At 32.3% G+C, this 52,461-nt stretch overlaps 3 protein-coding genes across 3 annotated transcripts; all 3 read right to left on the bottom strand.

Moving 5' to 3' along the window:
- Positions 1-3,936: 3,936 nt before the first annotated feature.
- On the bottom strand, positions 3,937-18,284 carry LOC143067012 (neo-calmodulin). The gene is made up of 5 exons (XM_076239941.1): positions 18,144-18,284; positions 14,889-14,915; positions 10,053-10,196; positions 8,346-8,588; positions 3,937-4,098 (listed from the first exon to the last, which is right to left on the bottom strand). Exons 1-5 carry the CDS (start codon positions 18,148-18,150, stop codon positions 4,064-4,066), a joined length of 456 nt encoding a protein of 151 aa, XP_076096056.1. The 5' UTR covers positions 18,151-18,284; the 3' UTR covers positions 3,937-4,063.
- Positions 18,285-25,902: 7,618 nt separating this feature from the next.
- LOC143067011 (calmodulin-like) lies at positions 25,903-38,332 on the bottom strand. The gene is made up of 5 exons (XM_076239940.1): positions 38,186-38,332; positions 30,045-30,078; positions 29,295-29,438; positions 27,018-27,260; positions 25,903-26,637 (listed from the first exon to the last, which is right to left on the bottom strand). The coding sequence occupies exons 1-5, from the start codon at positions 38,186-38,188 to the stop codon at positions 26,579-26,581; spliced, it is 483 nt and encodes a 160-aa protein (XP_076096055.1). The 5' UTR covers positions 38,189-38,332; the 3' UTR covers positions 25,903-26,578.
- A 5,472-nt stretch (positions 38,333-43,804) lies between these two features.
- Positions 43,805-49,574, bottom strand: LOC143067010 (uncharacterized). Its single transcript, XM_076239939.1, has 5 exons — positions 49,469-49,574; positions 48,907-48,937; positions 48,074-48,217; positions 45,810-46,067; positions 43,805-44,105 (listed from the first exon to the last, which is right to left on the bottom strand). The coding sequence occupies exons 1-5, from the start codon at positions 49,469-49,471 to the stop codon at positions 44,077-44,079; spliced, it is 465 nt and encodes a 154-aa protein (XP_076096054.1). The 5' UTR covers positions 49,472-49,574; the 3' UTR covers positions 43,805-44,076.
- Positions 49,575-52,461: the final 2,887 nt, after the last annotated feature.

Here is a 52,461-nt window from a genome sequence, read left to right as displayed (position 1 = left end):
AATTGGTATAAATACTGTAAAAAAATCTCTCAAATCATTATATAAACGGCAAAACAACGGCACGCAATGAAAATGAAAATAAAAACAAAGTGTGTACAAATTCATAAAAATAAATAAAATCTCCGGGCAGCTGTTCTATGATTCTATGAACTACTTCTTGTTGTAAAGTATCAAACATGTCAGATTAAAATTATCATGATTTCAATCCTTGTTTCGGTAGGCGAGGAAATATTTTTTATATAAAAATTATTATCCATATTCATTTTGCTTATTTTTTAATCATGTTTTAATTATAATTTTGTTGACCACTTATTGCTCAAAATTTTAGAGAATACGAATTAAAAAAAAACATAGTAAAAACGAGGAAAGAAATTCTCTAAAATGAATTTCTATTGTCTACAAGTGAACCTGAATCAATAATTATTCATTTTCATTTACTATGATAAAGTACACACTGTAATTGACATACACGAAATATCTTTAAATCTGTTAATTGATAAATTATTCTCTTCTCAACGTTCAGTGGCAAATATTTCATGTAATATATTATTAAGGACGTCTAAAATTTAATATACAATAAATCTATTGTTCAATGAGTCGTACAAAGTAAAAGATCTGAGGTGAATGCCAGAAAAAAAAGAGGTTGCCACTGGGAAAGGATATCTATGATATATATGATAGGAATAGAAATCATTGTGTCTACTACTAATTTAACATCCCCATTTCGAATGAAAATAAACATTTTTAAGGCAGTGCGTCCATGATGAAACAGGTTTAAAAAGTATTGAAATATCGTATGGCAATACAAGTACATCGGTTAACATGTGTGTACTTTTACAAAAAAAAATCCTAGCTGAGATTTCAATCGTGGTATTCGAGCCCTAAATAAATTATCCAGTTCTTTTAAATAAAGCGTGTATGGTGTATTGTGAATGAATATTAATATTTAACGTAATCAAGTATAACAGTTACCTTTTTTATGATTATTTATCAGGGATAAGATTTTTGATTTATATGAGATATTCTGATTGATAGATGCGGTACGAATAAAAAAACGTAAAACAAATTTCTCGAAAGAATGCAACATTTTACATGAAAATGACGAACGAGATAATTAGTAAACACGTTAAATAAGTTTGTATTATAGTACTAACAAGCTTATGATCCTGTATCATTTCTTGACATCCGTTTAAAGTATACTTTTAAAGCATTTTATTCAGTTTGCTTCATTCCCGCCAAAATCGCCCTTTTGACGCCGTATTTTGACGTTGTCAGTGCCCCTGAGTATTGTGACGTTACAATGGACCTTTGACGTTCTACACAATCAACAAGATTTGTGTGTAGAAGCCATAAATGTCCCTTTGGCAGCAAGAGGGTTAACTCTATACTATCCATAGCAATCGAAATAATACGACACTGTCGAACACAACCTCTTTAAATATTGACTTAATCACTGACAGACATTCATGGTTATTTCATTAAAGAGACTCAACTGTGAAAAATCTAACAAAACAATTGGTTACTATCTGCATGGTTTGAAAGGGTCGGGTTTCTTTCTTTATTCCGGTATACACAGACATGCCGCTGGTATGGACCACTTTTTTGGAATGTCAAATACATCAATGAGGTTAAATCATTTCGTACCTTAATTATTTCCTACCACCATTTCGTACCTGAACCTACAGATGATAGTTCATGCAACGATATTACAACAACTGTTCAGCCATAACATTTAATATACAAGTACGTATTTCCGCCTAACGCGACGTCACTGACAATACGACGTCGACGATAGACATGTACAATAGTTGGAACGTTACGTTCCCGCGATCATCTCAACAGGACCATTTCCTACCTCCATTTCGTACCTTAACTATTTCCTACCTCCATTTCGTACCTAAACCATTTCCTACATCCATTGCGTTCCTTAACCATTTTCAACCTCCATTTCGTACTTGAATCATTTTATACCTCCATTTCGTGCCTAAACCATTCCTTACCTCCATTTCGTACCTGAACCATTTCCTACCTCCATTTCGTACCTTAACCATTTCCTACCTGTATTTCGTACCTGAACCATTTCCAACCTCCATTTCGTACCTTAACCATTTCCAACCTCAATTTCGTACCTCAACCATGGCATTCCTCCATTTCGTTCATAAACCATTTCCTACCTCCATTTCGTACCTGAACCATTTCCTACCTCCATTTCGTACTTAACCACTTTCAAAGTTCATTTCGTGCCCTGACATTATTGTACATTATGGATGAGCTTTATGTATGCTTATTGTAACCATCATGGAAGTTACATCGATTTCTATGCAAACATTTTTAATAATGGCTTATTTTCTCTTTTCACTGTATTTCGTCCCGCTTCAGGTTAAGGTTTTTAGTCAAGTAGTTGTTGATGAAGTTGAAGTCCAATCTACTTGAAACTTAGTACACATGTGCCCTATGATATGATCTTTCTAATTTTAATGCCAAATTATAGTTTGACCCCCATTTTCATGGTTCACTGAACATAGGAAATGATAGTGCAAATTTCAGGTTAAAGTTTTTTTGTCAAGGTAGTCTTTAAAGTTGAAGTCCAATCAAGTTGAAACTTAGTAAACATGTTCCCTATGATATGATCTTTCTAGCCTCGGTCACACCTTACCGGATAGCTCGAACGGACGCCTAACGGATAACTTTTTTTCAATCCGTTCATGTCCGTTAGACGTCCGTTCTTATCCGTTAGACGTCCGTCCATATCCGTTACATGTCCGTTAAGCGTACGTTTTATCCGTCGACGTCCGTTCTGTCCGGTGGAAAATTTTGAGCATGTTCAAAACTTTGAACGGACGTTTAACGGATAAAATGTCCGTTAAACGTCCGTTAGGCGTCCGTTTTGTACGGTACTCGTCCGTTTCATTTCCGTTTTGTATCCGTTACGTGTCCGTTATACATCCGTTGGAGGTCTGGAAGATAAATTCACCAACGGACTTCTACCGGACGTTTAACGGATAGAACGGATGTTGAACGGATGAGAAACGGACTTCTACCGGACGTTTAACGGATAAAACGGATGATGAACGGATCTGAAACGGATAAATGCCAATTGAAAATTTCGCGTCAGAAATGCCAAATATTGGTATGTCAGATTTCTTAAGGTTCATGAATTCTTATTATAATAATAATCGATCTTAGAGTAAAGGCACGTCTTCACGATCAAGCAGTTCTTATTCAGGCCAGACACTGCCCTTTGGCGGAATTTTGAAGAACAAACCAAAACCAGTTACACAGAAACATTTTGAATATTTTTGCAATTTATATGTATCATTATTGTCGCCTTTGAGTTTTCCGTATATCTGGTTCATCCGTTTTATCCGGTACGCTTCCGTTAGGTGTCCGTTTTATGCGTTACTCGTCCGTTGGATGTACGTTCGACATCCGTTCTGTCCGGTATGTGTCCGTTTATCGTACTTTGCATATCCGGTGTGTGTCCGTTATGCATCCGTTACACGTCCGTTTTATTCGGTCAGTACATCAACGGACTCCCAACGGATAATAATTTTGTCAACGGACACTTCTATTTTCATCGGTTAGGCGTCCGTTCGTGCTATCCGGTAAGGTGTGACGGAGGCTTTAAATTTGAATGCGAAATTACCCCAATATCACGGTCCACTAAACATAGAAAATGAAAGTGCGAGTGGGGCATCCGTGTACTATGGACATATCCTTGTTCTTATCTCAGGCATGTATTACTTAACCCGGATTTGCACAACTTTTTTGAAATGTTGGGTCCTCAATGCTCTTCAACTTTATACCTGTCTGGATTTCTACTTTTTTTTTTATCTGAGCGTCACTGATGAGTTTTATGGCGACGACACGCGTGTCTGGTATATCAAATTATTAGCCTGGTACCTTTGATTAGTATTATGTGTATCATATATGAAAACAGTTTTCCTTATTATTTAATATCTCTCAAATATCCATACACAATATTTTCACAAAACAATTTTACTTTAGTCAATTGAATAAAATATAGTTCAATGCGCCTTTTCGTCTGTTCTTGATACACATATCATGTTTTATTGCCTGCCATCATTTTTACAAACTCTGAAAAAAGGAAATTATGATTGATTAATTATAATATGTGATAATTTTCTAACGATTGTGTTGAATTCTACAGTTTACAATTAAACACATTAAGTATACAGACATACATATGCAATATACGCATACTTTACTTGTATTATATATCATTCTTTACTTAGCAATAAAGCAAACTTCAATATTTGAATAGTTAGATACGTCACTGATCGTAGTAAAGACATCACTGTAATCGTTGCAAGGATTGTCTTGAACTGTGAATATGAGATTAAGAACAGCAAGCAAGCGCTTTTACTTTTGCATGTATTTTTATTGTGCTCATATAGAATTGATACACCATAGCCATGCTTTACAGTGTATATAACCGTTGCCCGTTGCCATATACACTTGACTGTATACCTCAAGTATATATTTTAACGTTTTTCTGACATTCCTGGTTGGTAATCTCTCTGTTAAATATATTAGTTTGAATCTTTCAACTGATAGGTATGTAATCCAGATTAAAATGTTCAGTTAACTTTATTTCGTTTTATCAAAATTAAGAATGAAGAACACTTTTTCTCCGGTCTGAGAAAAGATGTTTTGTCAATAGATTTCTTGTTGAGAACAAAACGCTTTCGGCGTCTAAGTTGATTAAAAAAAGATTGAAACAACAATGCGGTAGTGACAGAAAGCACCATACGCATTGTATTTGGTTATATATAAATATATTACTTTACTAAAAGATGTATAGTTTTACTGCATTACTTTGTTTATTGGTATAGAAGATGACAGGGTAATATTCATTGTTTTTCCTAATTACTAATGGTCGAAGAAAACGAAGAATATGTTGTATCAAACGTTAAGTTGTCTTTCAAGCCTAATTACAAACAGGGAATTGTACTCTTACATAACACTATTATATGGATATAATAAATGCTAACCGAGGTTCGAAACAAGGTTGAATCATTAAACCAAGGATTTAATAAAGGCTCACATTTAACCACAGGATGAAAACGTTACGTTCATTGGTTATTACTGACCCATACATTCTGACGTAAAAAGCCACTTTTATTTCGGATCAAACAAGAGAGGCATGCGATATTCAAATGAATTGCATATTTCCAATATGGTCAGGAAGTATTAATATAGTTTTAACTATTGAATGGATATTTTGTAGTTTGAATGACATAAGATATGAAAATAATATGTTATATAAATTTCATGCGTTCGAACTGCTTTTATGGGTTTACCTTTATCAGGAACGTTCGAAGCCAAATATTGGAAAGCCTAGTATTTATAAAAACTGAAACAATTAAAGAGTTATATAACCATAAAAGAACTTGAAAATAGCTAAATCCACCCACGGGCAACTTTGCCTGATGGAGTTGAAATATAAGTTTCTTTATAATTTCAAAGTTTATGAACGGAAAATTTTAGAAAGTATTGTTAACAAGAGGCTGTCACAACGACAGCAAACCGGATTTATTAACATTTATTTGTGTCCTGGCAATATCACAAGAACCATTACTGATGAATGGTGAAAGTGAAAATCATCAATATCTTTGACCTCCATTTTGTCATCAGTAACAACATATAAAAATTTTAAAAGCTTTGGTTGAATAGTTCATGAGAAAATGCACGGACACGACTGGAAACACCATTTTTCAATCTTTCAAGAACCATAACTCCTGAACGGTAAAAGTCAAAATCGTCATTATTGAACTTGACCTCTATTTTGTCATTAGTAACAACATATTAAAATTAGGGAAGCTTTGGTAGAACAGTTCATGCGTAAATGCACGGACACGACTGGAAACTCCATTTTTCAATCTTTCAAGAACCATAACTCCTGAACGATAAAAGTCAAAATCGCCATTATTGAACTTGACCTTTATTTAGTTGTCAGTAACAACATATTAAAATTTTAGAAGCTTTGGTTGAACGGTTCATGAGTTAATGCACGGACAACATTTGATTGCCGAAGGCCCGCCCGCCCGACCGCCCGCCCGCCCACCGTACATCCCCAATTCAATAACCGACATTTTTGTCATAAAAATCCGGTTAAAAATCATGTCAGTATCGAAGAACTGTTTACTGAGTTTTTGATACCCTCGGGGACTGATAGTCCTCCAGCAGAGGTACATGTATCGACCCAGTGATGTAAAATATGAGAACAACAAATCATATTAATTTCGTGCATCTGAAACGCTTTTCTGGATTGACCTTCATTAGCAATAAAGCGCTTTATGCTTATGCATTTTCATCATTTAATATTTTTTTGCAATCGTTGTCGAATGGTATCGTGCACGGACTAAATGATATAAGGAAACCCTTGCAAGTGAAAAATAACATGTGAAATCGATCATGAGCTAAACATTTTGATGGTAAAAGTAGGAACACTCGTAAGTTTATCCTTATATATGACATTCGTGATCTAGTGGTATCATGCATGAACTGAATAGTTAAAAAATAAAAATAAAGAGATGGGGTTTGATTTCCTAGTGTGACAACCATCCACCAATGTCCAAAGGATTTGGATGTAAGCAATGTTAAGCACAGTAAGGTTTTCAACAATGCGGAAATACGATATCGTATAGTCATCTATAAAAGGCCCTGACTTAAAAATTTTCGAAACAATTAAATTGAGAAATCTAACGGTCTGATGTTACGAAAAACAAATATGAAAAACATGAAACAACCAAAATGACTGAACATTATGCTCTTGACTTGATAAACATGTGTGTGAACGCTCGACCCTCCCATAACATGGGACCGTGCTATTACAACAAACTAAAAATCAGATGCGATGGGCGTAATTCAAATGATCGCAATTGAACTTATTTTGCGACCTGAAAATCGTAAAACAATACCAACATAATGAATTGGCCTCCATTGTATCCACATCAATATATTATAGAAAATATCTGGTTAACAATGAAAATATGACTGATGATTTATTTACTTCCTACCTCTAAAACGAATGTCACTTGAAGTATTCGAACTTACGCGCTGAAATTTAACGATGTCTTACGACTACAAAAAATTGATACAACAAAATAAAACTTATACTCTGGAAAGCGTTATATCAACAATTTGTGTCAGTAGTATCTGAATTCAAAGTGTGTTGCTGTCTTATGTAATTGATTAATTTATATCCAGTGTATATAATGCTAAACATTTTGCATTTTATTAGGGACTTTCAAATTTTAATTTTTTACGGCGTTCGGAATTTTTGTGATTTTACTTTTTTAAATCAAAATTAAACGGTGGAAATAAATTATTGTTATCATGTTGCAACGTATTTATATAAAAAGTATTATATCTTAATTGTTTTACTTTTAAAACAAAAGAAAAAAGAAAAAAAACTCTAAAAAAAAAAAAGGAACCCGGTGAAAAGTTTTTTGAATATCATTATAAAAAAAGATACGTGAATGTTAAATACTGATAAATGTATCGCTTTTTAACACGAAATATTTTTGATAAAGATTAAAGTTATTGTGAGAAGCACTGTGTACGTTAGCCTTGACTCACGATCAATTAAGGATGTCATGAAGCGAGGGTTTATTGATAATAACTGTTCCAAAAAGTTACAAAATAAAAATCTCTATACCCATAATACGTGTATCAAGTAATGATAAATCTTGTTGATCAGTTTACTTTGTTGGAATACATGTAATACATGTCGAACTAATAAAAATTATACGGAACTACTCAGGTTAATATGGCACACATTTTATTTGCAACATTTTTATTCCTTACCCTGTCGTAGATCTTTTTTGACTTTAGTCAAACAGCAAAGATAACGAAATAACGTATTAATGTTCACTGTAGAAAACACATTGATATGGATTAGTTAAATACCTTCGTAATTGATTTCCCCATCCCCATCTAAATCAGGAAAAAGTTAAAAAATACCTTCGTAATTGATTTCCTCATCCCCATCTAAATCAGGATAAAGTTAAATACCTTCGAATTTGATTTCCCTATCCCCATCTAAATCAGAATAAAGTTAAATACCTTCGTGATTCATTTCCCAATCCCATCTAAATCAAGATAAAGTTAAATACATTCGTAATTGATTTCCCCATACCCATCTAAATCAGGATAAAGTTAAAAACCTTCGTAATTGATTTTCCCATCCCCATCTAAATCAGGATAAAGTTAAATACCTTCGTAATTGATTTCCCCATCCCTATCTTAATCAAGATAAAGTTAAATACCTTCGTAATTGATTTCCCCATCCCTATCTTAATCAAGATAAAGTTAAATACCTTCGTAATTGATTTCCCCATCCCCATCTAAATCAGCCTCTCGTATCATCTCGTCCACTTCCTCGTCTGACAATTTCTCTCCCAAATTTGTCATAACATGACGGAGTTCAGCTGCACTTATCGATCCATTACCATCTTTGTCAAATACTTTAAAAGCCTCTCTTATTTCTTCCTCTGAATCAGTATCTTGCATTTTCTTTGCCATCATGGTTAAAAACTCTGGGAAATCTATTGTTCCGTTTCCTATAACATGGATTAAGGATTTATAAGTATGTTTTATTGATTTATAGTTGATTGCTTAATGTCAAGCTGTACTGCTTAATTGTATATTGCATATAAAGACATTATTAGATCTATCTTTTAAATACTTAAATAAAAACAGAAAACGCATACCCGGTGTCTAACTGTTTTATATAGATTTACGTTTAGCACTATGCCCTTTTATTGATATTTTGGCATTATAAATATTTTGATGTGAGCGTCACTGATGAATCTTATGTAGACGAAACGCGCGTTTAGCGTACTAAATTATAATCATGGTACCTTTGATAACTAAATACTTAATTTCCAATTTTATCCTTATATATCCAAAAGCTATTTCGAACTGTTACTGTAGATTGTTTATTTAGATATCAATAAAAAATATATCATCCAAATATTAAAACTGAGTTCCAGTGTGTCGGATATACTCTCAATTTCATCTCCGGCTTTTACAACACGCTTTGTAAAAATCATCACCTTATTAATTAACATGATGAGTATCACACAGCTACTTTCTGGTGATGACGACTAGTGTTCTGGTATCTTCGTACTTTAATATTGGTCATATTCGATATATTAACCAACACTAGTGTCAGCTTGGCATGCTTTGCTTTTATAATATATTATCAATAGTTTGTTAACGTAACAGTAAAAAAGACACGTTTATTTCAATACGATCAAATCTCAATATATTGTCATTTCTTTGAACAACCATTCTAATAGTATTGTGCAATGTAGGTACACGTGTGTGAAAGCTATGAGATATTTAAAAACACCATATTTCCACTTGTTCACGTTGAACAAACTTCTTTGTGCATGTATTACCTCTGCCTATTCGAAAAACAAAAGACCAAAAATAATGTTTATTTTTTCGGACTGATTAAAACAGTAAATGTTTTTGTTCTAGTGAACCAGGTTTAATCCACCATTTTTTACATTTGAAAATGCCTGTACCAAGTCAGGAATATGACAGTTCTTGTCCATTCGTTTTTGATGCGTTTTGTTATTTGATTTTGACATGTGATTATGGACTTTCCGAATTGATTTTCCTCTAAGTTCAGTATTTTTGTGATTTTACTTTTTATATTACTGCATAATGAAAAAGAGTCATGCAAAGAATTCTTTATTTCATCTTCCATAAATCTTTAAAGATTTGTCGTTCAACATTCTGCAACCAAAACTGTGAAAAAAAAAGGTCCAAGGACAATAAGAACCTTGATTGGAAATTGGATTATTAGTAAGCCGGGTCAAAACTATCTGATTCGATTCTTCTCAAGAGACTGTTATTTAAGGAGTTAAATATCAAATCATGTACAAATCTGTTATTGGTTATAAAAGATCGAAAGATTGTCTTCACAATACCCTTTTTAAACGGGCAAAATTTGAATCAATAAAGAAATTTTTGGATATGAAAAAAACATTGGTGAAATGATTACATATTAATACCATCAGCATCCACTTCATTTATCATATCTTGTAGTTCAGCATCTGTTGGATTCTGTCCTAAGGACCTCATAACTGTTCCAAGTTCTTTCGTTGTTATCGTACCATCACCGTCCTTGTCAAATAGACTGAAAGCTTCCTTGAATTCTAACGATAAAAAAGTATGTTAAATTTTTTTCAAAGGAAATTAAGTATTTATAACATGTTTCTTTACCCCAAAAAGATTCCAACTGATTAGGTGGAAATCTTATGGATATTTAATCTAGTACTAAAAATAAATTAAAGTCATATGAAACTTCAAATAAAAAACAAAATATGAATATGTTTTTTAAACGTGAATTGGTACTTTATACTAAGTGTACGTGAACTATCTTGTGAAAGACAATCCTTCATTCAATCAAAATCTCATACATGTACTGCTTTTGAATTTTTTTCTTCCCGTTCACTTATCAACACATATTTTTCCGTATGCAATGACCTTATCTACGACCTCTCATTATAACTTAGGCCACCGCACAGCTCAAGTGAGAGGAGAAAAACAGAGAAAGAATTTTAACAAATGTGCACTAAGTACACTATAAACTGTTATTTACTAATTTGAGACAAGATTAAGCGAAACGATGACACAAAAAAGGAAACGTCTTAGCATTCAAGTATCGTTATGAATATTTATAACATCACAGAATTCCAGGATGTTCTACTGTTGAATAACCCGGCACTCAAAATGGTACAGAAACTATGTTTGCGAACAAACGCGAAACAAGTTGATGCATATAAGAGGAAATAAACAAAATCCTGCACAACTATCGCTTAAAGTTGGACGACACATTTCCGAGAGATTATTCGTTTGTATATTATCAAAGATTTTTCCGCAAGGGTACTTGTTAAAATAAGATAGTAATTAAAACCCATTCGTAAAAAGGTCTGTTTAATCATGTTTTACATACTTTATATTAAGTGCTAAACTTATAACGCCTTCTATTGACAGGAACTTTAAATGTTAAACACATTTCGCTTATCTTTTCGTTAGTGATAGGTTTAATTCATATCTATTTTCGATTCAACTTTATTAAAATCTTTTTAATTTCTATTAACTTTTAGCTAAAACCTAACAAAAAATGCCATTTTTTATGTACCTTAATCATGGAGCAATAAATTATCCAAAAAAAAAATGCTGAATGTATACATATAAGCGGACATATGAATTCAGAGAATACACATATATACTAAAGACCAACAGACTTGGATGAAAGCAGCAATAGATCTTAAGACGACAAAACAAATTATACGAGAAAACTAACGGCCTTATCTATGTTCAAAACAACGAACGAAAACGTGTGTGAAATAAAGCAACAAAAGAAAATTACTGAATTACAGGCTCTATAATTTGGACGGTTACATATAGAGTGTGACGGGTTAAACATGTTTGCTGATGCAACCACTCAAAGCCAGGTCCAAATAAAAAATTAATTAATAAACATATTAACCAAGACTAAATTATTCATCAGAACGTATCAGTAGGTTCAGTTATACATATATATATATTATTATATAAATTAGAGCATAGTATTGAAGTTACACACGAAATTAAATGTCAAGGACATAATAAATCAATGTATGTTAATCATGCACAATACAAATGAATCGACGATATGGAGATATGCATTTCTACCAAGGTTTACCTTGTTTTATACTCATAAAAACATGTCATATCTAGATATTCGTCCTTGTATACACAAGTGAATATATTTTCTAAAACCATATTCAAGTACATGTATCAACAAATAAACGGTCTTATTTTGTTTGTTACTTCAGTATACAAAGGTATAGGTGATTACGTTAACACTACATATCTATAGAGCTGGTTCAGGAAAAATCCTTAAAGCAAATTATCATATCTAGAACAAGCTTAAAGTAAAAATAGGGTTGGAATGCATGCATTTTCACCATATGATTGGCAAAGATACCTGACACGTATTACTAGCATAAAAAATTGTCTCTATTGACGCATGTTTGCCTCGATGGCAGGTCATTGGATCGGCCCCAATTTGGTAACATTATTGTTCTCAATCTTCACTGAAGTTTCTAAGAGGAAAAGAATATACACTGGTCGGCTCCTGCACGTGCAATAGTATGTGTGCGAATATGGTCTAGCTTCCTACGGACTGTTAACTTGGAGTTTTGACATTTAAAACAAATCTGCACTTCGCGTATCGGTCTAGTGCAAAACAGGTATTCAAATCAATAAAGAATATGACACTACATCTAGGATATACATGAACCAACTTTAAATCACTTAACAACATAACAAACAGACATCTGTGTTGTACCATTCACAACGAATTAAAAAAGAATAAGTATGTATGTATCTTGTCTGTACCGGTCGTATTGCGATGTCAAACGAATGCAACATACATTGCCCATTGACAGCCCAACTGTGCATTAAAAGCTTATATTCCCCCCCCCCTGTATAATTGGCAGTGTTTTTGAATAAAAGTATGGGCCGGATGTTGATTATGACTTAAATTTTTAAATGGAAAATATTCATTTGCAAAGCAACTACAAACAATTCAGAATTTATGGGTCGTTGATTATTGGTTTTGAAAATATTTTTTCGCGGGAAATGTTGACAAAAATCGGCACCCAATTTTGAAATTAAATGTAAGCATTCAAATATGTCGGAATTTTGATCTGACTACGTTTATGCTTCAAGTTTCGGTTTTTAAAATTAGGTTAAAATTATATGATATTTGAAATAAATAAAATTTTGAATAAAAAATTTCGCAATTTGGACATACCAATCATTTTTGTTGCAGAACAATACTCTGTAATCTTTAGTTTAGGAAAATTGGTCAATGTTAATGTTTGATAGAGGGTAATCAGTTCCATTATATATGGAAATTATATTTCCCGATATCGTTTCCTTTGCTAACTTTTTATTTATAAAATCACAAAAACGGTTACTTTGTTTTTCTTATTTCTCTATATATCCTCGTATAAAGAGTTATTGGAATAAACAGCTAATAGGAGACGGCTAGCTTGTTTTGGAAAGATATGAATCGTTGTACAACATGTATCAAGTTAATAGACTAAGGATGGAGGACAACGCTGAGAACAAATCATTTTTAATTTACTTTTTTATTATGATGTTATAAAAAAGGAAACCGTATACAGTAGCATGGGTTCGAATCCCGGCGAGGGAAGAACAAAAAATTTGCGACAGCAAATTTACAGATCTAACATTGTTAGGTTGATGTTTAGACGAGTTGTATATACATAATGTACACAGCTATGTATCACCATCACTGCTGGTGATCCGATGGATAAATCTGTTGTAGAGTTGTCACTGGCTCAGACGTACTTATAAATGTAATTATTTTCTATGACTGTATCCTACATTAATTTTAAGGTTCCTTTACTATAGATAATTTAGCTGATCTGTAAGAATAATATCTTCATGCCTTATATATCATATACTGAAGTACGACGCTAGATTAAAACTGACGTGGAAAGGTAACACCCGGCCACCGAAAGCTTCATTTTGAAGCCCAGGCGGTCGCGTGGTCTAGCGGAACGGCTACAGTGCAGGCGATTTGGTGTCACGATATCTCAGTAGCATGGGTTCAAATCCCGGCGAGGGAAGAACAAACAATTTGTATATAACTCGTCTAAGCATCAACCCAACAATGTTAGATCTGTAAATTTGCTTTCGCAAATTTTTGGTTCTTCCCTCGCCGGGATTCGAACCCATGCTACTGTGATATCGTGACACCAAATCGCCTGCACTGCAGCCGTCCCGGTAGACCACACGACCACCTGGGCTCTCAAAAAAAAGAGCTTTCGCTGGCCGTGTGTTACCTTTCCTCGTCAGTATTAATCTAGCGGCGTACTACAGAACATGATATATAAGGCATGAAGATGTTATTGTTACAGATAGCTAAAATATCTATAGTAAAGGATCCTACAAATTAATGTAATATATAGTCACAGAAAATAATTATATTTATAAGTACGTCTGAGTCAGTGACAACTCTACAACAGATGTATCCATCGGATCGCCATCAAAGATGGTGATACATGGCTGTGTACATAATGTATATACAACTCGTCTAAACATCAACCCAACAATGTTAGATCTGTAAATTTGCTTTCGCAAATTTTTGGTTCTTCCCTCGCCGGGATTCGAACCCATGCTACTGTGATATCGTGACACCAAATCGCCTGCACTGCAGCCGTCCCGCTAGACCACACGACCACCTGGGTCATATAAGTACGTCTGAGTCAGTGACAACTCTACAACAGATTTATCCATCGGATCACCAGCAATGATAGTGATACATGGTTTTGTATATATATATATATATATAGATTGCATAACAATGTAATTTTAACACACTATTTAGTATGTCAATATAAAAATGTTTAAAATATTTACAAAATGATGAAAATATATTTCGCTAGACCAACTAGCTTTATCAAGCGTGCATCTATCCAGGTGAAATCGGATGAAGATGATAAGAAACTTTTGCAGCTCAATGTATATGTTGCACTTGAATTTAGCTGCCTTGAAAATAAGAAAATTTTGCAGCTCAATGTATATGTTGCACTTGTATTTAGCTGCCTTGAAAATACATAATTGGTAGTTAAAGTTAGCAACGTCTATTGGCTACTCCGTAGTCAAATGGCAAAATCAAAAGCTCAAACACATAAATCGAATGAATAACAACTGTAATATTCCTGACTTTGAACAGCCATTTTCTTATGTAGAACACGGTGCATTATACTTGGTTTTGTACCTAGCTAAACCTCTAACTTGTATTACAGTCTTAGTAAACATACCTCCTATTTGTTCTTCTGTTAAGTTTTCTGCCTGCAAATTTAACTAAATGATATAAATTCTATACAATAAAAATAGGTGTACTAACATTATGTTAGATGATAATTAGCAATTAGCACATTTCGTTTTTTTTTTTTGGTATTCAACAACAATATTGCACATGCTGTTACAGATTTCTTCGCAGCCATTTCAGTTTATATCCCTGTATATTAGTACATAAAAAGACCAGGGTATTTTCAAGTATATATTTATAAATCAGTTTGGCATATATTAATTGTCATTTAATACATTATTTATCATTAATACTTTATTTATCATTAAAACATTATTGTTTCTGTTAAAACTCTTAATATGAACTTTGAAATCACATGAAACGAGTGACTGGTGAAAAATAATGTTTTAATTATATAATTCTTGAATCAATGCATGTATATTCTTTTGTACACGATTTTATCATTTTTTTAAGCATCCATATCGTATAATCGTCCAAATATAAGTACTCTTGGTCTGTTATAATGTGAAAATATGACAGCTAATTATTTTTTTGTGTTTTGAAGCCATAGTTTGTCGATTGTCACCCCCTAAAGTATATATAGTAAATAATTAACAAAGAAGCATGGATATTGAGTAAGTATATAAAATGTACAATAAGATAAAAGTTTATTTCAATGACAGATCCATGCGTATTGCGATCACCGGATATTAACGAGAAAACTGCATACGGAAAACATAAAAGAATTTTATTAGAAAAAAAAGTATATGTTCATAAGTTTTATATAAAACTAACCATCTAGTTATAATTTTTTTAACTCTGAAGTTTCATATGACTTTTAATTCAAAACTGTATTCCTTGATATATCATTCATTATCAACTTTCTGATAAATGTTGAGAGTGAAATAGAAAATCGGGTATTTGAAGTTCTGATATCGAGAACAAATTTCGAAAATACAAAAAAAAACCAAAACTGTCACTTGTTGCATATTTACGACTGTCAAATTTTCCCAAGACCAAGATACAACAACGTTGTGGCCAATCACATGCTTGAATGAGATAAACCATGCATATCTTCTCGTAAATTGAGAAATTGTAACCATATATATTTTAAATGCCCGTGTTATTGAGTCTATATTCAGAAGAGAGTTAAATCAAATAGTGAAGTATAGTATAAACATTTAAAGACTTTTATTAAATGGTACATACACTTATGTTAAACTTCTCCATTAAAACTTTCAACATTTATATAACGTATTAGTTCGTATAGTACATACATCGGTGTTCAATTTTATGATTTATCTTAGAAAATGTCATTTCGTGTTCCCTTAACTATTATAATTTTGTTTAAACTTTAAACTGACAAACCTTTTGTACACGTATATACCTCGTAATGATCTTACTATCATTCAAAAATATTGATGATAACCAATGTGATTAGTTACTGTATACATCGTATATGTGGTATTTTCCTTGAAGTGAGACTATATCGGTTTTACTTGTTGGTCTCGTAAAGTTACATGTAAATCTATTTAATTCGGTGTGAAAATGTGTATTTAGGTTATGTCGGTGTATCTGTTATATTAGTATATATTGCTCTCTGATGGTGTGGTGTTTCGTTATTATCTATGAAACCGGTATTTGGTCTAGATTATTTCAAGCTTGTAAAAAACAAAATGCTTTGCCTTTGGCTGATATGCATATTAAAACTAATTAAGTTAAGATTTGTTCAGACGAGCCGATGTTTTACATGTCCGACGATGAATTAGTACTACGATTGGATATCTTAATTGAAGTGGTTATATGGATATCAGCTCTAATTTCAACTCCGAGGAATATTCAACACGGGAAGTTCCTAATTAAATTGGAAAATTAAAGAAAAACAAACACACAAAACGCTTGGCAAACTACTGTCATGTTCATGACTTGGTACAGTCATTTTCTTATGTAGAAAATGGTCGATTTAACCTGGTTTTATAGCTAGCTAAACCTCTTACTTGTATGACAGCCGCATACAATTCCATTATATTGACATCGATGTGTAAAAAAAACCAGACGGACATAAAAGGTAAACATGTTAAAAATTGGGGGTCAGCAGTCAACATTGTTTTATAATCTTAATCACTATAAAAACCAACAAATATATAACAAAGAAACACAAAAAGGCATATAGACAAAACACATTAGCACATTAGAAAAAATAATGTCACAAGGATACAAAATTTTACAGAAATAGACTAAACAGTAAAAGTGATATTAAAAAGGAAAAATAAAAGAATAATATAACACATGTTTAAGATGATAAACACCGTCAGTACACATAATCTATACTTCAAGACCATCGTGTATTATTTGTGAACAAGATCTTGGTATCTTCCGATGAACACTTTTTAGAAAAAGTACGAGACGTTCTTTGACGTACCCCTGGTTCATCAACTTTCTGCTCAGACACTTGTAACAACTTTCCACAATAGATCAAACGACACAAGCTTATCATCTATGATTACCGTACGTCCGTTAACAATGAGTAAAATACATACTACATAGTCAGCTATAAAAGTCTGAGTGACAAAGGGTAGACAATTCAAATGAGAAAACTAACGGCCTGATTTATGTAATAAAATAATGAACGAAGAACAAATAAGATATACAGAAATAAATGGAAACCATTGAATTACAAGTCCTGACTTTGGACTACATTTACAAAAAGTGGCAGTGTTAAACTAGTTTGAAGACGTCAACCATATCCTAGCTTTTAACCGTGGTGTAACAGTACAAAAAAGGTATTTATTAAGTGACAAAAAGTACCATCTTAAATATGCCATTTCCAGAGCACGGGCTTCTGTGCGGAGTGTATCGTATAGTTAAACAGCAGCAGAAATGACCCAACAATGGTCAAAACATGAATGATAGATTAATCTTGTTTTCAAAAATCTTATGCGACCCGATGTAAACATTATTTTACATTTCAAACAGCTAATTGGCAACAGTAAAACAACATTACAACAGATAACCAGTTTTAAATTCCAGAGGGACTTAGGTCCTGCAATACATATACTCTTAGTGATATTACTTCCTTTTGACCAAAATTCTTACATTTTTAGAAAAATATATTTGGATTTCAAAGTAGAATTTTATACTTCTTGCAAAAGAACCTATTCCAATTTTTTTTTCTTTTAAATTTCTGAAACAAAAACATATTCCTTCTAAATTAATGTGAAATGAATCAAGAATGGAAAACTGGATTAATACAAAATCATAATACTTGCCATTGTTAGACTACAACTGTCACAAGATCCCGCCTGAAAAAAGTGGGTTGACTATTTCCGTTTTCACGCATGTCACAAGGATAATTAATATAAGTTGTAGTATACATACTAGTACGCTTTCTGTTCAGTGCTGAAATTTAACACTTTAAAAATTTAATTTAAATGGACATAATACATCTAATGCATACTGAACTGAAATTTTGAATTAAAATTCAATCCATACTCAATAAAATTTATTTGGTTTGTATTTGATTTATAAAAAAATATTTTCTAAGTGAACAAATTAGGCGTAAAAATTTAAAGGTTTCACGTTTCACTTAGTAGTTGACATACTCTGAATGGGGTAGTTTTGTTTGATTTTTTCACTTTGCATGTCTATAAAATGACAACAATGGCGATTGACGTAATTACTTACTGTGTATTCAAACTATTAAATGGAAGAATGGGTCACACTTGGATGTTCAAATGATAAGCTTATATAGAAAAATAAATAATATATAAAATAACCAAAGCCAGACTTATGGAATCAAACAGAAAGCGTCTGAAAAATAAGTGGCTACATAGCTTGATGAAACCTGCCTTTTGATAAGATATTTATAAGTATTTAGTGAGTGGCCACATTGCTTGATTGTACATGCCTTTTAATAACATATCCTACTTATTTAATTATTTGCTATCAACTATTTAAATTCTTCAAATAAATTTTCAAATATTATTATTTTAAATGTACAACGAAAGCAAACTAAGGTTTGCGTTGTAACGCAAACCTTTGCGAAATAACGCAAACCTTTACGTTAAAACGCAAACCCGTATGCAAATGTAAGACAAAACATTTTACTAGACAATTTAAAAATAAATTGATTTTGGTCGACATGGTCTTATTTTTACATATAAACATAAACTTTTAATACAATAAAGTTTTGAAATGAAATATAAAAAAGGCAACAGTAGTATACCGCTGTTCGAATTTCATAAATTGCTGGAGAAACAAGAATGTGTCCCAAGTACACGGATGCCCCACTCGCACTATCATTTTCTATGTTCAGTGGACCGTGAAATTGGGGTCAAAACTTTAATTTGGAATTAAAATTAGAAAGATCATATCATAGGGAACATGTGTACTAAGTTTCAAGTTGATTAGACTTCAACTTCTTCAAAAACTATCTTGACCAAAAACTTTAACCTGAAGCGAACGGACGCACAGACGGACGGACGAACGGAGACACAGACCAGAAAACATAATGCCCCTCTACTATCGTAGGTGGGGCATAAAAAACATATCCGGGTTACAAACTAAAACTAAGGGAAACTCATTTAATATAAGAGGAGAACAACGACACAACAGAAACACAACACTAAAATGTAACACACATAGAAACGCACTATAGTATAACATTTATCAGTGTAAATAATTCTTACGGATTTACTGAAATATTGGTGGAGGATATTCAGTGTATATATCTAACATTTGTTATATACCGTACTCCGGGTTCCCGGGGTGTGCCTTAATTTGCAGAAGATACTTACAGATAGAATGGCCATTTTCCTGACTTGGTACAGGACATATTAAAAGTAAACTGTGGGTTGAACCTGGTTTTGTGGCAAGCCAAACCTCACGCTTTTATGTTGAATATAATATTAAAATAACAACATTACATGACAGGACTACAATGAAATTATATGAGAGAACATACAGGGCTGAGAAACACAAAAAATAGCTATGAAAAGGAACCAGGCTATAATTTAATACGCAAGACCCGTGTTTTGTCTACATAAGACTCTTCAGTGACGCTCAGATAAAAAAAAATTGAAAGCCAAAAGTAAAGAGTTGAAGAGCATAGAGGACCAAAAGTTCCAAATAAATGTGCCAAACACGACTAAGGTTGTCTGCCTGGGATAAGAAAATCCTTAGTATTTAGAATAATTCATACAGTATATTTATAAAAATGACTATACAATAGATATACATGTTTTCACCGAAGTGGTGACTGACTACAGAATAATAACGAATAATTAAAACAACCTATACTAAATCAGAACATAAAAAAGGCACAGCCGAACAACGTAGTATATGTTAGCCGAAGAGATCGACACACAAAAATGACATCACATTTAAATTTCCAAAAATTTCCAAAAAATAGGATGAGTTCAAGATTAGGTTTGTTATACTGATATAATATGTACTAATAACTATCCAATACTTATTATCATTTTATATATAAAAGTGTGGTAGTAAATAGATAATCTAGCTACGTCGGTATTTCTTCTATATCAAACTGTAAATCAAATACATCGTATAAATTTAGTTGACCCAAACTAAAATCTTATAAATTAACTGGGGGATTAATTATCTTTATCCTAACACACGAGTAGAACAGAAAAAAAATTAATATTAACAACTACAAACGATAAGACATTGAACAAAATCCGATGAGAAAACAGATATACCATCAAAGTTTGGATAGCAAAATACTGTCTTTTATGCCCGCGTCACACTGTCCCGATTTTTATATACGATGGACACCCGAATGCGAAAATTGTAAGTTCGTACGAAGTTGGTCCCGATCTCGTTAAAATACCAAAAAGTGACCGAAGTAAGTACGATGAATAACGAAGTCTATACGATGGTGCCGAAATTATATACGATAGCAAAATATGGACATACGAAGGTTAACCGAAGACGGGTATTTAAGCTTCATATCTCAGCCGAAGCCTTCACGATTGATCACGAAGGCTACACGATGGATTACGATGGCTACACGATGGATAACGATGATGGCGCGATGGCCATACGATGTCTAAAAGATACGAACAGAATTTCGACAACATATCGTTTCTGTACAAGTCTGCCATGCATGGCGGGAAATCGATCCTTTTGTCTAATTCTTATAAAACTTAGTTTATTATCCCCTCGCCTACTACATGTAAGTTGCGTGTAGATAAAATTGTTATGGACACTCTAGAACCAAAATGCTCAAAACTTGGTATGGTGTTACTCGTTAAGAATATCTTAAGCGCTATTGACTTTAAAGTTCAAAGGTCAAAGTCACAGTGGCAGTTGTAATACAAGGCAATATCACCCTTGTGGACACTCTAAAACTAATATGCTTCAAAAGATTTTAACCACATTTGGTATATTGTTCCTCCTTGTAATGATCTGACATTTTTTACGTTCAAGGCCAAAGGTCAAGGTCATGCAGATGGACTTGTTTTTTCTCCTTGAAATAGCATAATACACAGGAAATTGGTTGCTCATTTTTTTACCTGCTGGTTCTAAAGACAATATTAAATGTATTTCCAGTTACTGAATGTTTTGGTTGATTTAAAAAAAAAATAGTTTATGTATCATATATGCATATTCAATTTACCATTGTCATATACAACTATAGTGTCCATATTTGTCCCCAATATGTTTCATACGAGGGGATGCCACACTCGGCATTGCCTTATTTGAACTGTAAAATGTGTGCACTAGTCTGAATAATCACCCATAATTATGCCCATGTTTACTGATCTATCTTAAAAGGTGGGTTCGTTGATCCCTTTTATTCAAAAAGAGCTCTTTCCAGGAGAATAATTTTTTTATCATAATAATATAGACAAAAGGAAGGATGTGGGGAAAGCAACAAATGCGGCAAAATATGACATATAGAAAACAAAATGGTTATGGAGTAAACATTCGTGTGACAACAACTCAGACGATACATAAAAAATCAGAATAATGAAGAAAAAGTTGGTTTCCCTATATACGTGTACCTGCAGTGTTGGTGTACGAGGCGTGTTTATGATTTTCATTATGTTACTTGATATGAAAAAATTGACAAAAAATAATATTTTACTTGTAAAAGTAAATCCTGAGCCTGTAAAAGCTGCTCTTCTTGTTCCATTTGAATTAATAGAAACAACGCTGTCGCCTTTCTTGTTCTCATAGAATCATATGATATGAGCTCCATGTTTTGTGAACGTATTTCTTAACTGTCGTATTAGACTGACCAGTGCATATCGCGCATGACACTTTAAATGTATTTAGCGCGAAAATTAACTTACATTTAGCTGGATTTATTGCCGTCGTAGTTCCATCTTGTCGCCTTCGTACTTTTATTCGATGGCAACACGACAGGATTACGAGGTCTTCACGAAGTCGTTTTGCCATCGTAAGACCTTCGGGTATCTTCGTGATTCATTCGTGTAGACATCTTAATGTCAAAACTGCCCGATGGAAACGATGGAAACACGAATGCAATACGATGTGCAAAGATGCATTCCCGGTGACATTACGATGGTGAGGATGGTGATACGAACTCAATACGAACCCTCAACATCGGACGCACCTTCGGGGATTTTTTAACATGTTAAAAAATTTAGAACTCTTCCCGAAGTTGTCCCCGAAGTTTAGAAAAAGTGACCGATGGTTCTACGATGGTTAAAGATGGCACTACGAATAGCCCGATCTGGATACGATCAGTCCCGATTTTGAAAATTTCCATTATCGTGTTGCCATCGGCGTAAAAATCGGGACAGTGTGACGCGGGCAATAGCAATGCGAATTCACACTTAGTAAAACAGTCACAATTGGGAATAAGTCACGTTCGGTACTTTAAAGATCAGACGACGTAATGGCAAACCACAATCTAAGACGTGGTAAAAATGTCCTTAGTTTGGACAAGAACACATCATATGGATCAACGAATTTGTGATGGTGTCCATAAAATTTACGGAGTGTCATTTTTAATCTGTCATAAATGTTGGCATTTTTTTTTTTTTTTTTTTTTTAATGTTAAACGATTGTTATCCCCATTTTTCTTATGTATAAAAGTTTATTCTAGGGAGTCAAAGAGGCCAGTATCACGTACATGGTATTTTGGCATAAAATCGATACAATGACAGAAGAATATTTGTATTAGGTTCTGGCAAAATTTCCTAAATCATCATTCAAAAATAATCACTCGTGATGGTTTCGGTTATTAGATCATTTTTGGTATTTTTGTGTGTTTGTTACATAGTAAGGAAAAATTCAAACATGGGGAAAAAGTAAATGTTCAAAAATACTGAACTCCGAGGAAAATTCAAAAAGGAAAGTTTACACAAGAAACCATCTTTTAAAGGGCAACAACTCTTATAATGAGTAAACTTACAATAAAAGCAGCATTGACTTATTTAAAAAGCTTGTCCTGCTGATAATTTTTGCCAATATTAGTTTCTATCCACCTTCTACTGATGTGTAAACAAACATGAAATAGGTAAAATTCATGTTAACACCTATAAGACTGCGATTGACTATTTCGACCACGTACACGTAAAATTACAAAAATACTAAACTCCTACCAGTTTCTTGATCATTTTTGATTTTTAGTTTCCCTAAAGTACCTTTGTTTTCGTTACATTTTGTAAATACAAATACAGGTAAATAATCCTCAATCAATGAGATTAAGTGTCAGACAATATTTGCAGCATTGACTTATTTGTAGATCTTATTCAGCTAACAACTGTTGATACTTATAGTTTCTTTCTGTCTACCAAAGTTTCTGAACACACCCCTAATAAAATGCGCAATTCAATTTAAGTAACTATAATTAGAAGTCGACTGACGCTACTGGCCATGTTGACTAAGAATTTTCTTATCGCAGGCATAGATTGCCTTAGCCGTATTTACCACAACTTTTTGGAATTCTGGGTCATTAATGCTCTTCAACTGTGTACTTGTTTGGCTATATAACTATTTTGATCTGAGTGTCACTGGTGAGTCTTATGTAGACGAATCGTGCGTCTGGCGTATTATTCTATAATTCTGGTACCGTTGATAACTATTAACACACCTGGGTCGAGAAACATCCGGTGGACGTTTCGTCCCCCAGGGCATCACTAGCCCAGTGGTCAGCATATCAATCATATGGTCATTTTTATAAATTTCCTATTTACAAAACTTTGAATTTAAAAAAAAACTAAAGTTTTTTTTACCGCAGGCATAGATAGCTTTGGCCGTATTTGGTACAACTTTTGGGAATTTAGGGTCCTCAATGCTCTTCAACTTTGTACTTGTTTTGCTTAATAACTATTTTGATCTGGGCGTCACTGATGAGTCTTATGTAGACGAAATACGCGTCTGGCGTATTAAATTATAATCCTGGTACCGTTGATAACTATTAACTCTACTGGGTCGATGCACCTGTATGTAGGATTATATATAAGATTTCCATTTTACCCTTATATTGTAAACTAATAGAGTATAACATTATAACATTAACAAAGAGAAATGAAGAGGAGAAAACAAAACTACATTTCAATACTAAGCATTAAGGGGTTTTTTTACAATAAAAACGTTACCAAAAATATCTAGATAACATATTTAGTAGTCAGCACTTCTGTGTTGACATGAATTATCACTGATATGGTCATAATTATAAATAACTGTTAACAACTTTGAATTATTGATATACTAATGATTTTAGACTCCAGAAATAGATTGTCTTATCTGTATTTTGCAAAACTTTTGTGATTTGTTGTGTCCTCGAAGCTCTTCAACTTCGAACAATATTTTGACTATTAAACATGTTTTGGTTCGAGCATCACTGATGAGTCTTTTGTAGACGAAACGCGCGTCTGGCGCAAATATAAAATTTCAATCCTGGTATCTATGATGTGCTGATCCAAGACGTCACAAGATAAAGAAGAAGTCTGAATCACGTGGCATTGATAGGAGATAATTTAAAAAGTTTTGTCAGACCTCTTATAACTAGCTGCATATATTTCAGACATTGTCAAACCTTTTATAAGCAGCAGCATAAAATATCAGACACAAAGGAATAATTGAAAATAAAAAGTTCGCTCTTACATCCAAGCTTTAACTTGATTCTGTAACAGATAAGAATCAACAGAGCTATCAGCATTTATAACTTCATCACACGTATACAGCTGTATCTCTCTTTTTAAAAGAACCAACAATTCTTTAGATGATTATACCTTAAGAGCTAAACTCTAATCACTAGTAAAAATGACACGTTTTCGTCTTAGTCTTTCAAGACAAAAACTGTCAATCAATAAAGACAGGATTCCGTTTTCACAAAACTATTAACATCCTGATAAATGGATGTTTCTACGCATAAATAACCATAACCGTTGATAGTAGAAGGGGAACAACCTCTGTCATCAAATACATACAGAAAAAAATCTTTTAAATGCGGATTATAAGCGGTAACTCTTTTTTTCCGCTTTGCTTTTTAACCACTGGATGAAACAGAAGTTTCGATGTCATTTGTTCATTTGCTTTAATCGGTAGATCGACTTGGAGTCATTTTTTTAGTAAGCATAAAACTGAAACTATTTGGTGGTAACCTTCATCACATCATTGGTACATGTACAACAACCCTTCGCAGAATTTTTACCTAGTTCCTGGGGTTTCCTCCTGTGGAATCAAACCGTATATTCTTAGCCAGTGGTGATGACGACAAAGACACGTTGGGGGAGATAAAACTTCCAATAAATAATGTCCTTGAGAAATAGTGGACTTGGTCAAAGTTCTCATGAGTAGAATTGAACATGCAACTTAAACATGCTGAAGCTTCGTTCCAAGAGAAGTATCACGGATTTCATTATCATTTTACCTTATTTTTTTAGAAATAGAAAGGGGAACATTTTAGTTATAATACGTCCTTGAATGATTACCTAAAATAGATTCTCCTACTTGCGTTATTTTCATCTCACCCTTCGTATTCATCTTTCCTTGTAGGAATCCGAAAAACATAGCAAAACTAGAGATAAAAATCTTTTCTTTATTCAATGTAATTGTATGGAATATACAAAATGAAGATGATACTAATTGTAAAAAAATGTGTCCAATACATGTAACTAAGGAGTTCGTTTCATTTCTATAAATCTTAAAAATAATTTATTCAAATCCCAGGTTTATATTATCTGGTAGATAATTGAGCATCTCATCTATATTAATACTACTGTTATCCGAACTCACACATTTTTGAAAGATCTTATGAAAAACAGTTAGCCATTCGGTCTCAATAGTAGTACTGCACAAGCTATTCTATACATTGGAATGTATTTTTCATGACTAGAACAGCCATTTAATTGTCAATTTATTAATGAGCTATTAATTCAAATACAAAAATTAGAGTAAAGTCCTTTTCAAATCAATTACCCTGGACAGATTTGTAGCAATATACATCATGGTTTTCAGTTGAGAATAAATTTCCTTTGACATAAATAGCATGCATGTTTACTGAAACTAGATGACTAAGAATATATCTAACGGTAGAGTTTGACTTTTATTTTGCATGTGGCAGTATTATAATAATTAAATTGGAACCTCCTTTCAATTGTGTTGTAAATCTAACTAAAACTGTTTCCTATTTTGTGTGCGATTCGATTACAAAACTATGACTATCAGCAGTAGAAAAATGAACGACTTCCGTTTCCGCTTTCATTTATTACTCTGTTGTTGTTGTTGACTTTTTTCTCCCATCATCATTGAAACAAATTCTGTAATGAATTAAGAAAATAAATTTAATATCATTTGGAAAAAAAGTTGTGTTTTTTAATTTAAAACAGAATTTTAGAATATGAAACATAATAGTTATTTTTTTCTTCATTTGAATAAACTATATTTCTGAAGGAAATTGGTTAATTTCTTTAAAAAATATATCGAATTTTGGAGATGTTTCCTATCAAATAGATACAAGAAGAAGAGGTATGAGTGCCAATGAGACAACTCTCCACCCAAGTCACAATTTATAAAAGTAAACCATTATAGGTCAAAGTACAGTCTTCAACACGGAGCCTTAGCTCACACTAAATACTCATTTAGACACCTGTTCTATCTTAACTGGAAAAGTTGTAATAGGCAAAGCTTTGTTTCTTACCTTCGTAATTAACCTGGCCGTCTCCATCGATGTCAGCTTCTTTAATCATTTCATCAACCTCTTCATCAGTCAATCTTTCACCAAGATTTCGCATCACGTGACGTAATTCAGCTGCACTTATAAATCCATTGCCATCCTTATCAAACACTTTAAAAGCTTCCCTAAGTTCATCCTCTGAATCTGTCTCTTTCATTTTTCGAGCCATCATTGTTAAAAATTCAGAAAAATCTATTGTACCATTTCCTACAAAAGTCACGTAAAATTATTAGTTTAAAAGCAAAAACAAGAGTGCACACACTGAAATGTCTCGCCTTCTTTACTAATCATTGATATTATGTTGATAGTCCTAAGTATAAAGCTTTATTACAACTGTCACATAAATTTAACATAAACCAAGATAGCTAAACAAAGACCAATGAACCATAAAAATGAGGTCAAGGTCAGATGAACCATGCCAGGCAGATATGTACAGCTAACAAAGCTTCCATACAACAAATATAGTTGACCTACTACTTATAGTTTCAGAAAAATAGACCAAAACACAAAAACTTAACACTGTGCAATGAACCGTGCAATTGAGGTCATGGTCAAATAAAACTTGCGGGACTGACATATAGATCATAATATATTTCCATACACCAAATATAGTTGACCTTTGGCATATAATATTAAATAAAAAGACCAAAACTTAAAAACTTAACTTTCACCACTGAACCATGAAAATGAGGTCAAGGTCAGATGACATCTGCCCGCTAGACATGTACACCTTACAATCATTCCATACAACAAATATAGTAGACCTATTGCATAAAGTATGAGAAAAACAGACCAAAACACAAAAACTTAACTATAACCACTGAACCATGAAAATGAGGTCAAGGTCAGATGACACCTGCCAGTTGGACATGTACACCTTCCAGTCCTTCCATACACCAAATATACTAGCCCTATTGCTTATAGTATCTGAGATATGGACTTGACCACCAAAACTTAACCTTGTTCACTGATCCATGAAATGAGGTCGAGGTCAAGTGAAAACTGTCTGACGGGCATGAGAACCTTGCAAGGTACGCACATACCAAATATAGTTATCCTATTACTTATAATAAGAGAGAATTCAACATTACAAAAATTCTGAACTTTTTTTTTTCAAGTGGTCACTGAACCATGAAAATGAGGTCAAGGACATTGGACATGTGACTGACGGAAACTTCGTAACATGAGGCATCTATATACAAAGTATGAAGCATCCAGGTCTTTCACCTTCTAAAATATAAACCTTTTAAGAAGTTAGCTAACACCGCCGCCGTAGCCGCCGCCGTAGCCGCCGCCGGATCACTATCCCTATGTCGAGCTTTCTGCAACAAAAGTTGCAGGCTCGACAACTAGAAAAGATAAAGAAACTCATGCACAATAACGATCCACTGTGACATATATTTTGTTCAAAACGAATAAAGAATATATTTCAAAATAAAGAATAACAGTAAAAACATAAAAATATTGGGTATTAACAGACCACACCTAACACCAACACGCGAGTCATCGAAACGAATATATGTTTCTAAATTCTTAATAATGTTTTTATTTACTTGAATACTAATGCAATAGATCTCGTTACAGGTCTCGTGTTAGTGGGCTCGCCTCGAGTTGTTAATGTTTTGGTTTGGTGCACATGACAATTGTGTAGGATTTGTAGACATGCACTTTCATACAGTTAATATAATCGGTACATTGTTTATAACAATTCCAGTCAATACTTGTATGCATCTAAGATTTATATGCGCGTTTTGGCTGTGTTTAGTAATTTAGAGAGCATACACATGAATATATCCGAAATATTGGGTAAACATCAGTCAAACAGCAACTCAAGGACACACACATTCAAAGATATCTCAAGATAATAAGGTATTCAAAATGTAACCTGATACCGAAAAAAAACCCCAAATATTTCTCAATTTTCAGTGTAACAGCAACCAAACGACACAATAACTCAAAGATATCAAAAGATTATACATTCTCAATCATTGACAAATGTCTATAAAAATATTTAGCTAAAATAGAAATCTTATCTACTGAATAAAACATTTAATTTCGTAAAAAAAAAGATAGCTTTCATAAAAAGACCACTTTGACAAAATATCTATTTTGTTGATTATGTTCCTGTGACATGATTCAATTTACATTAGTAAATCAAATGTAAATGATCATTGTGTAATGGATTAACATCTCTATAGAAACTACATATTTTATTCTGTTTCCTGATAAAATCCAACCTACCGTCTGCATCCACCTCATTAATCATGTCTTGTAGTTCCGTTTCTGTAGGATTCTGACCTAGTGACCTCATAACAGTTCCTAGTTCCTTCGTTGTAATACACCCATCGCCATCTTTATCAAACAAACTAAAAGCTTCCTTAAATTCTAGAAAAAGGAAAATAGTTTTACATTATACATCGTTGAGGATATATACGTACGACTGTATGCAGAAATATCAAATTCGACAATAAAAGAACAGTTTAATAACAGACTTTGGTTGAAAAAATATGCTGAACACATTATGTGCATGAACAGTATGTGTCTGCTAACATCTTGCTGAATGGTTAAAAATGTGTCGAACTAATCGGTCCCTCAGTTAGTTTACTCGTTTGAATTGTTTTACATTTGTCCTTTAGTGCAAACATATTTTATTAATTAAATTCTATGAAACAATTTGGATATTCAAGCATACTAAAAAAAGATAGTCTTTTGATGACGAGACTACCTTCGCTGGGTTCGGCAATCCTTTTATGAAATTTTGGTCGTCAATGGTCTTATGTCACAAAAATCTATGACACAATGTTAATACAAAATCAACAAAATTAACACATATTTGAATCAACTATGTTTCTATCTTCGGCATCAAAACTCATCAAATATATAATTTTCAAGCTTTTTAAAAAAGCTGTGTAAGGCTGGTGCTTATGATATTTGATATCAATAGTAGTCAAATTTGAAGGGACATTTATATTATATAGACATAATATCTACCTGCAACCTGTTCTTCTGATAGTTGTAATTCAGACTGAAAAATAAAACATATGAACTGGGTTAGCAAAGAGTGTATAAGCTATGCGGCAGTTGAGAAGTTACTAATATATATATATATTATATATATATAACTCGTCTCAAACATCAACCCAACAATGTTAGATCTGTAAATTTGCTTTCGCAAATTTTTTGTATATATGATCCAGACAAAAGTGTCAACCAATATAATTTTGAATCCGTATTGAATCATAGAAAAATTGACTTGAACCGACCTCCAAACAATCCATGATTGTGTAATGAGGAGTACCCAGATTGAATCCAGCTTAAAAATTGAATAACAGGTGTTTTGTTCTGTTTCTTCAAATATTTAGAACAATTTGTCATTAGTCCATTCGTTATATCCATTTATTCGGAAATGGATGGTTGTAACATATTCTAGGTCTATTTGCTCATTTTTAAAAGATGACTTTTTTGTGAACGTCACATGAGGTCCTTTCCGTAGATTTGACTTTTCCAGTGCATATCTGCATATATATACTGTGTATGTTTGTGAATTATCAAACATATCTACCTATGTTGCAAGACGTGTATAATGTCAAATCCAAAAAATACAAATTGTTTAAGTCTTAAAGAAAACTTGTAAGATTTCTGTAGCTATTTTTATTGAATAGGTGCAATTTAGGTACTCGCTGCAATATATGTACTGTGACGTAATAACAAGGAAAGTTCATGTTGCTTGTCATTATAATCGTGTATGAATACAGTAAGAAAATATAATAATAAGGTTAAAATACATATAACCAACTCATAACAATAAATATTTCAAAAAGAAAAGACATGGAAGCCTTCGGTTCTATATATTTAGTGTCATATTATTAAATCACATTTAACAATACTTAAAAACTGACATTTATCTTAATTGTTTAATGATATTTAATAAACTCATTATATTTTTTTTTACGCCAGACGTTCATTTGGTCTAAAAAAAAAAGGGCTCATCAGTGACGCTCGAATAAAAATTAAGTAAAAGGGCCAATCAAAGTACGAAGTTGAAAACCATTGACGACCAAAATTTCATAAAAGGTTTGCCAAAGATGGTGAAGTTAGTCCCGTCATCAAAAGGTTGTCTGCTTGAATATCCAAATGCAGACTTTTGTTTTTTCCTTTGGTTCTTGATTAATATGTCAGTGGTTCATTTGATGTTACTATTCCATATCTTTCACACTTTTACAATTATGTTAATTTCCCTTTAGACTTGTAGGAGATATTACCAGGAATATAAAATCAATTTGTCCCATCTACTAGTGAGTTATAATCTATATAAGATCAAACACCAATAGGTTTGGGTATATATAAGCCATGCATCTGGCGTCTCATCACTCAAATATCAGTCTGGCATTACCAAATTGTCAATAACGATTAAAAAAAGATAGCTAATCGAGATAATTGATATTCATGAAGACAATAACAGAAACCATGTTTGTATTTTTGTCCATCTGATGAGTTAAGCCTTTTTCAACTGATTTTTATAGTTCGTTCTCATGTTGTACTGTTATACCACTGTCCCTGGTTAGGGGGAGAGTTGGAATCCCGCTAACATGTTTAACCCCGCCACATTATTTATGTATGTGCCTGTCCAAAGTCAGGAGCCTGTAATTCAGTGGTTGTCGTTTGTTTATGTGTTACATATTTGTTTTTCGTTCATTTTTTTTAAATAAATAAGGCCGTTATTTTTCTCATTTGAATTGTTTTACATTGTCTTATCGAGGCCTTTTATAGCTCACTATGCGGTATGGGTTTTGTTCATTGTTGAAGGCCGTACGGTGACCTATAGTTGTTTTAAAAATGTCTGTGTCATTTTGGTCTTTTGTGGATAGTTGTCTCATTGGCAATCATACCACATCTTCTTTTTTATATTGTAGATATGATGTATTGATGTGTACAGATAATTTATTTTATCAAAATGTTTATCATTTTACAAATAAGCCTGAGACGTGCAATACAGTCTATGTCATATTTCTACAAGAGAAAATCATGCAGTATTAAAATTTAAATACACAATAAGAGACCACAGTACTTTACTTAGTATGTTCACTCCGTTTAAATAAACAAGCCAAGAAAAGAAAAGTAAGGAAACAAGGTGAGTTGACAATGTGAGCTTCTCCTGCCCGCCATACGAACCCAGAACCAGTCTGGTTACCGGGATTTCGGGGACACCAAACCAGGCAAATTATATCTTAGAAACAGGCAATTTTATAATTCTTTTACACAATTTTGTATAATTCAAATCTATCAGTAAATTTTGGGTTCCACAATGACCATTTGTCCTTCACCTTTCATCTGTTACATTAAATACTTAAACTTATGCTACATAGTTTGACACCTATGCGTATGAAATATTTTATTTTAAATGTGTTCTTCTTTCCAGTATGTTCTTTTGACCGAGCCCGATCATGTTGTGTTACATGTTTACAAAGCCTATCCAATTTTTTTTGCAAAGAATTCCGCTCAAGCCGGTGCTAGGGGCCGTCTTACAACGGCAGTGAGGTTATAAGAGGTATTTGTTTTTGCTCGGTGTTGAAGACCTCACTGTGACTTTTAGATGATTTACTGATTGGTGTTTAAGTCCAATTTCAGCACTTTTGTGCCAATTTGCTGTGACTTTGAGATGAAGACCGGCAATGAAAACACGGTTTTTTATTTTGTTATCCATGCACTAATTTTGTGTCATGGATATATACCCCATATCGTTTGTTTTTCTGTAAAGCGATCCTTGACTTTTTTAATAACATGACATAATTTTCTCCCAAATGACACGAAGTTATAAGCGTGGTATCTTTGGTGGGTAATTATTAGCTTTTAGAAGTATAGTCCACGTTATATAAGATCATATTTTTTTTGTATCCAGTTAAAGTATTTATAATCGTAAATATACTGTACTTTAATACATTTAGGAAATAACAGGCTGGAAGTCAGTCCATGGTCAGGGCAGATAACAGGCTGGAAGTCAGTCCGTGGTCAGGGGAAATAACAGGCTGGAAGTCAGTCCGTGGTCAGGGGAAATAACAGGCTGGAAGTCAGTCCGTGGTCAGGGAAAATAACAGGCTGGAAGTCAGTCCGTGGTCAGGGGATTAACAGGCTGGAAGTCAGTCCGTGGTCAGGGGATTAACAGGCTGGAAGTCAGTCCGTGGTCAGGGGATTAACAGGCTGGAAGTCAGTCCGTGGTCAGGCGAAATAACAGGCTGGAAGTCAGTCCGTGGTCAGGGCAGATAACGGGACAGAACAAAATTGGATCTATCTTTATGAAAAGTTACATATATTTATATAGTTCTTTCAAAATTTGTCTAGATAATACCCAGTTAATAGCGAGTCATACAGTTTACGCTTCTTAAGTTTAGAGTTAATCTTTAGTTAGTATGTAAGAAGTCAGGAATATGACAGTTGTTGTCCATTCGTTTGGTGTGTTTGAGTTTTTGATTTTGTCATTTGATTGGGGACTTTAATTTTCCTCGGAATTCAGTTTTTTGCGATTTTACTTCTTAGATGTTTTTTGGGGGGTTAACCTATGCAATGGGTTCATTGTCGAATAGACGTTTGATAAAACGTTAAACATTCCTATGGGTAATTAATTGAGAAATCATCAATGTGTATTATAAGGTTATTATTACTTTATCATTGCATCACTAGCTGCTAATATATAAATGTTTGATGAACTATTTTACTAATGAGATCACTTATATACAGCAACCATTTATTATCAAATACATAAGTTTTGTCATTGATCGTATATTTTAATGCCCAAGTCATATTTTAATACAGTCATATTTCCTATACATATAGAAACATGTACGTTACGCCCAATAAAAGAAAAGAAACCCACTTTTTATGTAGAATAATTTTTAAGAATTTTAACGAAAACCGAATGTTATTTTTTTTTAAGTTAAGATATGCAGCAGACCTATTATACATGTGGTGTTCTATCTATTTTTCAAGTTGAATTGCTTAGATGTCATAAACATCAGGAACAAAATCGAAGGAACCGAGTAACCCTTTTAAAGCTTTGTACAAATAATTACAATATCATGTTACTAAGTATTCTTTCTAAAATGTATATATATATTTGTCGGGTTGCAACATGATTTCATAGTTAAAGGAATATACCATACCAATTATAATATATTTGATTATTTAGTTTTGGAAATCATAGTTTATCTATTAGCTTCAATTGAGTATTGGTAAGCTTTCACTAGCTTCGAATACTCTTATATATTTATTTGTATACTATTTCCTTACTCATGATAGTATAGCACTATTATAACAATGCTGTACTTTGTACAGAATAGGGCTAATGATATCTAATGTGTTGAATATGCACATGCTAGTATTTATTCTGACAAATTCGGTATTAATTATTGAAATATTATCAATTATCACTTATAGCTCTTAAGTGCCAACTTTATCGACTTATTTGTAGTTTCATGGACTGGAATGACTGATGATAACATAAAATCGGGACTAGAATGAAGAAGAGTAATTCAATGTTAAATGTTTGCTTTAGACCATGGAGATGCCATGTTTCGTAGTCAAAAGAACCGTTACTGTGTCAGTCTCGTCAAAACAGTTACGGATAATAAGTAACTAGAACGATGCATCTAAAGTAATACATGGAAAAGATCAATGTTAACACTGATCAATTTTATAGTTATGATAAGCATAAACCAATAATATTTTATTACACTTCGTTTAATGGTGTCCCAATGGAAAACGTTCAATTATCAATTTATGGAGTAATTCGAGCAGCACGTTTGAATTTTCTTGAATCATATAGGCATGACGTAATCCCTAATTAATATTAATAAGTAAAACTATATATCTGCGTCAAATATAAAAAAGAAGATGTGGTATGATTGCCAATGAGACAACTATCCACAAAAGTCCAAAATAACACAGACATTAACAACTATAGGTCACCGTACGTCAAAAACCATCATCATTGTTTTAATGAATATTGATGTTTTACTAAAATGAAATGTATACCGTGATGTTTGTCCCATGTCGATTTAACGAGTCTTTTCAAGAGAAACCAACTTTAACAATAAATGAATGAACAACCCGTATAATGTATTACAGTGACAATCCGCCGAATAAGCGCAGAGTTAGAGGTTCCAAAAGTATGACTAGGTGTGGATCACAATTGTGAAGAGCTATTTTACTTTATGTAGATGCGTGTTGTTTTTGTAATTGGTATTTTTGTGTATTAGTATAGTATTAGAATATTCTATTTCCTCTTTTTCAGTAAACCAATTTTGTTTGTTTTCCCTTGTGTTTAGTGTTTACCCAAATCTGCTAAGATGACACGTGATTATATGATTTGCATATTTTCTTCATTTTTTTCACCGTGGCAGTTGTATACTTGTACCACGATCAATGTTGATTTTAAAAAGAGCCATCTCATCAATGTTAAAGTAGCCGTTTGATAAGAGTAAAATACATTTGTATATATTTATATATCGTGTTTTATTGATGAGGTATCTCCCTGTATTGCCTGGCTTTTATTGATCCCTTGTCCTCCAGAGGGAGCACTTTCTAAGTGTAACGTACGGTAATTACGATGAAATTGACACTAAAATTGATATTACCCAATACAATTTCATTATTAATGATAACATCTGCTCTGCCATGGGATAACATTGACCATCCAAATCATAGGGAAATATAAAAGAAAGTTATATATAGATACATCATATATGACGTATACATACATACACAGATAAATGTATTTAATTTGATATTTAGTTTCATTGGGTTTTTTAAAGTTTCAATCCATACTAAATTGTGAGTAATTGTGTAGAAATTGTTATCGTCGTTGCCATGAATAAAAATACAACGCATATTTTGATAGTATTTTCGTCAATTTCGTTAGGTTCCTCTAAATTACAAAATCTTTTAAATGCAGAAATAGTAAAGTTAGTAAAGTTATTGTCTTATTATCAGCAACCAGTCATATCAACCGTATACAATAAGGCTTTGATGTAATTGAATAAAACATTTTTCTCATATTTTATAAAACAAGAGATGAAAGATACAAAAGGCAAATTAAAACTTAAAAAAAAACTAACAACGCCATGGCTATTTAAAGAAAAATCAGCAAGACAAACTACTGTATACAAAACGCAACATAGAAAACTGAAGACTGAGAAACAATAGAACAATTCTATGTGTAAAGATTGTATTAAAGCGAGGTGGTGATGAAAACCTTTCATGTATAAATCACACGAAGACATAAACTGGCGGAAAAACTGGTCAAATATTTGTAAAAATGTCAAAGTAATTAAAATATTTTTGCAATTCTAGTTTTCAATCTGATAATAAATGGAATAAGAAAAGCACCAAATGAAACATGGGGTTAATAAAAATTCCTACAAGTTGTAAGCTCTTCAGTTTGAACTATGTTAGAGTTTGTGTTGATAATCTTCCCGGTGTGTAATGTTGTTGTTTTATTACATTGTATTAGAAATCCGTCAAATAAAACAGTGGATTCAATAGTATGAAAAGTTGTTTCTCAAATCTTTGTAAATCAATTGTTTTCAACAGACTTTGATTTTGTCAATAATAGATAACGGACAAACAAATGACGGGTCTTGAACTAAATCAGGAGACTGTAATTCAGTGGTTGTCGTTTGTTTATGTGTTACATATTTGTTTTTCTTTCATTTTTTTATATAAATAAGGCCGTTAGTTTTCTCGTTTGAATTGTTTTACATTGTCTTATCGAGGCCTGTTATAGCTGACTATGCGGTATGGGCTTTGCTCATTGTTGAAGGCCGTACGGTGACCTATAGTTGTTAATGTCTGTGATTTTGGTCTCTTGTGGACAGTTGTCTCATTGGCAATGATACCACATCTTCTTTTTTATAAGATATGTATATATGTTCCAGACCGTATGAGTATTTGGACCGTACGCGTACGGTCTGACTAATATTAAGAAGTTGGTCATGTTTATCAGATACAAATGTATATAACAGATCAACATATCTTTCATCTCACAATTAATGTAAAAAGTTCAATAGTAATTGAAATAAAACAAAATAATGTTATAACTATTTTAAAAAATCACGTTTATTTAATCTGTTAATCTCCTGTATTTAGCATGTCAGTAATTCATATATTGAAGCCAAGTATGCTATTTAAAATTGAAGTTATCGGAAGTAAACTTAGAGTGGGAGGACAATAGTTTTAGAATATTAAGGAACTTTACAAAAAAAAATGCAAAGCAACGTGCATGAACAAATTATGTTACTGTAAAAAAAATATGACGTTCTTTGTGGAAGTCAGTGTCACCTTGAGTACCAAAATAGGAATCACGGACATAAAAATAAACACATATTTAATTTCAATTGTTCGCTTAATCATTTCATCCATATACATGTAATAAAATCAATTTGTATAACTAAAAATAATGATTTTGATAAATATTTGTTTAAATTTAACCAATATGATCCCAAAACATCAGCTGGACCGTACGCGTATACACATACGGTCCGACCGTACGCGTATGGTCGGACCGTACGAGTATACGTATACGGTCCGGACCGTACGCGTACGGTCCAAATACTCATATGGTCTGGAACATATATGTCTCCAAAACATTGAAAATATGAAGAAATTTTTAATGCGTTAATGTACAGTGCTGCACCATATGCAACATGGAAGAAAGTACAACTTCATAATAGATAATCATGGAAGTAAGCAAGCCTGAAGGAAATTAGATTTCAATGGAAGCATATCTTATTTGACAGATTCGGTCCAGTTTCAGATATAGCGTTTGTCTGCAATTTTAATGAATAATTCACTCAGTGATGTCAATAATCATATACATGTATACTGTAAACATTAAACAGTAAAACATATTGAATAATATTTTGACATATGTATTATCACACACTTGAACATTAAAATGTTCTTCCTGTACTATACAAGGTGTCCATAGAAAGTCTAAGTAATTATATTACAAAACATTTATGAATTATCTTGTTTCCTGCGCTTCCTACTGTAACATTTGTCCAGCATACTATAGAAATGTAAATAGAGGAAAAAGGTGGTAATAAGTTAATAAAAAGTATAGATAAGTTTGAACCTACCATTTTAAGAGATCAAGTTCCTATCCGGATTATTAATTATGGGACGAGTTAATTCAGGATCGTCAGCTATATATTAATGCGACACGTTTACCAACATTAATTATAGATGGCGCTTGGGGACTGTTTCAAAGACCACTCTTCGCTCTCTTACACAAACAGTTTACGCAAATATAATTTTCCATTAATACACCCGATGTTTCATCAAATATTAAAAAGTAATCTAAATTTACAACAGTTTTCATTGGAAACGACCATGTCGCAATGCGTATTTTGCAGTTCTTATTATCATAAACACGAGTTTTGAGATAATTATACAATTCAATATTTTGTAAAGGATTTTTGTCACTCGAGAATTTGATAAACAATACATTAGTAATTTAGGAAAAGTATTCGATTGTAGTTTTGTATTGTATGAACTGCTGTATTTGTTTTGAAGCTTGTGACTGTAGTCGATAGACCAAGCAGGATATAAAATAGATCATTTATCATGTAGACTTTTTTCTGATAATTGACTTAAATTGATCAATTAGCCGGAAATTGATCAAACTAGATATGATCAAAAAGCAAACACAGACGTTATTGATGTTCAAGATATCTCAGAATCAAACGTAATTATAAACAAATAAATGAATATATGACTGCTAAAGTTTTAAACACTACTTTAACTTCGGAATTAAGAATGTGCTCGTGAAAAGTCAAAGAGACAGCAGCCCAACAAAACTGTAACCGATTCAAATATGTATAGATGAGACAAATTAAGGTGGTTAATTTTTGAATTTTGTGTCGACTGACGGATTTTAAAAGGAAAACACTTAATTATTTTTTTTGTGTTTTCATTTTCAAACATTCGAACAAAAAAGGTTTGCAATTCACGTTGAATTGATTACGACACTGCTGAATTTCAAAATCACGTGGATTGCACCGCCACCCTGGTTTGATCCATATTAATAGGCGATTTACACGTTTAAATGCAATTAATTTGTCCTTCATTTTATAATTTAATTATAAATTCGTAAAATTGCAAAACAAATAGCCTTTTATAGATGACTATGCGGTATAGGCTTTGCTCATTGTTGAAGGCCGTACGGTGACCTATAGTTGTTAATGTCTGTGTCATTTGGTCTCTTGTGGACAGTTTTCTCATTGGCAATCATACCACATCTTCTTTTTTTGTAAATATTTTGATCGTTGTTTTTTGTTTATCAAATTGACGTAAAGGTATCTTTTATCCTATAGTATAGTCTTCAATAATTTGTTGCCTATACAATATGTATTATCTGAATCGTCTCGAGTCTGTTTCAGTTGAGAATCAAATCAATAGAAACCATCTGAGACCAGATTATGTGACGGTTTATTTCTTCCTCTGGGATATTTTATCCTGAGAATAATTTGTCACGGTATTTTTTTTCCAGGCATGTTATTTCACAGGTAGAATTTTTCCAGAGGAGTGAAAATCTATCGTGTTATGCGGATAGTATGTACCGGTATATATTGGCGTATCATAATTCAGAGAACCTTGTAAAATATAGTCCCATTAACTATTTTGTAAGTTACTCGCAATCAATATATACCTGACTTTAATTATAAAATGTTTCACAAAGGTAGAACAAATTTGCATAATTTATCAAAGGGAGGTAATTATGAGCAATTTATATTTTTAAAATATTAATATAATATATTCCTGAATCTATTCTATATTGAAATTTTTCCTTGAATCTTATTTTTTATAAATTCATTTATATAACAAGATGACTTACAACATAAATTTTTAAAAAGACAGATAACATTTCACAGGTAAATACTATCCAGCTGTTAAAATTGCTTTTGTTCCAATATATTGCTATACTATAACTTATCTGATTTCCATATAATCAACATTAACATCTTTGTCCCCAGACTATTTATATAGACTTTTATAGTTAAAAATATTATCATAATCAAATTCTTCCATTACTGTTAACAGTAGTAATGCAACTATATTTCTACCTTTCACAATTACGATCTTTAAAATTATTTCTGGTTTTCTTTCTTATGTTGAATGATAATTTTCTTTTTAAAAACCTTGATATTTACTTAAATTTTTTCAGGAATTTTTTTCAATGATAATTTGTGAAATTATTTCCCATTATAATACATTTTTTTTTACAAAATAGGTTTAATTCAAATACACTATTATTATTTCATAGTATTTGTAAAGGATATTTTTTTCTAATAACTATTCAAAAAGTTAACTACCTAGATAGAATTTCACGGCAATGGAAAAAATATCCCAGGGAAATATTTTCCTCCGGATAAAAACATAACAACAACTACTGTGATATTTTTTCCTCCGGATCAAATTTCACCCGGATATAATTTTGCTTTACAATTACAGCTCACAATTTTCTCGTATACACATTTGCATAAGGCAACAGACCACTCAAAGAGTGCTCATGTAACATAAAACATTGTCTTCCATGAAATATTGTCTGTCGAACAAATTTTCAAATAAAATATTGTCAACTGACAGTATTTCATAATGAAATATTGTCTTGGACAATATTTCATTATGAAATAGTGTCCTTGTCCATGAAATTTTGTCACCTACTTCTGGACAATATTTCACTATGAAATTCTGTTCATGACAATACTTCACTATGAAATACTGGCTTTGAAATATTTTTTAATCGAATCATTTCACAATTAGAAATAGTACACATTGAGCATGCAGCATGCACATTTTTAGATTTATAACTGAAATTGTTTTGTATAGTAGAGAATTTATATTATTGTTAATAGTGAGTTTCAAATTTGCATAGATACATTACAAATGGTTAATTATAGATTAAAGAATTGTCTAACAAAGGTTTCATTTTATTACATTATACTGTACAAAAAAATATAAGTAATGTACTGACAATCGCTTATTTTGTAAACATAAACACGGGTATGTGTCTCAGAAAAAAATCCTATATACCTTCTCTAACATGAATATATGTTGATAACCTCCCCTTCATGAGACAAAATTTAATGACAATCTGTCTATGAAATATTGTCTCAATACTCACGAAATATCACCAAAATATAACCGCCCTTTAACAGGACACAATTTCGTAGTATTTATCTATGAAATATTGTCTTAGTTCACACAAAATATAACCTCCCTTTAACAAGACAAAATTCCATAGCATTCATCTGTGAAATATTGTCTTATATACAGACACACTTTCACTATGCAAATTTGCCCTTCTCTAGACATTTTTCCATAGACGAGGACAATATTTCATGAAACATAGTTATGAAATATTGTCTTGTGGTACAATATTTCATAGGACAATATTTTTCTTTACACTTACAAGTTTTCTTAACGTCTAAAGAGAATGTCACTCTCTTAACTTAAATATAACGTCTCCATTCTGACAGGATGAGGCTGCGTACTTGTATATCCAGCACTTCACTCCAAATAAATGGACATATCAAATTTTATATGACTAAATATTCTTTACCAACTTATTACAAAATTGTTTATCTCAAACGACTCTCGGGAAGCGTTTTAAGTGAGAACAATATGACAAAGCGAAAATAATATGTGTGTACAAGAAAGTAACAAGTAGCTTTTTGACACACTGGACGAAATATTGGTTTATAACAAAAAAGCATCTAAACAACATCAAACCACAACGTAATACACGAACCAACAATAAATAATACATTTCTTCGATAGCGCATACTAACGCTCTTACATGATAATAAAGTTGATCTTCAATGACAATGGAATTAAGCACATCCAGTCAGTAAAAAAACATATATATGCATCCCACTTCTTTCATCTTTAAAAATGATTTTTTTGGGGTTCTATCAGTTTATAATGCAAACTTTTAAAAGATAAATACTTAACATGTCCATGTTCTAGTTTGTGAGGGTATCTTTTAATCCTATAACGACTTGTGCATCTATCCCATTTTCGATGAATTTATAGTCTGTAATAATTTCTCCTAATAAGTTGTGGAACCAATTCGGTGGAACATATACATGCGAGCGACAACTACATTCTCTTCCGTAGGTCGCACAAGAAAATACAAAACAAGAAAACAGCATATATTGTGTGTGGTTGTGTGTTTTTAAATCAAAGTAGATACTTTAATCACAACCTCACCTCTGAATCGTTATAACACCATCAAAACATTCATTTTATCAAGAAAAGTACTTGTATATAGATAGAACAAATACGAAACCAAATCAAAAAAGAAAAAAAAAAAACGTAATAACAAGGGAAGTCATAGTTGTTGATGTTCTGTTATCAATATTTTTGTATAATATTCAGTAGGTTACTGATGAATTGCAATCTGGACCAATCCCGGACGAATTGACAACGCATCTAAATAACAACATACCACAACGTACATCTATAAATGCCGTCGGACCAATATCAATTCAAACATTTCAACAACAACACACAGCAAAGCTCTTAAATGACAATTTAATTGATTTTCTATGACAATGAAATAAATCAAATTCACCGACTTCTTAAACCATTAATATTGGTTGACTATGCAAACTTTGAAAGTAACACAAATCTATTTGAGGCCTGTAAAGATTAACGTGTTTGTTAATGTTGACATAATGTGCAGTGTTTTCACAATATGACACAGTTTGATACTGGTATTTTTTCAGCTTGATTTTTATGCTTTAAGCAATAAAACATTACTCAAAAGGTACCAGATCGATTTCCTGTCTAGGATAACGAATGGATGGCCAGCAACATTAAAATGTAAAACAATTGAAACTGATTAACACGATCTCAAATCGATACAAATAATAACATTGCAGCAGTGTACCATTAATAGATCACTTAACCAACTGGGACACTAATTCAGAGAGCCTTATTGTGTTCAAACTCTCAGGTGTTATTTGAAACACAATTCCATATTTTTAATACATGTGGTAAAAGTTGTCTATGTGTCATACAATGACAGACCTTTGAAATGAATTTTTAATGAAGCTTAATATTATTCATCAACATTCTACATTCGTTCAAAATATTCTGACATAGTTGTATGATTATGTTGGATATTTTAGTCATGAATAATAAATGTTTCTATATCATTACATATGGTTTAGCCATGTACGACATCATGTATATTTGATCGATGGAAACTCAGCGGGAGCATGACAGTTATCTTCCTTGAAAAACACAAATCATTTCTATGTGAGAGAACTTATGCCTTAAACGGGGTCGAAAGATATCAGAGGGACAGTCAAACTCATAGATAGAAAATAAACTGACAACGCAATGGCTAAAAAATAAAAAGACAAACAGACGAATTAAAGTATACACAACATAACATAGAAAACTAAAGACTAAGCAAAACGAACTCAACCAAAACTGGAGGTAATATCAGATGCTCCGAAATGGTAAGCAGATCCTGCTCCACATGTGGCACCCGTCATGCTGCTCATATTATTACAAACCAGGTAAATAGTCTTATTCGGTAGGTCACATTCGTGGTGAAAAGAAAAGTGGATTGTAGTTACGACATAAGGAACATATCCGATATCATCTGTGAGACGGTTATTCCATAACGGTCAACCAACTCGAAACTTTTAAAAGACACGTTACAAATTTGACAATTCAATATACGAGCTTCATCTTTATTTTTGTAACTTCTAAAATGAAGATTGGAAGTGATCAGTCACAACCGATCAATTAAGTAAAGCTTTCAATAAAACAAAAACGTATGATAAATGATTTCAATGTGGAGATGGCAGTCTCATTTTAAAAATTTATACTAACTACAACTTTTGTATGCCCGGCTACTGGTACATGTAACACTTAATTTTAAAAGTCTATATAACGATGTGACAAATCTATATTTCTGTTTTCTCCGTTTGATTAGTTAGGTCTTTATTCACTACTTCCCTAGTATGATCTTTACGAACTCTGAAATGAAAGATAAATAAATGATTAGAAATTCATTATATACATTCTTCAGAACAAGCTTAGAAATACATCAAACATTTTACATGAAAAAAAGCCATTACATTGTACTTGTCCGTAGCAGTCTTGCTTTAGGGTGTTGCAAAGTAATGTGTGATTTACAATTTGAATTTTAAGATCATTGAACTCCATCGAACTACAGATAAAGGATACACCAGATACAGTTAAGTCGGCCTCATATCTCAATGATATCTTGATTTACATCTAGAAATTGACCATAAGGATTAGTTGAAAACAAAACTTTACGACAAAACGGATGATTTCAGCTTCCCAATTTTCACCTTTCCATTTTTATGTAGCAACATTTTTCTTATCTGCCAATTGATACGATATTTCCGGGCTTGTATTTCTTGAAGACGAACTAATCTATATTTGTAAGGTGTTTTGTGTAGCTTCGGAAGCCAGGACTTCATTGTCTGATTGTCTTTTTCCTTTTTGGGCCATGGCTTTGTCAGTTTATTTTTGATATATGAGTTTGAATGTCCCACTGATTTCTTTCGCCTTTAATTTACATGCGCCAACATTTTTATTTGCAATGATTTGTAAAAGCTTTACAGGAAACTAAAATTGTACTCTGTAATCGTCTAAGATATTTGTCAAAAATGGTTTGATATGAACTGTTAGTAGGAACCAAAATACAGGTACAATATGTTTTCAAAAAGAAAGAACACAACAAGGGTAAATGCAAACTTAAAGAAACACAGACACCATCATAGCGAACAAATGTAAAAGTAATAAAGTCACACAACAGTGCATACAAACTATTAAGGTCAATTAACTAAAGAATAAATAACACGAACGATACGAAAACGGGGTTATGATAATGGTATTATTTTAAACATGACAGACTATGAAAATGATTAAGATAAAAAAAAAAACAACTTTCAAGTACTTCAATTTGTTTCTCTGCTTATAGGTTATATTGGTTATTCTCATCGGATTTTGTCTAATGCTTAGTCCGTTGATGTGTGTGTGTTACATTTTAATGTTGTGTCGTTGTTCTCCTCTTATATTTAATGCGTTTCCCTCAGTTTTAGTTTGTTACCCCGATTTTGTTTTTTTGTCCATAGATTTACGAGTTTTGAACAGCGATATACTACTGTTGCCTTTACTTATACTCCAAACATTTTAATCATAATATTTTAATTTGCAATCGTATAGCGTGTAGTATCATCATTGAACGAAACCAGAGTGACCTCCGCTCAGAGACTTAATTGAGCTGCTTGTGATTACCCGAAGAAAAGCATGGTGATTACTGTTAACAAATTTTCAACTACTTTTTTAGAGTAAACAAGTAGTCTTTGTAACTTGTGTTCTTTGGAGCAGAATGGTTAATATATTCTTGGGGTAAGCTCAAACCATAGCTATGGAAGGCTGATATAAAGTGAATAGAGGTACTAATTTCATTGTTTGTATACAATATCTCAAGAATGTTATACAAAGTTGGCTTTAGATGAATTTGGCTATTTATTTTAGGTATTTTTGACATATAGATTTTCAACTGTTTCGTTACTTATACATCTTCGGATTTCAAATGTTTGGCTTTGAGCGTTCCTGATATAGGTAAATCCAGAAAAGCGCTTCGGACGCAAGAAATTATTAAACGTTTTGTTTTCAATTTTTTATAGCATGTGTTGTTGTGCTTACTTTCATAATCGATTATATTTTCATCATCTGTCCTTGCATCACTAGCCACTGCGACCATTTCATTTATCTCTTCCTCTCTCAATCTCTCGCCATGATTTATCATAGCTTCTTTCAATGTACTTATACTTATTTTACCACTTCTTTCTATATCAAAAGTTCTAAATGCTTCTAACAGATAGTCATCTGTTTCGGGTGCGTTTTCCTTTTGTTTCTTAGCTACTTCCATCAAAAGTTCAGCAAACTCTACTTTCATATCCTCTAAAATTAAACCAAGTATACACATTAATGTTGGTAATTGGTTCTTACAAGTCCAACTCTCCATCAGAATTTAATATACTTGTTTTCAATAGAAATGGAGATATCAACCGAGTGTTCATAACTCATAGCATAAATTGTAATGTACAGTCTCCTTTATTTCGCTCAAAGGTATAATAACGGGGTTCAGTAGAAACCAATCCAAATCCAAAAACAAAATTGAACCAAACAAATATGTTTGAAGGTGAGAAAAAACTTCGTAAAAAGATAGTAAAACACTGATGTCACTGACGAGTCTTTGGATCACGAAATGCGCGTTTGGCGTAAATAAAAAATTTCAATCCTGATATCTATGATGTGTTTATTTACAAACACTGGGTCAATACAACTTCTAATGAAGTTTTTATTCCCCGAAGGTATATCCAGCCCAATAGTCAGCACTTTTGTGCTGGAATGAATTATCATTGATATGGTCATACTTATAAATTACAAGTTTACAAAAATTTGAATATTTGAAATACTAAGGCTTATCTACCTCAAGTAAAGATTACCTCAGCTGTATTTTGCAAAAGTTTAGAAATATTTGGACCTCAATGCACTCAAATTCGTACTTTACTTTGCGTTTTTAATACTTTTTGTATTCGAGGGTCACTGATGACTCTTTGGTAGAAGAAACCGCAACTAGCGCAAATACAAAATTTCTATCCTGGTATCTATGATGAGTTTGTCTACATTTTAAATGGTTAAATTGTATATGTAGTAAAACTCAGACATTGATATGTTGATGAAATTGTGTATGTAGTAAAACTCGGACATTGACATTTTGGTTTGTAAAATTCTGTATGTTAAACTTGGACATTGGCATTTTTTATGGTTAAATTGTTTATGTAGTAAAACTCTGACATCGGCATTTTTTTATGGTTAAATTGTTTATGTAGTAAAACTCTGACATTAGCACTTTGGATGGACAAACTGTGTATGCAGTAAAACTCTAAGACAATAACAATCAAAACCATGGAGTAAACAAAAACTCACAATACCAAAGGACATTTACATCAACAGTTATAAATAATAATTAAGAAACAACACGAAAACCAGAAGTGAAATCAGGTCCTCTGGAAGGGTAAACATTTCCTGCACCGTATACGGCAACCGTGGTGTTATTTCTTTGTTCAGTTCGTTAATCATGGAAGGTTATTATGACTGAGAAAGAATATCAGATATGATTTCTGACACACTTTTGTCATAATGGCCAATCAGCTCATGATGGCGACCGTAAAATTTCTTGAGTGATGACCTTAATTTGATTGATTCATAGCCCTGTCTTAGCAACTTTTGACAAAGCAGTATTCCTCGTTCAAAAAACCAACGTACTTTGACCTAGCTCCAGAGTAACGTATCAATTGAGACATTTATTTTTGATATTCACATTGTATACATAGTAAAATTTTGACATCGCTAAAAATAAAAAAAAGTAGTATCACAAAAATGCTGAACTTCAAGGAAAACTCAAAAACGGAAAGTCCATAATCCAATGGCAAAATAAAAAGCTCAAACACATCAAACGAATGGATAACAACTGTCATATTCCTGACTTTATACAGGCATTGTCTTATGTAGAAGATGGTGGATTGAACCTGGTTTCATAGCTAGCTAAACCTCCCACTTGTATGACAGTCGCATCAAATTCCATTATATTGACAACGATGCGTGAACAAAACAAACAGACATAATAAAATACTGACATCGACATTTTAGAGGGTTATATTTTTACACAAAGTAAAACACTGACATTGTCATCATTTTAGATGGTTAAATTGTACACAAAGTATAACACTGACATTGTTATTTAAGATGGTTATATTGTACGCAAAGTAAAACACGGACCTTGTCATTTTAATGGTTATATTGTTCACAACGTAAAACACTGACATTGTACTTTGAAAGGATAGAGTTACATTACATATGAAGGAAATGAGCATTCTGTTAGTGCATTATATTGTACTCACGATTTTTATCATAGTGATGTACTAGCTCAGAGATTTCTTCATCGGTTGGGTTTAATCCTACAGACCTTAATACAGGACCTAATTCACTTGTGGATATACAGCCGTCACAATCCTTGTCAAACAAACTAAATATTTCTCGGATTTCTAAAAGACAAAAAAAAAACAACATTGGAATCTTTATTTGCGTATGTATGACCTGTTTGGTACTTTCATAAAAAAAACTTGAATAAAAAAATCCCCACATATACATTGATAAAAAAATCAATCTGGTAGAAATACTGGTATGAAGTTCTCAGCGTTTACTCATATTTAAAACTTCTTAGAAACTTATATCAACTTCATACATGTAATTTCTATACAATTATAAACAGTGATTACAAAACTTTAGAGTTGAATAAGAAAAGTTTTACCAGTTATATCTGAATGTAAGATATCATTTCCATAATTTATTGTAAATCAAATTGTACATAAGCAGATATGTTCACTCCCAATTCGAAAAAAAAGTCAAGAATGAAACAACGTGTTTGACACAGGCCTTATTAAATAGATTATGTTGGTCAAATGTATGAAAGTCTCCAGACATCCATATATATGTATATATGGTGCCAACAATCAAATGAAAACATGAAAAATCTAATACAGAAATGGTCGTCTTATTCAATACATTAGCGTTTACTGCTGTCAAAGAGTCTAAGTTTCATATATATTTATATAAATCAAACATTTTCTAATTTAAGATAGAAACACTTAGAAATACACAAACTCAAATGGACGCTGTCGAACAGCTGTTTCTCATATTAAAGTAATATAAAAAAACTAATGATAAAAAGTACCTGCAATTTGTTCTTCTGAAAAATTCTCAGCCTGTAAAGAGAGTGGTAGAATTTTTGACTTTGTACGTTCAAAGCTACTTTGCATTGGTATACTAGAGCGCTTGAGGATAGGTGAAGTCATTTCAGATCCCCAGAAAGTTAACTTTGGGTTACTTTCTCTTGAGAAATACCCATTTTTCATTTTAATCATATCATTGATAAATATTGAAGACTTAAATTATAAGAATATTCTAGCACCATAAAGCTTTCACACATATTTGAATATGTTCAAATACTTTTTTCATCCGAACCTGTATCAGACAACAATAAATATTGAATGGAAAAAAATCTTAACATTATATAACTAAGGAATACAAAATAAACACTAAAATTGTATGACATAATTGATATACAAAACCTATTGAAATAATTGAAAATTATTATGTTCAAAATTGAATGAAAAATCATAATGTATATTGATAAAAAAAAATGTATTGTAGATACTCACGGATTCTTTAATAAGCAACGAACTTTGAAAAATAAAAAAAAATTGAATAAGTAATTCAAATATTTGTATACATACCATATTAGTTAATTAAAATGTCATGTTTCTAAATATGTGTATTTTCGTGAGCTAAAACTAAGGACAAACATTTTCAAAACAATGCACACAAGGACAATGGTGTAATTAGTATATACCTTTATGGTATTTTTAAATGGTTAAACCTATGAAATACACAATTAGTCTACTGGTGCATAGAAGTTACACACAGTTGTCTTTGTCATTATTCCGTTCATTGGCAGATATATTGTAAGATAAAGCTGACTTGTAATGCAAATACTTAATTTAATTATTTAGTAGCTGGTATCGCGCCTGAACTAACATCACAAACGTATCAGCGTCTACACTTTAATGCAGATCAAAACTACACTCCTTAACACATCTTCATGGCAACTTGAAAAACAAACATCGATACAATAGGTTTACATGTTTGTTAAAAATCCCGGTGTAAAATAATATTACATAAAAATGTTTTTTGAATGATGCAGACCAGCTTTAACTGAGCGTATATTCATGTTATCGCGTGGGCTGATGTCCAGTTGTCATTCTATCATTTAAATCAGTCGGTGTTTGTACATTAAAGAATGGTTTATTTATTATTTGAAATTGGCTTTGAATAAGCTTATTATAATAGTTTACTTCTGTTTTGCTTCGTTAAAATCTGTCGACTTCAAATCTTTCTAACTGTTTAAAGTTTGTTCAACACTGTTTTCGAACATATTAAATCCCGACATGTGGAGTTAATGCTGATCACTCAAAGTTGTCTTTCTTTTTACATTCAGTTAAAATAACTGAAATAGTGGTTTAATCTTTATATTTAGTTGTGTTAAAGAAAAAGATGAAAAAAATATATTTTCTTTACTTCTCATCAGGCAGCCATATCTTTTCCAAAAAAAAAAAAAAAAAAAAAAAAAAATTTTCTTTTTTTGGATATTATTACATGTATTTCCCATGTGTTATACTGTTTTACAATTGTGGCATAAATATAATTTATTAATTCGATCAATGTATTTGATTTATATGCTCTTTATGGGCCTTGTACTTTCGAAAATAAAATATTCTATTCTATAAGTAAATTTTGTATTTGTTTTATTGGATTGATTCAACATATCAAGCATATCAATGCTGGTACTTCGTTTTGAATAAAAACTAGCTTTACTCAAAATTATAATTATAATAATCTAACGGAATTAAAACCCGAGGTGTTGTCTGAAATAACTTATATTAATGAAAGATTTTCCAAGACCCAGAGAAAAGTGACGTTAGTTTTATGATTTTGTCTTCTTGTAGATTCAAACATTAAGAGTGTCTTGAAAAAAGAAATACGAAAATCTGGACTTCATCAATTCGCCAGTAAAATACATGCGACAGAGGGGCATCGTTTTATCCGGCAATATAATAATACGCCGCCACATCTAATTCAACAAACCGTTTTTGTCGATTGGCAATAGTGGCGTTGACAATTTCCGTCACTTACCCCGGCGATACTCTGCACATGACCTACCTATTTTATTACATTTTTTTCACGATCTGAATATAAATGCGTACTTGTATTGCTTTATCCTCTCGCAATGATAAATTTAATAATGTTCCAGCAGAAAAAGCCTCTAACAAGATTATTTTACGTGTGACATCATTATTTTAAAATTAAAGATAAAGAATTCGGAATTGACAGCTAAGACGGAAAGCCAACATATACATCTACATCATTTACGAAAGGGATATTATAGAATTCACACAAATCCGCCCTTCTTTGAAATAAACATGAAAATAGGCAATAGAAATGTGTCCGTCTTAATGCTGTACACTTTAGTATTACAAAAATCAAATTAGTACGGAATATTGCAAGGTCGTCAATGTGTTCCACTGGAATTCTTTTTGAAGTTCTAACCAGTCAAAGATGCCATTCAGAAATAGTGTGATGAGGTAAATAGTGTGATGAGGTAAATACAATCAACCGTGTTAATCAAAAGGGGATTATTAAGATTCTTAGGATGTACTGCAATAGTTATCAAAGGTACCAGGATTATAATTTTATACGCCAGACGCGCGTTTCGTCTACATAAGACTCATCAGTGACGCTCATATCCAAAAATTTATAAAGCCAAACAAGTACAAAGTTGAAGAGCATTGAGGATCCAAAATTCCAAAAAGTGGTGCCAAATACGGCTAAGGTAATCTATGCCTGGGATAAGAAAATCCTTGTTGACTACTGGGCTGGTGATACCCTCGGGGACGAAACGTTCAATGTTCAATCACAAAGTTTATGTGTAGAACCTCACCGATTCCAAAAACAAATACGCCGAGTATATCATGAAAATGATCGACAACAGAATTGTTCTGTGAAATAGCTTTATAATCCAACAAATAGTCAAAATCTCATTGTATTGTATGATTGTTGTCGATTTGTAGTTTTTACTCATTGGCGTAGACTTCTCAACATAAAAAGAACCGTAGAAGTTTCCTTAATTTCACTCCAAGATACACTGATATAGTTTCAAATTTCCACCTTCTAATGGATACGTTATGAATTACTAGCGACAGTTTTTTTGGAAGTCTTAAATCTTTCAGATACCAGAAGAGTCGGGTAATCTAAATTCTTACCGATTGTGAAATTCGATCGGAGTTTTGATGTTTATGATGGGTGATACATGCATAGCTTGGGGTGCTTACCCTGTCCAAGCATCCGATCTCTCTTATTTTGGAGTTCATGCAATAATTTCAGTTTTAAATTTGCGTGTTATCTTTTTTTTCATAGATAAATATCTTGATATGGAAAACCGGAGATCGAAATGAAAATAACACTTTGTAAATTCGTGCGTCTGAACTTGTCATCATCTGAAACGTTCAAACCGGATCTTTTTAAAGTCTAAGGTTCGTAACTACATAGAGACACGATAAGGCGTATCCAAAAGAAGGCCTTAAAAGAAAGAAAAAAACCCAAGTCGTTTAAAGTTTTACTCTGCTTTGAATGTAAACTCTGTGAAATATTTCGTTTCACAAACAAATCTTTA

The sequence above is a fragment of the Mytilus galloprovincialis genome, chromosome 3 (assembly GCF_965363235.1).
Source record: "Mytilus galloprovincialis chromosome 3, xbMytGall1.hap1.1, whole genome shotgun sequence".
Taxonomy (NCBI): domain Eukaryota; kingdom Metazoa; phylum Mollusca; class Bivalvia; order Mytilida; family Mytilidae; genus Mytilus; species Mytilus galloprovincialis.
Note: the sequence above shows the minus strand (reverse complement) of the source record. Positions and strands in the feature narration are given on the sequence as shown.

Excerpts from the sequence above, each read along its gene's own strand:
- LOC143067012 (XM_076239941.1), bottom strand. Across the intron at positions 10,197-14,888 it reads AACAGAAGAACAAATAGGAG|AATTCAAGGAAGCTTTCAGT; the intron begins GTATGTTTACTA and ends TTTTATCGTTAG. Across the intron at positions 8,589-10,052 it reads AAATGAAGTGGATGCTGATG|GAAACGGAACAATAGATTTC; the intron begins GTATTAATATGT and ends TCCATGTTATAG.
- LOC143067011 (XM_076239940.1), bottom strand. Across the intron at positions 29,439-30,044 it reads ATCAGAAGAACAGGTTGCAG|AATTTAAGGAAGCTTTTAGT; the intron begins GTAGATATTATG and ends TCCTTTTTCTAG. Across the intron at positions 27,261-29,294 it reads TAATGAGGTGGATGCAGACG|GAAATGGTACAATAGATTTT; the intron begins GTAGGTTGGATT and ends TGACTTTTGTAG.
- LOC143067010 (XM_076239939.1), bottom strand. Across the intron at positions 46,068-48,073 it reads ACATCACTATGATAAAAATC|AGGATATGAAAGTAGAGTTT; the intron begins GTGAGTACAATA and ends GTTTAATTTTAG. Across the intron at positions 44,106-45,809 it reads AAATATAATCGATTATGAAA|AGTTCGTAAAGATCATACTA; the intron begins GTAAGCACAACA and ends CTTTCATTTCAG.